The sequence below is a fragment of the Camellia sinensis genome, chromosome 9 (genome assembly GCF_055761805.1).
Source record: "Camellia sinensis isolate YWXY chromosome 9, ASM5576180v1, whole genome shotgun sequence".
Lineage (NCBI taxonomy): Eukaryota > Viridiplantae > Streptophyta > Magnoliopsida > Ericales > Theaceae > Camellia > Camellia sinensis.
In genome coordinates this window covers 187,535,306-187,607,394 of record NC_138969.1, presented here as the reverse complement: position 1 = coordinate 187,607,394, position 72,089 = coordinate 187,535,306, and the positions used below count along the sequence as shown (strand labels likewise).

Genomic DNA, 72,089 nt, shown 5'->3' with positions numbered 1-72,089 from the left:
AAAGCTGTTACCAAATGTGTTTTCATGTCCAAATTTCAGAATTTTTCAAAGAAACACGTTACCAAACAGTCCCTTAGATTCTCCAGTTATCTATAACATTGTGATAACATATGCCAACCATTACCTATTCTTTTTTACTACTTGCTAGTATCCAGCTGACTTTTATTTTGCAAATTTTATGTTAATAAAGAAATTAGTCTAGAATATTGTTTCCTAGTCAGATTAGGATGTGTCTACTATAAATAAGTCAAAAGACTTTAGACAAATCAGTGTGTTTCAAATTACTGATAATATCCCCTTTTCCTTTCTTCCATGATGATTCAGTGGCTGGAAGTAGATTCTTTTAATTGTTCAGCTGATTTATTCTAGAGGAAGAACTTATGCTTGAATAGTCCATGGATTTCCTTGTTTTCTAATTAGACCTCATGGATCTACTGTTTGGGACTGAAAGTCATTCTTGTCTAATGCATAATGAAGACCACAGAAGGTGCACTATTTTCTGTGCCTCCCCATTTTTTTGGGTAATCCTTGATTCTTTTTGCTAAGTTTGGTCTGTTGGAGTTGGGCATTTATTTCAATAATATCTTATATCTTCTACACAGTTGGGAATTTTATGTGGTATTATATCTTTTACTTCTTTTTCTTTTTCCTTATTGATGATAGTCTTGGATGTGCTTAATCCTATGTATAGATATTTTTATAATTTAGATTTCCGTGAGAAATAAGGATGCATGAGGAAGAGAAGTGTTTACTAGGCAATGTTTGGTTTGTCAGAAAATTATTTTCAAGCTCCTGATAATTGTTATAAGAAACTTTAGTCAAGTGAGTTAAGCATTTGTTTGGGACCTATGCTCATCTTGATTGAGAGTGTTAGAGATAATAAACATTCAACCCTATCGTTATGTGCTGGAATATCTAGTAATTTGCATTTTTTGTACTTACTTCCAATATTTATAATGAAATACTCCAGATCTAGAATTATTTAATTTTGTTGATACCTGCTGAGGGAGTTTCTCTTCTTTAAGTGTTCTATGGTATAGGTATTCTTACACTAAACAGAGACGGACTTTTTAAGTTAATCTCACTATGCATTTCTCTTTCTACACGCTTCCTTGCACCTCTCACCATCTAATAAACTCCTCTCGTGAACTATCTTGATTTTATTTTCACTTTTTTTTCTATTTTTCGAAAACTATATTCATTTATTTTTTGCAGTGAAAGCTATTGCCAAATGTGTTTATTTTCACTTTTTTTCTTTTTTTGGAAAACTATATTCATTTTTTTTTTGCAATGAAAACTGTTACCAAATCTGTTTTCATGTCCAAGTTTCAGAATTTTTAAAACAAATACGTTATCAAACAGTCCCTTAGATTCTACAGTTATCTATAACATTGTGATAACATATGCCAACCATTGCCTATTCCTTTTTGCTACTTGCTAGTATCCAATTGACTTTTATTTTACAAATTTTATGTTAATAAAGAAATTAGTCTAGAATATTGTTTCCTAGTCAGATTAGGATGTGTCTACTATAAATAAGTCGAAAGACTTGAGACAAATCAGTGTGTTTCAAATTACTGATAAATTTTCTGAGAGAGTTTCTCTTCTTCAAGTGTTCTATGGTATAGGTATTCTTACACTAAACAGAGACGGACTGCTTTAATTTAATCTCACTATGCATTTCTATTTCTACATGCTTCCTTGCACATCTCACCATCTAATAAACTCCTCTCGTGAATACGGCCCTCCAACCCTATATAATTTTTCGGTAAGCCACTTTCCACTCTCTCTACCCACATCAAAATCCTCTGTTCTGCCCCATTTCACACCCCATTACACATATGTCTTTCCTATTGTCCGGCCTGTGTTCCTTTTTCCACCACTTCTTCTATCGCTTACTAGCTGTTCCTCTTTTAAATTTGCGATGATACACTTCTTGTTCTGATCTCAATATGTCCCATCTAACTGATAGTTCCCAACACACACCAATGCTGGTCCACATTGCATTCACACACCACCTCATTCCCCACATCTAACACCTCTTTTCTTTTCATGGCAACCCTAGAATCAGTCCTAAATGACAGACAAGAACTAGACTCTGCCCAAATTTGAACTTCATACCTCAACGAACTCAAACTAATCAGCATAGAGGGTGAAAGCTTACTTCCATCACCGCACCCACCCCAAAATCCCCCACTACATTCAACACTTCAAGGTCACAAAGATACAATAGGAAATCCACTAACTAGACCCAACCCTCTTTAGGCCCAGCATTTGGCTTTTAGAAGCAACCGTCATTGGAATAGCAATCAAGCAAGACTGGTTTGTCCCCATAGAATCACTATATCTCCTATCAAGAACCATACGTGTTTCTTCCTTCGAAGGAAATAGAAAGAGAAAGAACACCCCACACACACAACTCTAACACTCTCTCACCCCTTCTTTGACTCCTCAGAAGCGATTGACCGATTCTTTAAGCTTTTCCTTACTTGTTGTCCATCATATAAGCATGCTTAATCATCCCTTCCTTTAGTTTTTGCTCATTGTGCTAAATGATTAATAAGAACATTCTCTAGAATGTCGCATGAAAACCAATGAACTCTGCCAATTGCATGGTTTTCATTTCAAGAGGGCAAATACTGGAAAATAAGTGTCACGACCCCAAACCGCCCCTAGTAGTTTGGTGCCGTGTTGGCCAGTAATCCGAGATTACCGAAGGCCAACTTTCAAAAGTTCAACACAATCAGAGTATAATAAAGGGGGCTCACAAATGCGGAAGTAATAAATCAAAATACAAGTGGTCCATAAGAGCAGTGCGTAGATCAAATGAAATGGCATATATCTTTACAACTTGAATACAACAAAGCAAAATACGTATTACATCTTGATCAAAAGGCTTCTCAAGCCGACATATACAAAATGACAGTGAATACAAGCCAAGAAGCATGATTTTCAAGATTTGCCGACATAAAAGAAATGACATCGCCGACGTGAATACAAACAAAGCCGACAAAATCATGGATCCAAAACAAGCTTTCAAAAACACAGTCTAAGCGTCGCCGACGTCCTGCTCATCACCTACATATATATAGAGAGGGTGAGCTTGGATACTCAGTGAATGGTACTAGTAATAAAGGTTTTGCATGAATATAGGCGAAGTCTTTCAAAACGAAACATGCCAAAAACCATACGAATATTAGCCGAGATCCTTTCAGAGCAAAACACATCAAACTTTATCAAAGCAAGGGATGAACCGTATTCATCTATCATGTCTTACAAGTCTCAAGGGATGTTTACTGGCATCGGCAAAACACAAATCAAGCTTTCCAAACAAACAAATCCATGCGGTAAACCGTCAGTGGCAAAGCATAGACTACACGATCCGTAATCGATTAGTCGAAGGTACTGCGAAAGTTTATAGTCCTCCAGCACAAGGGAGCTGTGTTACTTAAGCCCGTAGCTCTTTTTAACACGATGGTCTTGTGTTACTTAGGCCCATAGCCCGTTTTAACACAATAGTCTTTCCAAGAAAGGACCGTATCCTTTTATACTTAGTGTTGTGAAAGTTTAGAGTCCTTCAGCACAAGGGACTTTTTATACTTGGTACTGCGAAAGTTTAGGGTCCTCCAGTACAAGGGACTTTTCAAGAATGACATCAAAACAAAGTTTATACTTGATACATCAAAACAGAGCTATTCATTCATGCTTAACAAATACTTTCATCAAAACAAAGCAAAGCAAAGCAAGATTTATCAAAACAGTATAACATAGTTTTATTAAAAATACCACTCACATAGATCTCCTCGAGTGTAGGCTCAAAGCAAAGATCAAGGACCTACAATCACATGGCAATCACATTCTCAAAACAAGCTTTATATGCGTGCAAATGATCTCGGCATTCTCACCAAATCCAAGTCAATAACAAAGCAAAACATGTTGGGAGTTTAAACACTGCTCCCATCTCATGAAAACACACTGGGTACCAACCAGGTCTTTGCCGAGGTCCCACACCTCCTTGCCGAGGTGTGGTTCCGATGGCCTCATTCAAAAACAAAGTCGGGAAAAACCTGGGTTTCCCTTTGAAGAACATGAAGAATATGATCATGAGGAAGATGAATGCAAGATCATAACTTGTTACAAAAATCTGAGATTTCATGCCATGAGTTCAAAACATGGACCTGGGTACCCATACAAGAAGATCATGCAAGAACAAACACAAAAGCATGGTCTTTGCTCCAAACTTTCAGATCAAAACGAGACTTTCTTCAAGAACACATGAATACTATCTTTCTCTTCCGAAACCAACTTCAAATCGATGCATGACATACAAAACAGATTCGATCATGTAATGCAGCTAGATGATCGATAAAAACAACAAGAGTAGGTTAAGATTCTAACCTCAAAACTCGAACCCAACGGTTCAAACCTCGAAGATCAAGCTTGGAAGATCTATTCTCTCTCAAGAACTTCTCCTCCTTACTCTAGAGCTTCTCTCTCTAAAGGCAAAGATTTGAGACAAAATGATCTGTTTCTAGGTCTGTCAGCTGTCTTAACAATCAGCTCGGACACGTGGCGCTACCGGGTTGGTTCAACTCAAAAGGTGATTGATTGATAAGACAAGTCTATGACAAAGCGTACACAGCAAGCTAAGGCAAGACACATCGGCAAGTAATGACATCGGCTAAAGTCAAAGCTTCGGCAACAGGATAACAAGGACATCGGCTAGGGAGGACGACACTTGACTAAGCTGTGCCACACCTCGGTCTAGGCCGTACCTGCCCAAGGACAAGGATCACTAAGTGCAAAATATCTCGGCAAACCTGTCCGGGGTGAAGATGGAGGTCGACCAAGTGGTTCCAAAACAGTTCTAAGTACAAAGGTTCAGAGGTGAACTAAGCTCAAGATGACCTCGGCTACACCAAGCAAGGAACAAAATCACGCAAGAAATACTTAAACAAAACAAGGCAAGACAAAACTTGCAAAACAACATAACAAGACAAGATCATGCATGAATGTATGTAAGTATGGCAAGAGTAAGGTGAGGGTTGCTACAATAAGGGTCAATGCCATGAAAGGAACAACTTGGCAACGTCAAACTACATAGAAATTGGTCGAAAAAGAGAAGGTCTACAATATAATCAGATAAAGGAAAAACTTTTCATTGAGTTACCAAGCTAGACATGAGTAGATAATTAAACAAAGAGTTACTGAAAATGTTCAGATGAGCTACAATATCAAGTAAAGTAATTTATATATTGACAAGGAAAAGAAAAGAAAAAAACAAGCATGTGAGAAGAACATAAAATTTTACCTGGATGTATGGGTAAGTGTTGGCAGCTGCATTATCACCAATAAGCCTCGAATCACATGGAGAAGAGTTCCAAGCATTATCTGCCCTTGGCTGAACCTAAACAAGCCACCTATAACAGTTCTGTGAATTTCCAGTCGAAATTCCCTGTGCAATAATTCTACTTCGTGTATTCTTTCCCTTTTGAATCATTGTTGTCCCCGTGTCAGCCTGCTGATAGTTATTGGTCAGTGCCACAGAAAAAGAAAGTTAGAGAGAGAGCATGCAGACCTCCATTCACCTTTCTACCAATGTATATACCATATATATATGCATTCAGTTCTATAATATGATTCTTATTATTCCTTTTCACTTCAATTAAGTAAAATAGTGGTGAATCTAAATGTTTTTGTTTTGGGGGGATTAGGGTTTCTGATGGAGTCTGAATCTCTGCCATTGTTTGCTGCGACGTCGAAAAAATGTAGCTTCGTCGCCACCTCGCCTCGCCATGCTGACGGCGACGGCGGCATCAATGGAACTCCAGGGCTTACTATGGATGGCCAAACTTTTCCCATTCTCAAACACACCAAATGCACCTTTTAGATCTAAAAGTTCATATCCCAAACATCACAATACAACCAAACAGTTCTACGAATGAATCAATTGAACATATAATGGTTAAATTAACAAGAAACCATGTGTCAAAACAAGAAACAGGCAAATAAACAATATTCAGAAGGCAACAACAGTGAAACATTTCAAAATCAACACATTCAAATCTAGAAATTCCCATTCCACATATGAGGATCGTTTCGGTCTTTCGTTTGGCTGGGTTGTGCGAGTCTGGATGCTCGCCGCCGTTGACACTTCGCCGGTGTCGTCACTCTCTTCTTCATCTCTTTGTTTGATCGTTCGTAGGCGCTGCTCTGAAACGTTTGAGAGCTTAGAAAGAGAAGAAAGAAGAAAACAAAGTGAAAAAAAAAATAAAAATTTGTCCAAAACGACACCGTTTTGTCCTACCGCATGAAACACTATAGGAACAACGGTAGAGGATCCGGAAGAAAAACACCAAAAACAAACTGAAAATATCCTTTCAATTTTTACACTCTTCTCTCTCTCTCTCAGTGAATCTTCACCACCACATCCATGGCTTTTCTTCTTGCCAATGGTATTTCAAGCTTCTCTCCTCACCCCCACACCGAAACCTCCAAAATCCCAAAACTTTTTTTACCCAAAGCTCGAATTTTTGAAATCTTCAAACCCTAAAACCCCTAATTCCAAACTCTTCAAGGTTAGAGCAGATGTTGGGTACGAACCCAAAACCCTTGATTCCGAGCTTCCTCCAATCCCAGGTACACTTTGAAACGATGAAGAAGCAATTCACAAATTCCTCAAACGCGATTACAAATGGGGGTTCAATGAAGAAATCAACTCCTTCACGATTCCGAAAGGGCTTTCGGAGGAGACGATTCGATTAATTTCGTCCCGAAAGAACGAACCCGATTGGTTGCTTGAGTTTAGATGAATTCTTTTGAGAAATTTCCTAGGATGACTGAACCCAAATGGTCAGACAATCGGTACCCTCCGATTGATTTGCAGGACATGTGTTATTATTCGGAACCGAAAAAGAAACCGACTTTGAATAGCCTCGATGAGGCTAATCCTGAGCTTATTAAGGACTTTGATAAATTGGGTGTTCCTTTGAATGAACAAAATCGATTGGCTAATGTTGTTGTTGATGCTGTTCTTGATAGTGTATCGATTGCTACGACTCATAGGAAGACTTTAGAGAAGGCGGGTGTGATTTTTTGTTTGATAACCGAGGCCATTAGGGAATACCTTGATTTAGTCAGGAAGTTCTTAGGTAGGGTTGTTCCACCTGATGATAATTACTATCCAGCTTTAAATTCAGCTGTGTTTAGTGACGGGTCGTTTTGTTACATACCTAACGTTACCAAGTGCCCTATGCAAATCTCGACTTATTTTCACATAAATGCATTGGAAACCGGGCAATTTGAGAGGACGCTTATAGTGTTAATGAGGGGATTAATAGTGAAGGGATTGTTAGTGAGGAGATTCAGTAAAATTATGTTTGTTTTGATGATAATTGTTAGTGTAGGAATTGTTAAATTATTTTTATATAAAATAATAAAACAAATAAAAAAATATAAAGAAATTAAACATTAATGTTTAAAAAAAATTCTCAATATGTAAAAAATAAAAAAAAATAAAAAAATTTCTAATCCCCTTACTATTTTTCTAATACTACCTCCATCTCCACCTTTTCCATCCCAATCCCCCTTCCAACCTCCATCTAAATCCCCTCCTTCATCCTTTTTCCTTTCCCAACTCTACAAACAAACACAACACTAAATAACCCCACCTCCATCCTAATCCCCTTCCATCCATTACACCCCAAAACAAACGGGACCTAGGGTTAGCTAAACTTGCTTGGGTTGGGTTGCAGCTCTTTGGGTCAAATTATATATGGTAAAGGAGGATAAAAAAAAATCATTCACTTGTTTTAATTTTTTGAAAATTAAGTTTTTCATTTTTCATTTTTCATATATATATATATATATATATATATATATTTAGTGAATATTTTTATAATTTTAAACAAATTTTTTTTTTACTTTTTTAGATACACCTTATTTGGATGTATCTAAAAAGTAAAATATTTGTAAAAAAAATATTTTAAAAAATCAATATATACACAAGAATATGAAAAATTAGGAGTGAGCAGCGGATATACCGATTCACCAAAACCAACTGAACCGAACCGAACCGATCCGCCGCATTTTGGATGGATGCGTGATGACGAGCGGACGGTTGCAGATTAATTTTCTACAATCTGCCAATTTGGCAGACGGATGGCGGATTTGAGATTCCTTTGGCCGCAACCAAACCGTCAAACCGCGAGCACCCTTAATAATTTATAAGACTTTATGTTTTTAATTTGTTTAAATATTTTGTTTGTGTTTTCAATTGAAAAAGAGTTTAAATATTCTGTTGAAAAAAAAAAATTCAACTTGAATATATTTTTTGAATTGAAAAAATATAAGCGTATTATTTTTCTATATTTTTTAGTTCTTAAATTTAACTCTAAAAATAATAAATAGAAAACATAATATATGCTGGTTGGTTTTTGTTTTCAAAAACATATATAGATGTAACAATACAGAGACATACAATCTCTACTACTGCCCTGTTCATGGTTTTGGTGGTTTGAATTGTTACTATATTTTAAGAACCACAAATTGTTATACTTTATGTAGATGAATCATGCTACGATTGTAATATGTGGATGAGCCATGCAGTGATTGTGATATTCTAAAGTTTTAAACTTTCTTTTTTTTGGATGAGACATACAATGATTGTACTAACTTTTTAAGTCATTGAATGTAATACTTTCTTTTCTTTTTTTTTAACGAAATGCACAAGTTGAATTATGTTGAAAATTTATAAAATCCTAAACCGCCAAACCGATTCACATCCATCTGCCAAATCGCCAATCCGCTCAATCCACATCCGCCGGATTGGCAGACAAATGCGGATTGATTTTCTCCAATCCGCCAATCTGATGGACGGATGACGGATTGGAGGTTCGGTGGCCGCAACTGACTCGCGCCCACCCCTATGAAAAATGTACTGAATTTTTGTATTTTTTTTAAAAATATTTTTGGTATTTATTGATTTTTTTACAAAATTTTTTTACAAATATTATATTTTTTAAGTGTATTTATGTGAGATGTATCTAAAAATTAAAAAATTGCTTACAACATTAAAAAAATTCAGTGAAAACAAAAAAACACGGAAAACAAAAAGTTTTTAATTTTTTAAAAAGTGAATTCAGAAAACTCAAACCAAATAGATTTTATTTAAATTTTTCTATTTTTTATTTTTTACTTTTCTAATTGGCCTAGTTGAGTAAATTCTAAAAATCTAAAAGTTAAAGAAATGATTCTCTAAAGATGAAAAAAGTCAATAAGAAAATTACTAAAAAAACCAATTTCAAACATCTTGTTTAAACTTCTCATTAGTTTAGAAAGAAAACCTACGGTTTGTTCGGATAATTGGATACGTCAAATTTTCATGTGTAGATCATCAATAAAAATAACAATCACATGGGATAATCTTAATTTTAAAATTGAGAACCACTATATATTAGTTTTTTCAACTTTTTATATCACCAAATTATATGATAATTTATTATTTTACTTTCATTAATTCTTGATAATTATCTCCAAATAAAAGAACTAATCATAAATATTGATGTAAAAAGTGACATAAAATAGTTATACAAAATCAGGGATATGTTAACATTTCTCTATAAAATTCCATCACAATTCTCCTACACTGTTAAAAAATATTTTTAAATTTTTAAAAATTACATATAGTCCCTCAAAAGATAAAATTTGGAAAAATTACCCAAAAATCCCATTTGGGAAAATGTTATTCCATTTAGTTATGGAAGTTTTCTTTCAAACCAATTAGTCCTTTTATTTATGGTATATTGTGGAGTTTACTTATTTACCCTTGAGTGTGATTTTGATTGTGACTTTTTCGTGATGTTTGGGTGGGTTGGTTATGGTATGGTGTTAGTTTTTCAAATTTTTGTAGAGGATTGCGTGTAGTGATTTGTGAGGTTAGTGATGTTTAGCCATTTGATGTGGGAGGGCTGATGTGGAATCATGATGTTGTTGCCATTTCATACCACACTACATGTGGGATACTTGTGAACAATTAAAAAAAACACCAACACATTAACACTACCACCCACACATGACCGACTAAATACATGAACATACATGGTGTAAATGTTATTGCAAAACCCACTAAATACATGAACACAAATTCCATTTTGTGGTGTCATGTGTTTAGTGGGTCATGAGCGTTCCATATATGGTATGATGTTACTACCAACGTTTACTAATAGCTACATTATTCAAATGTTATTACAAAACATTTTCACAAATTAAAATTTATACGGTTGTAATCACATTACAACAATTGTACAACGCGACACCCACCAACTGTACAGCATACATACACTACTTTCAAATGTTCAACTCAATTCAACTAACTACACTAATATTCTAAAAGCCTAAGGCAAATAATTTCATCACCCATCCAATGATTGTTGCCTACATGTCACATGACCTATACGACATTGTAATTACACATACGCAATTTCGGCAACATCAAAATACACCACTATCACCCGCTCCCCATGCACCCTGCTTTCATACCACGGTCACATTCAAAACACACATACAGAATGGGAATGCAAAGCACAATATTACCAACATAATTACATCAACGGTCGTATCGTCAAAATTGGAATGTTGTGTTCTACCTATTAACGTCACACACACAAAAGAATACAAACATCACATTGAATGTGCACACTCACACACCAATCAACATACACCTAACATATCCAATTTGGCTAACTACACCTATGAACACTATCACGAAGACAAAAAAAAACTCCCATAGTCATACAAAGAATCGTCAACTCCTGTTACATTACGCGTTTCTTCGACCAGCAACACATGCTTATGTGTTGCCCATAGACGACATCACAAAATGGAATACAATGCACAACAACACAACCTTCAAACCAATGCATACATCAACCCCCCAATAAAAAAAAAAAACCAACAAATTAACACTACCACATACATTTTCACCAATCCATACCTAAAAAACCAATACATACATCAAAAAATCATATACTACACACTTATCATCATGTGTTCCTGCAACAATCTCCGGCGTCGATATTGTGTAGATGTCGTATCCACCACTAATGCATGGACGAAATGGTTATCATATCCAACGTCACGAACACCGCAAAGTATTACTATAAAGGGGGTTTTTGGAGGTACGCTAATTTTAATTTGAGGGATTAACATCAACATTACCAAACAGAACACAAATCCCAGAAATCACGTCAATGAATCGTTGCAACATCAGAATCAAATCCAAACCTTTCATCTTTACCGTCATAGTTCCGATCACGCAGGAGGGACAACAACAGAACACTACTTTTCGTTGTTGGACACTTTAGTAAATTTAACATCAACACAAACCCATATTTGCCCTCATTATTTCAAACCTGCATGCATAAATCTTGGGCTATAAAGTCTTTAACATTGAAATAGGACCTATTAGTCTTAAAAAAAAAAAAAAAAAAAAAAAACATAGGACTAAATAGTTTAACATTTCCGAATTTGGGATTGAATGGTACTTTACTCATAAAATTATGTAAAAATAATAAGTGTTTTTTATTTTTTTTATTAGTTTGACCAAATTAATTTTTAGTTTTTAAATTTTTTTTTTCTAAAACAAGTTTCTATAAACCAAACCAATCATGGCTAATGATTCATCCCTTAATTTTTCTCTCCAATTCCACTTCCAATGATTTGGGAAGTAGGTTAGAAGTTGATTTTTTGAATTCTTTTAAAAAAAATTTGTAAAAAAGTAGAGATGTGACGTGACCTTAAAAAACCAAAAAGTCAACAAAAATTGCTTTTAACCAAGTTGCCAAAACAAGCCCAAGAAAACCAAAGATGAGAGAGAGAGAGAGAGAGAGAGAGAGAGAGAGAGAGAGAGAGAGAGAGAGCAGTGTAAGACCGTTTCACATGGAGGTGGGCCATGTCATTGGAGGTGAAGTTGGAGGGTAAATTTAAGAGATACAACACCACTCTTATCTATTATTAGTTGAACACACTGCCAATATAAATTACTCAAAATGCATAATAATTACTCCAAAAATGAATCTTTTAGAACAATATTACCTACACATAATTAATTGCACAATCAAAATTTATTTAACATGTACCTTTTAAAGTTGAATTTAAATCGTACCTTATTTTTCTTAATATATTTTTATATATAGATTTTGTGCATATATCTTAGGGTTATTTACGTGAATGCTTTAAATTATTGAGTAGTATCATTTTGATTTCTAAAATTATAAAAAATGTACAAATGCATTCCCCTTTAAACTATTGATAAGTATCATTTTGACCCCAAATCCATGGTTGTGTTGAGGTAAGCGGCAAATTGGTGTCATATCTTTTGTCTCTCTCATCAACTATACAGGGATGGAGAGAGGAGGATGGAATCCAGTCCTGAGAAGAAGAAGGATGAGTAATCAAGCTGGTTGATTAAGGAAGAAGAAGTTGGTCACTCTTTTTGTGGATGACATACCAGAGTTCATGACCCCTAAAGATCTGTTTAATCTATTCAGTAAGTTTGGTGTTGTTAAGGATGTATTCATACCAATGAAAATGAGGAAAACAATGAGAACAAGGTTTGGATTTGTGAGACACAACTGCAAGGTGGCAGCAGAGGTGGCAATGCAAAAAGCTGATGGCTTATAGTGTGATAACAGGGCCTTAAAAGTTAAACTGGCGGAGTATAGTAAATCTGATCAAAGTAGGCAATTGCTAACAAATAGAAAAGTAAGAGCTATGGTGCAGAGGAAGCAGTGGGATCCCATACAACCTATGATAGGAAACAAAAGCAAATCATATGTGGAAGTAGTTCAAAATAGAGGAAAAAATAGAGGGCATTATGAAAAAGACAAAGTATCTGTAAGAGCTTTTAAGGCTAGTAATGGTTAGTTATATGATAGTTTGTTGGTGAAGCTCAAAGCATTTTTCTTTTTTCATGAATTTGGAAAAAGGATTCAAAAGAGGAATGTAAAGCATGTGGTGGTTAGGCAAAGATGAGGCAAGCTAGCAATTTTATCATTCAAATCAAACTAACAGATGAAGGAAAAAAGAGATAGAATGGAGGAATGGATTTATGAATAGAGTGATCAAGTATCTAAATGAGAAGAAACGAAATTTATAGACCAAGAGAGATGTGTCTGGCTTACCTATGTGGGTGTCCCTCTGAATCTTTGGAGTCTCAAAATGTTCAGAGATATTGGTAATGTATAGGGCAAAGTAGTCCAGTATGATGAAGATACAATTGCGTGCAACCACTTGATGTCTTGCAAAGTAAGGATTATCACAAAAATTATGGAATCTATCAATACGGTGATTAATCTAGTAGGTGATGTGAGGAATTATCAAGTGTAAGTGTATGAAGAGCCAGTAGTAAGCATCTATCAATGTAACGACGATTACAGCTGTTAGAAAAATGAAGTCATGGAATCCAATTTGCAATACGAGGTTGATCACTTGGCCAAAATTAGGAAACAAGAGGATAATGCACAGAAAGTGGTAGATGATACTGGAGATGACGGTGGGGTTGAAGCTGAAGGTGGTAAATATGCAGAAGAGGAAGAGGATGATGAAGTGGCAAAAAGGGATGACGTGTTAATTAATAGAACTCACACAGTGGGAGATATGTTAGATGATGTGGAGGAAGGCAATAATTGTATGACTACTTCAGTTGTCCAAGAACTGAGTGTGCTCTACAGAATTCAAACGGTGGGGGCTGTAATAATGCAAAAAGGGTGGTGTAGATGGGCTACTCAAGAATAGTAGAGAATGGGGAAGTTCAAGGAGTAGATGGTCATGTTTGCACATCTGGATTTATGAATAGTCTAAATGGGTCGGAGTGCGATAGGCCAAATATTAATTTAGAAGTTGTGTTAAATGGAGCCCAAATTGAGGCTATGAATAATGGGCCAAGATGGGTGCTTAATTCAAATTTGAGTGGTTGTAGAGCCTAGTCCCAGGTATTGTCTATAGTGGGGAACTTAGCCCAAAAGAATCAACACCAGAGGACTAGCCTATCGTAGAGGGTTACTTCTAAAACAAAAAGAAATGATGATTTAAAGATGAAAAAATTTGAACAGAGGCAAGGAAGAAGAAGAAATGGTGCACGATCAAACCAGAAGAGGTTGTCATTCAATAATTATTTAAAAAATGGGGCGATTCTTAGAGCGGCAGCAACAACCATATCCTTATCAGGGTCTCAAAGTACCAATTCAAATAGAAGAAGAAAGCTGCTGAAGGAAGTTCGAGCTACAGTTGAGGTGGGGAAAGTATTAGGGATAAACTGTGAAGGGAAGAAAGATGAAGTGGTGAAAAGAATAGTTGAGTTGGAGGAGAAAGATTTGGATAAAGTTGAAGGGAGGGGTGTGCTGGCTTAAACTGTTGGCAACAAAGAGGAGGTTAGGAGCTATGCTATTAGTTTTTGATGAAGATCATGTCATGGAATGTTAAGGGTCTTAGAAGACCTGAAAAAATGAGTAAAATTAAGGCGTTGATAAGGGAAAGAAAAATAGATGTGTTGTTGCTTTAAGAGATGAAGAGAGACAGTGTTGATGTAAAGTTCATGAAATCGTTATGGCCATTAGAGGAAATGGGTTGCGTGGAGGTTAATGCAGGGGGAAGTGCTGGTGGCCTTCTGTGCATTTGGCATACACAAATTTTTGAGTTGATTGATTGTTGCAGTGCAAGGAATTTTATACTGCTTTCAGGTATCTCTTCTAAAGCTTTTAACTGTGTTATTTGCAATATATATGCTTCGAATGATGTATTGAAGAGGAGCCAATTATGGGGGAGTCTTATAAATATTAAATTGTCATATCCTAATCCTTGGTGTCTGGGAGGTGATTTTAATGAGATTAGATTTATGAGTGAAACGAGGGGTTGTTCAAGGAGGGAGAGGGGGATAAGAGATTTTAATAATTTTATTGATATTTTGGAGTTAACTGATTTACCTATGCATGGAAGATTATTCACATGGTGTAATGCAATGGATGGGGAGAGGTGGAGTAGAATTGACAGGTTTTTACTGGACCCTGCTTGGCTAGAGAGGTATAAGCTTAAATAGTGGGGATTATCCAGAGGTCTTTCTGATCATTGCTTAGTTCTGTTGATGGAGGATGTGTGGGATTGGGGACCAAACCTTTTAGGTTTACTAATGCATGGACATTTCACCCCCAATTTGAGAATGAAGTGAAAAAGGTTTAGAAGGAGACCCAGATTTTGGGATGGGCTAGTTACAGAATCATGCATAAATTGAGAAGCTTGAGGGCACATCTGCGAAGGTGGAACCTGAAGGTATTCAGTAATATTGATGATCAACTTAACAAAGCTGAAGATGAGTTACATGAGTGGGACTTAAAAGTTGAATCTAGATCCTTGGTGGAATCAGAAGTGCAATGACGAAGAGAGGTTAGAAGTCAAGTTGGGAATCTCAGTGGAAGCAAGGAGAGGATGTGGCTGCAGAAGTCTAGAATGTCTTAGGCACAAAATCGTGATAAGAATACTAGACTGTTTCATTTGATGGCAAGTAACAGGCAAAGGAAGAATTTATTGGACTCTATGAAGACAAATGGCGCTATGGTTGAAGAACCTAGTATGGTCAGACAAGTAGTGGAGAATCACTTTACAAGTTTGTTTGCTGAAAGAGTAGGCCTAAATTGTTAGGTCCTTTTTCATATATCAGCCTTGCGGATTCCAAAGATGTGTTAGATTCAAACTTTAGTAAAGTTGAAATTTGGGCAGCCATTAAAGATTGTGATGGAAACAAGGCCCCTGGGCCAAATAGTTTCAATCTGTCTTGCATACAAAAGTGCTAGCCTACAATGAAAGGTGAGTTCATCAAGTTGTTCGAAGAGTTTCACATAAATGGGAAGTTGGCTAAAGGGGTAAATAGCTTTTTCATCACTTTGATTCCGAAAAAGGAGTACCCCACAGACTTGCATGAGTTCAAACCTATTAGCTTGGTTACCTCAATTTACAAAGTGTTGGCTAAAGTGCTATCTAGAAGGCTAAGACAAGTGCTACCTAAACTCATAAGAGAAGTACAAACTGCTTTCCTTGGTGGTTGATGTATTCTAGATGGGGTTTTAATTGAAAATGAGGTGGTGGATTGATGGAAGAAGGTAAAGAGAAAAGGAATCATCCTTAAAATGGATTTTGAGAAGGCATATGACTCTATTAATTAGGAGTTTTTAATGTCAATGACAGAAAACTTTGGGTTTGGTGCAAAATGGGTGGGGTGGATTAAGTTGTGCATTTCTATATCAAGGATATTAGTACTTGTAAATGGATCACCTACAATAGAATTTTCTCCTCAAAAGAGGCCCAGGAAAGGTGCTCCACTCTCTCCTTTGTGGTTTAATATAGTGGCTGAAGGTGTTTGTGGAATTGGTGTGAAAGAGGGGTTAGTCAAGGAGTTTGCTAAAAAACTCAATTGCCTCAGTAAAAAATTACCTCTTACATATCTTGGCTTACCTTTAGGGGCAAACCCAGGGAGAAGAAGTAAATGGCAACTAGTGGTGGAGAAGGTTAAGAAGAAATTAACATCTTGGAAGATGAGGTTCTTGTCCTTTGCAGGTAGATTGATCCTAATTTAATCTGTCTTGTCAAGTCTACTAGTGTATTTTCTACCCATCCTAAAAATGCCTGCCGGTGTTACTAGAGTAATTGATAGGATTCAATCTATCTTCTTGTGGGGAGGGTTTGAAATTAGAAGAAAAATTCATCTAGTTAAGTGGAAGGAGGTATGTAAAAGTAAAGATTAATGGGGGGTTGGGAGTGAGAAGTCTTAATGCTGTTAATGTTTGTCTGATGTTAAAATGGTGGTGGAGATATGACAGAGAGCATAAGTCATTATGGAAACAAGTGATTTGTAGTAAATATAGTGGTTCTAGAGGAAGGTGGATCCCAACACCAGTGGAAGATGACAGGGTATCTAAGGTGTGGAAGGATATTGTATCATTAGCCTCATCAAATATTGGTATGGCTGAGTTCTTCTTTCAAAATTTCAAGATTATCATGGGGAAAAGGGAGAGGATTCAATTTTGGACGGATAGGTGGTTCAATAATATCAGTCTTAGAAATGAATTCCCTAAATTGTTCAGTTTGTCAACTGAGAAGGAAGGCTAGATGAAGCCCTTATCTAGCAACTCCTTACTCAGTGCATGATATTGTGGCAAACTTGAAGCAAGTGAGAGGTTGTTTAGCATAAGAGGTTTGTTGGAGTATGAATATGATATGAGGATGCAAATCTGTATGCTGCTCTGGTGCTATCAAATTGTTTTTGCTGTTATTGGAAACTAACTGGTTTGGTGCTGGTGTAGAGGTGTATTAGGTGGTTGTTGTATTTGCTGTGTTGTTCTGTTTTCTTCTTTGCTGCTACTATGGATTGCTGTTGATCTGTATGGACAGTGATCATTTTGAGTTTTGGTTGCTGGTGCTGATATTCTTTATTGTTGGCCTGATTTTGCTGATATGGCTTGGTAATGGTTTGTGTGGACAGTGATCTTTTGGAGTTGGCTGCTGGAGTTGGTGTCCTTTGTTGTTGTCATGTTTTCTTGATGGTTGATAGTTTGGGTTGCACTTTTGTAGTAGTTTTTGTTAGTTTTTACTAGGGTGAGGTTGGTTTTGGTATTTCAGGTTGTTTCCACACCAACTCTTGATGGTGTGCTAGCATATGATTGGGTGGTCTTGTTAGTGCCAACCTAGTTGGAATTGGTTTGGTTCGTTATGATGCCTTTTGCACTCATCTTCCTTTTTTCTTTTATTGATGTAATAGTCTTCTGTTTCATCAATAAAGTTCTTTTTCTTTTGCTGATAAAAAAAAAAGGAGTATCATTTTGATCCCCCTAAATTACAAAAACGTACAAATAGACTCTTTTAAAACTATTGATAAGTATCACTTTGATCTTTTAAATTATAAAAAGCGTACAAATGGACCCCTAAATTATAAAAGCGTACAAATGGACCCTTTTTAAACCATTGATAAGTATCACTTTGACCTCCTAAATTATAAAAACGTAGAAATGAATCCCTTTTAAACTATTGATAAGTATCATTTTAACCCCCTAAATTATAAAACTGTACAAATGGACCTCTTAAACTATTAAACGTACTAATTAGACCTCCTAATAAAGGGGTAAAAGTGAAACACATCAATAGTTTAGGGGTTCATGCTTTTATAATTTAGGGAGCAAAGCGACACTTTTCAATAGTTTAAGCGATCTATTTGTATGTTTGTATAGTTCAGAGGATAAAAATGATACTTTATGCCTTATATATCACGGAAATTCTATTTCCACACACCTAATTAATTAAAGGCAAATCTTTTCTCAATGTACACACCTACACACCTATTAATTTGATTATTAACTAAAATTCTCAATCTAAACCCTTAAAATTACAATTACATCATTTACATGGTATACACACTTTACTCACAAATCCACACACTTTTATTGACCCTAGTTCACATTTGTAGTTCCATTCACAAAAGTGAAGACCAAACTGACTTTCGTTCTAATTCAAAAAAAATAAAATAAAAATTGAATTTCGTTCAAACAGGGCAAAAAAAAAATTGGTCTTTGAACTTTCCACACCTCAATTGAAGACTTTGAATACCTCCATTGAACTTTCACTAAAAGCCATTGAAAACCCTTGTTTAAGGTAAGAAATCTTTCCATTTTATCATTTTGTTATTACATTGTTGGCCAACAATTATAATTGGACATATCAAAAAGGGTCTCTATGGCTTGACGCCACATTGCCATAGTAACATCGTAGAAAAAATCTTCAAAGAGTCTGTAACTTCTTCTTTCAAGTTTGATTCTTTCCATAATATCTTCAATCCCATCGAAGTTCTTGGCTAGAGCGAGGTTGTTGACGATCATAGTGTAGAGAGTTTCATTTGGTCGATAGTCTTTGCAATTTGAGAGTTGGGTTAAGAGAGAGAGTGTTGAATTGGGGTTTTTGAGAGTTTGGAAAAGCTTGAGAATCTCATTGGGGCTTAACCAGTCTTTGTGGTTGAGAATTGTGGGATTATTCACTTTGCTTATTTTTGGTTTTCCAAAAATACTTTTCAAAAAATTTTACTTTTTTGTTTTCCATATTTTTTTGTTTTTACTGATTTTTTAATATTTTAAGAAATTTTTTTATTTTTATTTTTAGACACACCTAACATAAATACACATAAAAGTATAATTTTTGTGAAAAAATCTTTTAAAAATTCACTAAATACCAAAAATAAAAAATAAAAAAAAACGAGAATTCAGTATATTTTTCGTGTTTTTATATATTTATTATTTTTAAAAATATTTTTTCACAATTTTTTTACTTTTTATACACATCTTGAATAATTTATACACATAAATATTTTTTACCTAACATAAATACACATAAATATTTTTTCACAATTTTTTTACTTTTTATATATATTGACATTTTGAATAATTTATTTCTGACATCATCCTAAACTGTTAAGTCAACCAATGCTAGTGTCTAGACTAATGAAGGGGGCAACATGTAATGCGACAATTAACCCCAAGGAGGGGAATGTAATTTCCAGAAGGTTAGGGGTACTAATGTAATGGGAAAAAACCTTAGGGGGTGTTAATGTAATTTTCCCTTCTTTTAAATGCATATTCATGTTCTATCACTTTTTGCTTAGAAACATGTCTTTTCCTGATGGCTTGCTCCTTATGTGGTGAGTCTAGAAAATGCCGCAAAAATTATTCAGTCTCGCTTTAGACAATCACTGGCACGCAACAACTATTTGCGCATTAAGAATGCGGTTACTTTCTTGCAAATTGTGATTCGGGCTTGGCTGGCTGTCAAGAAGAAATCAGCAATCAATAAATTATGTACCATCAGAGTTCAGGAGTTGTCATTTGGTATTGACTATTCTTCAGAAATTTATTCACACGCCTTTTGGCATATTCTGTCTTGTCTGATCTTTTTGGTTAATCACACAGAAAAGCAGAAGCAATCAGGCATTTTGGGCAGATATATCACCTACTATTGCGGATCGGGGGCACACCAGGGAACTCAAACAAGCAATAACACACAAGATTTAACGTGGTTCGGCAAGTCGCCTACGTCCACGGGCAGCGGATTCACTATATTGAACAAAATGGTAAGAATTACAACACTCTCTGTAATTCTCTCTCTCTCTTTGCTCTCTAAGCTCACACCTCTCTGTTATCTCAGCTGTACATCTCAACTCTCCTTAGCTTCTCTATATATAGAGATTACAAATCCAAGAGAGAGTCTTTGAAATGAGCTGGCTGCCAGCCCATTGTTGTGCTTTCGGTGGTTTTCCAGATTGATACTTCTCATGGCTTCTCATGGCCTCATGGCCAACTCACATGGCCTCATGGCTTCCCCACCATGTAGCTGGCTGCCACTTTCCATCACATGGCCAGAATCTGTAGCCAATATTCAACAATCTCCACCTTGGCGAGGATTCTCTTATCCAACATAGTGATCGATCAACACTGCCATGCACCCGAAGGTGCTCAGTTCCGAGAGATGTTGACCAAGTCCAAACAATGTTGGAACTTGATCCCAGAAACTACTTTTGTGAGCATATCGGCCGGATTATCTGCAGTACCAATCTTTTGAAGCAGAATATCCCCTTCATTCACAATTTCTCGGATGAAATGGAAACGGACATCAATGTGCTTGGTGCGGGCATGATGAACCTGGTTCTTTGCCAAACAAATGGCACTCTGACTGTCACAAAACACCTCAACGTGCTTCTGAACAATTCCCAAGTCTTCAATCAACCCATGTAGCCAAATAGCTTCCTTAAAGGCTTCCGTCACTGCCATGTACTCTGCCTCTGTAGTAGACAAAGCCAACGTTGAGTGAAGCGTTGACCTCCAACTTACCGGCCCTTTAGCAAGCGTAAATAAATACCCTGTTGTTGACCGGCGTTTGTCTAAGTCACCAGCATAATCTGAGTCCACATATCCTTCCAAATTCTGCCCGAGTCGGTTATCTCTCTCGAACTTCAATCTCAGATTGACCGTGCCATGTATGTACCTTAGGATCCATTTCACTACCTGCCAGTGATCTTTTCCTGGATCATGCATATACCTGCTTACCATACTCACAGCATGCGAGATGTCAGGCCGTGTACAAACCATAGCATACATTAATGCACCAACTGCATTTGCATATGGAACCTGTGCCATATGCTTCCGTTCTTCTTCTGTGCGTGGAGACAACGAAGCACTAAGCTTGAAATGAGGGGCCAATGGTGTACTTACAGCTTTGGTTTTCCCATTGATGCCAAATCTGTCTAACACCTTTTTTAGATACTGGGTTTGTGTCAGACAAACCGTGCCCTTCTTCCTGTCTCTCTTGATCTCCATGCCAAGAACTTTATTTGCTTCTCCCAAATCCTTCATTTCAAACTCCCTTGCTAACTGTGCCTTGAGTTTGTCAATCTCCACCTTGCTCGTAGATGCAATCAGCATATCATCTACATATAAGAGCAAATAGATGAAGGAACCGTCGGGAAACTTACGGAAATATACCCAATGATCAAATTGACTTCTTGTGTATTCTGTCTCCGTCATGAACCGATCAAATCTCTTGTACCACTGTCTCAGGGATTGCTTCAATCCGTACAACGATTTGTTCAGCTTACAGGCCCAATTCTCTTTTCCAGCAATTTTGAAACCATCTGGCTGGGACATGTATATCTCCTCTTCAAGATCTCTATGTAAGAAGGCAGTTTTGACGTCGAGTTGGGTGAGCTCGAGATCAAACTGTGCAACCAAAGCTAACAAGATGCGAATAGACGTGTGCTTCACAACAGGTGAGAATACCTCATTGTAGTCTATTCCTTCCTTCTGAGCATAGCCTTTAGCTACCAATCTAGCTTTGAATCTGATGTTGTCTCTGCCTGGAATGCCTTCCTTCTTGGTGTAAACCCACTTACACCCAATTGCTTTCTTGCCTTTTGGAAGTTGCACCAACTCCCAAGTCTGGTTCTTGTGAAGTGACCCGATCTCTTCATCCATAGCCTCCTTCCATTTGACACTTTCTGCATTATGCACAGCTTCTTTGAAAGTGCAAGGAACATTGTCTTCAATGATTGGAAGTGCATAGGCTACCTTATCGGTCATCCAACTGGGTTGCTTTGTAACCCTTTTTCCTTTCCTGATTGCAATGGGTTCTGATTGTTGCGGAGCCTCTGGATCTTCATTTTCATCTGAACTCTCGTCAGAGCTATCCTCTGAGACTTCTTCAGGATGGTTGATTGGCTGACTAGTCTTTGCTGGAGTCTCAAACTCCACCTGCACTGACTTCTTCAATGCTTCCTCATTCTGTTGAGGATCTGGTTGCTTCAGCATTGCAGACTCATCAAAGGTAACGTCTCTTCTGATGAGAACTTTCTTTGATTCAGGGCACCACAGTCTGTATCGCTTGACACCGTCACCGAAGCCCAAGAAGATGGCTTTCTTGGCTCTTGGATCCAACTTAGATTCTGTAACATGAAAATATGCTGGACATCCAAAGATACGTAACTGATCATAATCAGTAATTGGGACTCCTGACCATACCTCCATGGGAGTCTTCCCATCTAATGCTGCAGTAGGTAGTCTGTTGACAAGATGACGAGCATAGTTCAATGCCTCGCCCCAAAATGCCTTGCTCAATCCAGACAGTGACAGCATACACCGGACTTTCTCCACCAAAGTGCGGTTCATGCGTTCTGCAACTCCATTCTGCTGCGGTGTTCCAGGAACTGTGAAATGTCTCACTATCCCTACATTCTGGCAAACCTCAAAGAAGGGATCTGATGTATATTCTCCACCATTGTCAGATCTGAGCTTCTTGATCCGTCTGCCTGTCTGGGTCTCAATCATCTTCTTCCACGTAAGAAAGATGTCTAAGACTTCATCTTTGTGTTTCATTGTATAAATCCAAACTCTTCTAGAGAAATCATCAATGAACGACACAAAATAGTGTTTACCTCCCAACGAAGCATTCTTGGAAGGACCCCATACGTCGGTGTGGACGTAGGCTAGAATCCCTTTGGTACGGTGAATTGCAGTACCAAACTTGATTCTTGTTTTCTTGCCCAATACACAATGCTCGCAGAACTCAAGCTTCCCGTCTTGGCGCCTTTCAACAGGCCTTGCTTTACCAACCCTTGTAAAGCCTTTTCACCGACATACCCTAGGCGCATGTGCCAAAGTTTGGAAGTGTCTGATGCATCATCTTCTGAGCTGGAACTGGTGGAGACAGCCACTCTCCCTGTGATTGTAGAGCCATCTAGGAAATATAAATTTCCCTGTCGAGTACCCTTCATTGCAACCAATGCTCCTCGAACAACTTTAAGGACTCCACCTTCCATGGTTACTCTGTAACCTTTGGAGTCTCAAACTCCCACTGAGATGAGATTCTTGGTTAGATCTGGTACATACCATACATCTTCAAGAATTCTGATTGTTCCATTATGGATCTTTAGTTTAATTGTTCCAATCCCCTTTGTCTGGCAAGCTTGGTCGTTGCCCATCAGCACAACTCCTCCATCGAACTCTCGTCAGCTCGAGAACCACTGCTTGTTAGGACACATATGGAATGAACATCCGGAATCTATTATCCATTCATCAGACTGGCCATATGATGAAACTGTGAAGGCTCCTCCTTCATCATTATCTTCATCTCGTGCAATATTCACCTTCTCTTCTGTCTTGTCTTTATTTGGACAATCTTTTTCCCAATGCCCCTTCTGGCGACAAGCTGCACACTCGTCTTTTGCAAGACGTCTTTTGTCTGAAGGTTTCCCCCTGGATTTTGAGCGAGACTTTCCTCACCCTGTATTTCTTCTGTTATTTGTTCTGCCTCTGACTGTTAATGCCTCGGATGTTGAGTCCCTGTTTGCAGACTTATCTTTCCTTCTGAACTCATTGTTCACCAAGGCGTTTGCAACATCAATATACTTGATCTTCTCTTTACCGTACAGTAAAGTAGTAGTGAGATGATCATACGAGTCAGGCAAGGAATTTAACAATAACAGTGCTTTGTCTTCATCACCAACTTGATCATCCAAATTCTTCAAATCCGTAATAATTTTGTTGAAGTTATTTAGGTGTTCGTTCATCGAAATACCTTTAATGTAGTCGAAACGAAACAACCTCTTCCTCAAGTAGAGCCGGTTCTCAATGCTCTTTGTCATGAACTTATCTTCCAGCGCCTTCCAAAGCTTCTTCGCAATATCATATTCTGTAAAGGCATACTTCTCCTCTTTTGCAAGGCAAAGTCGGATGGAACTGCAGGCCAGGAGATTCACCCTCTCCCATTCTATCTCGTCCAGGTCATCTGGTTTGTCTCCCAGAGTGAAGTGCAGGTTCATTTGGACAAGCATATCCTTAACTTCGCATCTCCACATGCCGAAGTTGCTGCTTCCATCGAACTTCTCTACCTCGAACTTGGCATGGGACACCGGGGTCCAATGCCTAGAAGTGCTTGCACTGGCTGAATTACTTACGGACTCGGTTGATCTAGATTCTGCCATTTTTTAGAAACTTCAATTCAAAAAATTGACCGTACAGATGTGTCCAGAATACTCCAAATAGTTGGGAAGCACTATTGGATCGTCAAAAACGGACTCCAAATGGCTCCGATCTGGCAAAAACACTTTGGATGGGTCAGATCTGCAGAATCTGGTGCGCTGAGATGCACCGGATTTTTCTCCGGTTCGGCTGGCGTCTGGCTGACGTCAGCGGCTCAGGCTTGGTCAACGCAGCTCCGACTCAACGGCTCGGCTTCGATCGGCTGATGACGTCGGCTGGCGTGGGCGCGTACGGCGCGTGTCTGCGCGTGACCGCACGCGTCGTCTACCTCTGAAAGCGCGTACGGTGCGTGCGTGAGACTGGGCCGACGTGCCAACTCTCTTCACGGCGCGTGGGGGCGCGTGCAGCGACTGGGCCTCACGCGCAAACTTCCAGAGGCGCGTGAGAGCGCGTCCAGCCTCCGTTGGGTGTCTGCTTTATAGTTCTGGACTCCTCTCGGGGAGTTCTTCCTCCTGGTATGGTCAAAAGTGGATTTTAAGCACTTCGAAATCTGGGCACTTTCGGGAAAAAATCGATTTTTCGCAACCCGAGCTCTGATACCAATTGTTGCGGATCGGGGGCACACCAGGGAACTCAAACAAGCAATAACACACAAGATTTAACGTGGTTCGGCAAGTCGCCTACGTCCACGGGCAGCGGATTCACTATATTGAACAAAATGGTAAGAATTACAACACTCTCTGTAATTCTCTCTCTCTCTTTGCTCTCTAAGCTCACACCTCTCTGTTATCTCAGCTGTACATCTCAACTCTCCTTAGCTTCTCTATATATAGAGATTACAAATCCAAGAGAGAGTCTTTGAAATGAGCTGGCTGCCAGCCCATTGTTGTGCTTTCGGTGGTATTCCAGATTGATACTTCTCATGGCTTCTCATGGCCTCATGGCCAACTCACATGGCCTCATGGCTTCCCCACCATGTAGCTGGCTGCCACTTTCCATCACATGGCCAGAATCTGTAGCCAATATTCAACAATCTCCACCTTGGCGAGGATTCTCTTATCCAACATAGTGATCGATCAACACTGCCATGCACCCGAAGGTGCTCAGTTCCGAGAGATGTTGACCAAGTCCAAACAATGTTGGAACTTGATCCCAGAAACTACCTTTGTGAGCATATCGGCCGGATTATCTGCAGTACCAATCTTTTGAAGCAGAATATCCCCTTCATTCACAATTTCTCGGATGAAATGGAAACGGACATCAATGTGCTTGGTGCGGGCATGATGAACCTGGTTCTTTGCCAAACAAATGGCACTCTGACTGTCACAAAACACCTCAACGTGCTTCTGAACAATTCCCAAGTCTTCAATCAACCCATGTAGCCAAATAGCTTCCTTAAAGGCTTCCGTCACTGCCATGTACTCTGCCTCTGTAGTAGACAAAGCCAACGTTGAGTGAAGCATTGACCTCCAACTTACCGGCCCTTTAGCAAGCGTAAATAAATACCCTGTTGTTGACCGGCGTTTGTCTAAGTCACCAGCATAATCTAAGTCCACATATCCTTCCAAATTCTGCCCGAGTCGGTTATCTCTCTTGAACTTCAATCCCAGATTGACCGTGCCATGTATGTACCTTAGGATCCATTTCACTGCCTGCCAGTGATCTTTTCCTGGATCATGCATATACCTGCTTACCATACTCACAGCATGCGAGATGTCAGGCCGTGTACAAACCATAGCATACATTAATGCACCAACTGCATTTGCATATGGAACCTGTGCCATATGCTTCCGTTCTTCTTCTGTGCGTGGAGACAACGAAGCACTAAGCTTGAAATGAGGGGCCAATGGTGTACTTACAGCTTTGGTTTTCCCATTGATGCCAAATCTGTCTAACACCTTTTTCAGATACTGGGTTTGTGTCAGACAAACCGTGCCCTTCTTCCTGTCTCTCTTGATCTCCATGCCAAGAACTTTCTTTGCTTCTCCCAAATCCTTCATTTCAAACTCCCTTGCTAACTGTGCCTTGAGTTTGTCAATCTCCACCTTGCTCGTAGATGCAATCAGCATATCATCTACATATAAGAGCAAATAGATGAAGGAACCGTCGGGAAGCTTACGGAAATATACACAATGATCAAATTGACTTCTTGTGTATTCTGTCTCCGTCATGAACCGATCAAATCGCTTGTACCACTGTCTCGGGGATTGCTTCAATCCGTACAACGATTTGTTCAGCTTACAGGCCCAATTCTCTTTTCCAGCAATTTTGAAACCATCTGGCTGGGACATGTATATCTCCTCTTCAAGATCTCCATGTAAGAAGGCAGTTTTGACGTCGAGTTGGGTGAGCTCGATATCAAACTGTGCAACCAAAGCTAACAAGATGCGAATAGACGTGTGCTTCACAACAGGTGAGAATACCTCATTGTAGTCTATTCCTTCCTTCTGAGCATAGCCTTTAGCTACCAATCTAGCTTTGAATCTGATGTTGTCTCTGCCTGGAATGCCTTCCTTCTTGGTGTAAACCCACTTACACCCAATTGCTTTCTTGCCTTTTGGAAGTTGCACCAACTCCCAAGTCTGGTTCTTGTGAAGTGACCCGATCTCTTCATCCATAGCCTCCTTCCATTTGACACTTTCTGCATGATGCACAGCTTCTTTGAAAGTGCAAGGAACATTGTCTTCAATGATTGGAAGTGCATAGGCTACCATTTCGGTCATCCAACTGGGTTTCGTAGTAACCCTTTTTCCTTTCCTGATTGCAATGGGTTCTGATTGTTGCGGAGCCTCTGGATCTTCATTTTCATCTGAACTCTCGTTAGAGCTATCCTCTGAGACTTCTTCAGGATGGTTGATTGGCTGACTAGTCTTTGCTGGAGTCTCAAACTCCACCTGCACTGACTTCTTCAATGCTTCCTCATTCTGTTGAGGATCTGGTTGCTTCAGCATTGCAGACTCATCAAAGGTAACGTCTCTTCTGATGAGAACTTTCTTTGATTCAGGGCACCACAGTCTGTATCCCTTGACACCGTCACCGAAGCCCAAGAAGATGGCTTTCTTGGCTCTTGGATCCCACTTAGATTCTGTAACATGAAAATATGCTGGACATCCAAAGATACGTAACTGATCATAATCAGTAACTGGGACTCCTGACCATACCTCCATGGGAGTCTTCCCATCTAATGCTGCAGTAGGTAGTCTGTTGACAAGATGACGAGCATAGTTCAATGCCTCGCCTCAAAATGCCTTGCTCAATCCAGACTGTGACAGCATACACCGGACTTTCTCCACCAAAGTGCGGTTCATGCGTTCTGCAACTCCATTCTGCTGCGGTGTTCCAGGAACTGTGAAATGTCTCACTATCCCTACATTCTGGCAAACCTCAAAGAAGGGATCTGATGTATATTCTCCACCATTGTCAGATCTGAGCTTCTTGATCCGTCTGCCTGTCTGGGTCTCAATCATCTTCTTCCACGTAAAAAAGATGTCTAAGACTTCATCTTTGTGTTTCATTGTATAAATCCAAACTCTTCTAGAGAAATCATCAATGAACGACACAAAGTAGTGTTTACCTCCCAAGGAAGCATTCTTGGAAGGACCCCATACGTCGGTGTGGACGTAGGCTAGAATCCCTTTGGTACGGTGAATTGCAGTACCAAACTTGATTCTTGTTTGCTTGCCCAATACACAATGCTCGCAGAACTCAAGCTTCCCGTCTTGGCGCCTTTCAACAAGCCTTGCTTTACCAACCCTTGTAAAGCCTTTTCACCGACATACCCTAGGCGCATGTGCCAAAGTTTGGAAGTGTCTGATGCATCATCTTCTGAGCTGGAACTGGTGGAGACAGCCACTCTCCCTGTGATTGTAGAGCCATCTAGGAAATATAAATTTCCCTGTCGAGTACCCTTCATTGCAACCAATGCTCCTCGAACAACTTTAAGGACTCCACCTTCCATGGTTACTCTGTAACCTTTGGAGTCTAAAACTCCCACTGAGATGAGATTCTTGGTTAGATCTGGTACATACCATACATCTTCAAGAATTCTGATTGTTCCATTATGGATCTTCAGTTTAATTGTTCCAATCCCCTTTGTCTGGCAAGCTTGGTCGTTGCCCATCAGCACAACTCCTCCATCGAACTCTCGTGTTCTCGAGAACCACTGCTTGTTATGACACATATGGAATGAACATCCGGAATCTATTATCCATTCATCAGACTGGCCATATGATGAAACTGTGAAGGCTCCTCCTTCATCATTATCTTCATCTCGTGCAATATTCACCTTCTCTTCTGTCTTGTCTTTATTTGGACAATCTTTTTCCCAATGCCCCTTCTGGCGACAAGCTGCACACTCGTCTTTTGCAAGACGTCTTTTCTCTGAAGGTTTCCCCCTGGATTTTGAGCGAGACTTTCCTCGCCCTGTATTTCTTCTGTTATTTGTTCTGCCTCTGACTGTTAATGCCTCGGATGTTGAGTCCCTGTTTGCAGACTTATCTTTCCTTCTGAACTCATTGTTCACCAAGGCGTTTGCAACATCAATATACTTGATCTTCTCTTTACCGTACAGTAAAGTAGTAGTGAGATGATCATACGAGTCAGGCAAGGAATTTAACAATAACAGTGCTTTGTCTTCATCACCAACTTGATCATCCAAATTCTTCAAATCCGTAATAATTTTGTTGAAGTTATTTAGGTGTTCGTTCATCGAAATACCTTTAATGTAGTCGAAACGAAACAACCTCTTCCTCAAGTAGAGCCGGTTCTCAATGCTCTTTGTCATGAACTTATCTTCCAGCGCCTTCCAAAGCTTCTTCGCAATATCATATTCTGTAAAGGCATACTTCTCCTCTTTTGCAAGGCAAAGTCGGATGGAACTGCAGGCCAGGAGATTCACCCTCTCCCATTCTATCTCGTCCAGGTCATCTGGTTTGTCTCCCAGAGTGAAGTGCAGGTTCATTTGGACAAGCATATCCTTAACTTCGCATCTCCACATGCCGAAGTTGCTGCTTCCATCAAACTTCTCTACCTCGAACTTGGCATGGGACACCGGGGTCCAATGCCTAGAAGTGCTTGCACTGGCTAAATTACTTACGGACTCGGTTGATCTAGATTCTGCCATTTTTTAGAAACTTCAATTCAAAAAATTGACCGTACAGATGTGTCCGGAATACTCCAAATAGTTGGGAAGCACTATTGGATCGTCAAAAACGGACTCCGAATGGCTCCGATCTAGCAAAAACACTTTGGACGGGTCAGATTTGCAGAATCTGGTGCGCTGAGATGCACCGGATTTTTCTCCGGTTCGGCTGGCGTCTGGCTGACGTCAGCGGCTCGGTCAGCGGCTCAGGCTTGGTCAACGCGGCTCCGGCTCAACTGCTCGGCTTCGATCGGCTGATGACGTCGGCTGGCGTGGGCGCGTACGGCGCGTGTCTGCGTGTGAACGCACGCGTCGTCTACCTCTGAAAGCGTGTACGGTGCGTGCGTGAGACTGGGCCGACGTGCCGACTCTCTTCACGGCGCGTGGGGGCGTGTGCAGCGACTGGGCCTCACGCGCAAACTTCCAGAGGCGCGTGAGAGTGCGTCTGGCCTCCGTTGGGTGTCTGCTTTATAGTTCTGGACTCCTCTCGGGGAGTTCTTCCTCCTGGTATGGTCAAAAGTGGATTTTGAGCACTTCGAAATCTGGGCACTTTCGGGAAAAATTCGATTTTTCGCAACCCGAGCTCTGATACCAATTGTTGCGGATCGGGGGCACACCAGGGAACTCAAACAAGCAATAACACACAAGATTTAACGTGGTTCGGCAAGTCGCCTACGTCCACGGGCAGCGGATTCACTATATTGAACAAAATGGTAAGAATTACAACACTCTCTGTAATTCTCTCTCTCTCTTTGCTCTCTAAGCTCACACCTCTCTGTTATCTCAGCTGTACATCTCAACTCTCCTTAGCTTCTCTATATATAGAGATTACAAATCCAAGAGAGAGTCTTTGAAATGAGCTGGCTGCCAGCCCATTGTTGTGCTTTCGGTGGTTTTCCAGATTGATACTTCTCATGGCTTCTCATGGCCTCATGGCCAACTCACATGGCCTCATGGCTTCCCCACCATGTAGCTGGCTGCCACTTTCCATCACATGGCCAGAATCTGTAGCCAATATTCAACACCTACATGGTTGACAGGCATAATTTTGTTAAGTTGAAAATGTCTGCAACATTCATTGAGCATGCCACAAGGGCTTGGATTTCTCGAAGACATCATGGTGGTAGCATATTAACTCAAGATATGTCTACTCATGATGTTGTTAATGCTTCCATTGCTGTTCAGAAGTGCATTCTTGGATCGATAGTAAGGTTAATATACTTTCAGAGAGTTTCTCAGCTAGAGAAAGTTTCTCTTGCATGTGAAGAAACTGAAGTTAATGATTGTCAAATAAAGGCAGCATCTACTATTCAGCTTGCTTGGAAAAAGTTTCTTGTGCACAAGTCTCTCTGCCGTCAGAACTTATCTGCAACTAAAATTTAGAGTTGTTATCGTGGTTGGTTGATGAGAAAGAGTTTTGTGATTCAAAGTTTACCTGTAACTAAAATTCAGAGTTGTTATCGTGGTTGGTTGATGAGAAAGAGTTTTGTGACTTAGAGTTTATTTGCAACTAAAATTCAGAGTTGCTATCGTGGTTGGTTGATGAGAAAGAGGTTTATTATGATTCAGAAGCATATCAAGGCAGCATTTAATATTCAGCTTGCTTGGAAAAAGTTTCTTATGAACAAGGCTTTCTGCCTTCAGAACTTATCTACAACTAAAATTCAGAGTTGGTATCGTGGTTGGTTCAGGAGAAAGAGTTTTGTGCTTCAGAAGCAAGCAGCATTAAAAATTCAAAGTATTTTTCAATGTTTGAGATGCTTGAGGGATTTTCAACAATACAAAATTGCAACTAGGTCAGCAATTATTATTCAATCTCACACACATGGATGGATTGCTCGAAGAGTTGCTTATCGACTAAAATGTCTCATCGTTGTAATTCAAGTAAGTCTAGTTGTTCTGTAGATAACTTGGACATGTTACTGAAAATTGTTATTGATTAGAGGAAAGTTCCAGCTATTTGAAAATTGCGTGTGTGCGTGTGTGTCTCTCTCTCCCTCCCTCTCTCCTGTGTGTTCTATTATATTTTATATCTTTATATTATGAACATATATGGAATATTTGATGTGTAATTTCTAATCTTGATTCTTTTTGGATGGTAGAAGTTCATTCTATTCCTGAATTTTTGGTTTGTCTTTACCTTTTTTTGGTTAGTCATCTATATGAATGTAATTTTCCTAACTGAACATGACTTAAAATTAATAATGTGATTGTTTGGTTTAATCAATCTAGAGTCATTGCCGTGGTTGGTTAATAAGAAGGGAGATTGTGGTCCAAAAAGAGGCTGTGATAAAGATTCAAAGTGCTTTTCGATGCATTCAGTGCCAGAAGTTGTTTGATTGTTATAGGCATGCTGCAACAGAAATCCAACAATTTGTCAGGGGTCAGATAGCTCGAATGAGGCTTTTTGGTATCTTTCATGTGCTGCCTATTTGTTTTAGTAACACTCTTTTATTTATGTTTTAGTCTTTGTAAGTGTACTCATGTATGAGATCACGTTAATGCAGGGGCTTCTTTCCTCCCAAAATCAGATCCAACAGGTTGCATTGTGACTTTAACAGATTGATTCCAGAATCTTGAATTGGGTATGTTTTTATGCTCCGTTTTGAAGTTGCAAAGATGGTGGAGGGTTGTTTTGATGCATAAATCAAGATCAAAGTCAGCAATCATTATCCAATCTCATATTCGAGGGTGGATTGCCAGGCAAGAAGCTACTAGAGTAAGGTATTGTATTATTGTAATCCAAGTAAGACACATCTCTCTTTTGTTATCCTATTCTTTCCTAAATGCTTCTGCAATGGTATTGATAAAGTGGAGCCATCAATGCATGTGCTAATTTTTTATTATATCTTTCTAATTTATTTATTTTTGGTTTGGACTTTCTGATGTGGTAGTCATACTGGAAAGGTTACCTTGCACAGAAAGCTTCAAGAGGGCAGCTACTTGATTTATGCTTGAGATTGCATAAGTCTGCTGCAAATGTGGATGATAGCATGCGTATTATAAACAGACTCTTGGTGGCACTTTCTGATCTATTGAGTATAAAAAGTGTCAGTGGCATTCTTCATACCTGTGCAACTTTAGGTGAGCATTTTATGTCATTATTATAGAAGTCATTGGACACTCATAGAATCGTGTCAAATACTTTTCGTACTCAATAGATCAGAAAGTGCCACCAGGAAAAGATTACTGGAATTTTTTTTTGTTCTAACCGTTTTCCTTGTGTGTTGTTTTTCATTGGATGTACAAACTAGAAAATTTGATGTTAGCTGGAGGAGATTTTGAGTAGTTACGATATTTTTAATAATGAGCTGATATTGCATTTTCTTAGATAATAGGACTTACAATTTAATTCCCTCATGATTTATCCTCAAAATTTCATTTTGTCCATCTTTATATTCTTGAGATATGCTAAGTTACACTTCCTCTCTCTACTAGAACCATTCATTATTTCCTTTTGAGTTCTTGGTAAAATGTTATGTCGTTTTAATTATCGCACGTTGAAGTCCTCTAGCACTTGGATGCTATTGTTTTTCTTAAAGCTGGGTATCAGGGTAATGGGGGTAGGGGCTATTTTTACATTTTTACCCAAGTCTACAAAACTCTGAAAATTCTGAATTTTTTAATGCATTTATTCTTGTTCATTATTAGTTTTATTAATTTGTGAGTAAGCTCTTTCCGCTTGTCATGTTTAAATTTTTAATTTTTTTTCTTTCTTACATGGTGATGGTGCCTTGTTGGTCAACGCTTAAGTATCACAAACACTTCTAAGGAGGAGTCATGTTTGTATTAGACACTTACTGGACACTCATAGAATCGTGCCAAATACTTCTTTAATGTGTTCTACTTTAAAAAAAAAATGATATTTCATGATTTTGTTATTCTAATGATACTTCATTAACACTTCTCGGATTCCCTAAAAAGCTCATATTATGGATCTCTTAACAATTACAATGTCTACCATTATTGGGATTGTAACTTAACGAAACAATTCTGAAGATGTATGATAATCATGTTCATGATGACTTCTAAAACAAAATTCACTGTGATTAGAACAATTACAGGAAGGTCATTTGTCATGTATTTAAAAACATTTTAATTTGCGAAATGTTGAAGCAATGATGTTGAACTTGTTCTACAGATATGGCCACAAAACATTCAAAAAAATGTTGTGAAAAACTTGTGGAAGCCGAGGCAATTGACATGTTACTGAAGCTAATTCGCTCAGTCAATCGAAGTATACCCGATCAAGAGGTTCTAAAACATGCACTGTCTACTCTAAGAAACCTTGCTCGATATTCACATTTGATTGAAGTGCTGATTCGTAGTCGTGGATCTGTAGAAACGATTCTTTGGAAGGTGCTAAGGTTTGTCAGAGAAGTAACTGAGAGTGTATAAGTTTTTTTGTGTTTTTGATTTTCATTTGTTGTGTTTTGTACTTTTTTTTCAGAAACAAAGAGGAGGGTTATTTCATTGCTTCTGAGCTTTTGAGGAAGATATGTTTGAATACGAAAGGTGTTGAAGCTGCCCGCAACTCGCCAGCTCTCTTGAAGAGGTTACACAATCTTCTTGAGGATCTCACAAGGGAGATAGGCAATGAAAAGAGGTAAGATGTTGGCAACAGAAATTCTGAATATTGTTCTTGTTTGTTTTAGTAAAAAATATTGTCTTTTGTACAATGAAAAATGACAGTAAGTGGAAAACATTTTTCATGGTTAGTGGAAAATAAACTTATTTGGTTGGAAAATGTTTTTCACTTTTGAAACATAAAAACCGTTTTTCAGATTGAAGTGTTACTCATGCCACCACACACAACCCCCTACACCATTGCCCCACCACTAGCATATTAGTTTCAAAGTTGCAACTAAACATAAAAAAAAAAATGGTTTTAGGTTATGTAAAAAAGTATTTTTTGCTAACACAAATAGAGCGTTACCTTGATAAATTATATGCATGTCTATCTTTGTTTCCTTATAATTGTGTAATTAAACTTATTTATGAATATTTCTCTATTTGTTTCGGGAAAAAATCTCTTGAATCTAAAGGATGTCGGATAAGCAGAACTAAGACAGAGTATATGGAGTATAAATTTAGTAACAGTAACAATGAAAGCATAGGAGAAGTGAAGATTGAGAACCAAGAATTGCCTAAGAGTGAATATTTTCGTAATTTAGGGTCGATTATCACAATAGCGAGGGAGGTTGATGCAGATGTGACCCATAGGATTAAGGTGGGATGGTGTAAGTGGAGAAGTGTGTTTGGGGTACTGTGCGATAAACGAATACCCACTAAACTAAAAGGTAAGTTCTATAGAACAGTTATTAGATCAACGATGTTGTATGAGATGGAGTGTTGGGCAACCAAAAAACATGTAGATAAGATGAGTGTTGTTGAAATGAGGATGCTAAGGTGGATGTGTGGCAAGACTAGACAAGACAGAATTATGAATGAGTGTATTCGGGAGTGGGTGGGAGTAGCACCGATAAAAGATAAGTTGAGAGAAAATCGATTGAGATGATTTGGTCATATTTAATGGAAACTAACAGAGACAGTAGTGAAGAGATGTGATGCTGTAACGGTAGATTGAATTGTTAGGGGACAGGATAGTCCTAGATTAAGATTGGCTAGCATTGTAAATAAAGATATAGATCTACTTAATTTGACTAATGAAATGGCCTTTGATAGGGTTGCTTGGAGAAGAAGGATTCATGTAGCCGATTCCATTTGATGGGACTTGAGACTTGGTTTGGTTTGGTTTGTTTTGGCAAAACATAAGAGTCAATGAAAAATAAATGCTTTTCACTTCTAAAAACATTTTTGGACGAATGTCTTACCAACCGCTACCACTTAAACCACCACTACACCACTACTACCACCATGGACTAGCACAGTAGTGTAAGTTTCAAAAAATATTTTGTATAGAAAAATGTTTTCCGTTGAAACAAATTGAAAGATACTTTTGATCAAACTTCTAATGCATCTCTAACTTTGTTTGCTTATAATTGTGTAATTTAACTTATTTTTGCCACTTACATCCAGGAATGCTAGGGGTTAGCTTGCAAGAGAGCAGTTGGAGAAAAGATTAAGGCCCCGTTTGTTTTGGGTTATAAGGAGGGGATTAGGATTCATGGTGAGGTAGAACTCACTAATATCATGTTTGTTTCGAGAGATTGAGAGGGGATTCGTAATCCCCTCTGAACTACGAATCCCCTTGGGGAGGGGATTAGGATAGGCCTGTAGGACTTGGTATTAGAAAAATAGTCCGGCGGACTAGAAATTTTTTATTTTTATTTATTTTTTATTTTATTTTTTACATGTCGGGCATTTTTTTTGGAACATTAATGTTTAATTTTTTTGTATTTTTTGTTAAGTAAAAATCATTATTTTATTTATTTTATTTTTTTTTGATTTTTTTTTTATTTTTATTTTTTAAAATTTTTTTACATGTTAGGCATTTTTTTTAAAACATTAATATTTAATGTTTTTGTTTTTTTTTATTTGTTTTATTATTTTATATAAAAATAATTTAACCATTTCCACACTAACAACTATCATCAAAATAAACACAATTTTACTTAATCCATTCATTATCAATCTTCTCCATTCTATTTCTGAAAACAAACGGTATCAATCTTCTCCATTCTATTTCTGAAAACAAACGGGACCAAAGAGAAGTTGTTGAGCTCCCAAATTTACTTACAAATGGATAAAGCAAAGTCCCAACCCTTATTTGGTACAATGTATATTTTTATAGTGAAGAAATTTAAGTTCTCTTTGAATTGAATTTTTTGGGGGGATCCCAATGTATGTTTGTTTCTGTGGGAATTTGTGATTTCATGATCCTTGTAACCATATTTGTTTCTAGCTAATAGTAATGAAGTTTAAGCTGTCTTTTGTGATTGTACTTTTTGCTCTCAACTGATTTGTTTAATTATTCATTAGCTTTTGCTCAAATTATTTCTCTTACTCTGATTTCATTTCAAGGGTCACTATATTTCGAGGGTTATTTAGTATGATAAAAAATAAAAGACAATAGAATATCTATATATTTGGGTAAATTACACTTATTATTCTAGTCGGTCTTATACTTTTGATATAATTCTATTAATATTTTTTTAATAAGATTAAATTGATTGAAATTAATATAGATGGCGAGTAGATATTATGTAAATTAAAACTTAGAAAAAAGTATATTCATATTAAAAATATAAGACCAATTATATTATTTTTTCAAACTTTTAGAAATATGAATACAATTCCTTACATATTTTTATGATCAATGAAAAATGACTTTAATTGGATAAAACAAACCTTTTATAATTTTAAAAGTGAAATAATTTTCAAACCAAGGTAGCAACGAAACACTACCCTCACCAATACTATCACAATTATTGGCACATTATTTTGAAGGTAACAACCAAATATATAAAAAAAAAAAATTGTAGAAAATATATATATATATTTTTGCAGAACCTTCGATCATGCAATTTTATGACCCCTCCAAAAAAAAAAAAAAATTACAAACACCCATCTTAAAATTTGCTTCAAATACAAATTGCTCTAATAATTTTAAAAATTATATCCAACCTTTTAAAATTTTAAATTTCATGACAAATAGCTCTTTTTATTAATAAATTATTAAGTCAATTAATAGTTTTTAATGATGTTAAAAATTTATTTCAATTAATAATTCAGATAATTTCATAATTGTATAAGAGAACAGTTATAAGTTTCATCTTTTCAATGTAATCTGTTAAATAAAAGATTCTGCCAATAGGGTATTCATAATTTTCCAAACCACAAGAGGCTTTCTATATTTTAAGCAATTCTCATGGGGTGTATTTATAATTTACGTAAAAAAGAAAATAGAACACAATTCAATACAAAGAATAGAATGGACAATGAGCACAAAGAATTTTAATACCAAAAAAAATATAGAACTCAATACAAGTCCAAAAGGGAAAAAACCACATGAGGTGAGCAACTTCTAACTATTAGAGGCAAACAAAGAACGAGCAACTAGAAATAGACCTCAACTTATAGAATAAGATTGGGGAGCTTCTATTTACACACACTAAACCCCCTTTATACACACACTTAATGAAGGGAGTGTGTAAAAAGTGTAGTGAGGGGGATGTGTAGAAAGTGTATATTATGTGTGTAAATAGAAACTCCCAATAAGATTGACAACACAAAACTAGGACACAAATCAACAAAAGATCCTCACAATCCGAGGGCAAGATTCAGGATCCCCTCGTAACCATGGCTAAGTCCAAAAGTAAAAAAACCACATGAGGTGAGCTGTAGGCTTGACTCCTTCAACTTGGTCACCAAAAAATCTTCCAAAAGGCTTCGAACAAGGGCAAAACATCGCGACAGGAAAGAATGAAGTACAATCCTAAGAGGCTGCAAACAATAAATATACAATTGAGGTGAGAAGAATATAATGGAATTTGAGCAGACGAGATCACGAGGGAGTAAGGGGAGCACTAGCGTGAATTTCAAAAAATCCAGACTTGAATCCATTGATTTATCTAGTAACTATTTGTAGACTCGACTTTCTTCGCGCCCCTCTTTTCGGAGTGGCTCGAATAGATCCTACAGTTCGGACTCCTGTCACGGTTTTGAATCTAATCTCACAAAGTGCAATGCGAGACTGATAAACACCAAAGAGTCCAATCCGTAAAATCCTTTTGGAAAATCGATTTTGAATCAAATAATGCCAAAACTGGACTACTTTGGCAAATTATAGAGTCGCCACCTAAATATTTTATTTTTGAAAAAATTTAGGAAACCTTGACTCATGCCAAAGGCCATGTGTCCGTCATCACCAAAGTTGCCTTAGCTCGGGAACTTAGATACGAGAGGAGAAGGTCCTGAAATGAGCATCCCCGTTCGCCCGATCAAAGATCGGCCTCTACTATCATGATATGTTGTTTCATAAACCTCATGTGTTCTTATTTCGGTTATTAGCTAACTTTACTATGTGATGCACACAAAGCAAGTATAGACTAAGTCGCAAGACTTGGAACAAATTCGACTCGTGTTTGTTTTCGAAAATAGTTTGAAAATGCCACTCGCAAGTGGGTTAAAGCGTGGATTTGCGACCCTTAAGTGGGCTTAAAACATGATTTGCCACTTCGCAAAGTGGGCTTAAAACATACATTCATTGAATTGTTCCAATTCAAGCAACAAGCCTTCATCCATAGGCATTCGTGCAGTTAATCATTTAAGCAAATATCCTCATGGAAAGCATGCTAATCATGGCAACACTCACACTCATGCAAGTATGCTAAAGCGTAAAACTTACAGTGTATTCCAAGCCAAAACAAATGCTAGTTAGAAATCATGCATGATCTCAACTATACAAAATGCCTAATGCGACACTTGCAATAATGCAATTAAGTAGGCTCAACTATCTAAGATGGCACATGAATGAGACAATTTGATAACTTGCTTTGAAACACGTATTCAAATAAGTATTGAATTGACAATGCAGTTTGAATGATGCGCCGAACCCGGTGCATGCAAGACAAATGAATGATGCAAACATGCAAGCATAAGGTATGCTAATCAAAACGTGCCCTAATCTAACCATCGAAAGCGGTTAAATAAAAGGGAAAAAGACGTGGGGTTGGAAGACATGCACACACACGCACACTTATTACAACATTACGCCCTCTCGAAGGAGGGTTTGAATGAATGAGCTAAGGTACACTAAGTTAAGCTAATTAAACTAAACAACTAATTAACTAATTAGACTAATTATTACACAACAAAATAAAGAAATAGCTAAGCTAAGCTACTTAATTATTACAATACTTAACTAATTAGGAAACTAATTAATTAAATTAAAAATTCATACTAACTAACAAGTAAAGCATCAAACTACACTGTCTCAGCTTTGCTTTGGAAGTTGAACATGCATGCATTCGGTTTTCGCCTTGTAAAGTCCACAAGTTTGCTCTTGAGAGGTTCTGTTTGCAGGGTTACTCCAAGAACTTTCTGCTCCACCTTACCAAACCAATGCTGAAGAATGCACCAGTGACTTGCTGGCCATGAGAGCTTGCTGCCGGCCAAAGACAGGCACTGCCGACCAAAAATGTAGCACTGCCGGCCATCAGTGAGCCACTGCCGGCCACTGGTGTGCTGAATTGTCATACTGTAACAGAGCACAAACAGAGGAAAATGAAGGGGTTTCCAAGGATATGTTTGTACTGTGTCCCTCCTTATCATCTCAAAACATTAAAGGAGTGGCACTCTTTGATCCAAAACCACCAATCAAGCATTTTCAATGCATAATGGCCAAAGATCTAAGTTGTACACTTTCAATAAATGCACAAAACAAGACTCTAGACCACCACCCTATCATGCATGATCAAGGGTCATGGAGACAAAGGAGATTGGCTCATTTCATCACTTCAAGTATGAAATGGACGAATCTACCTTGTGTTCAATATAACGTCCGATTGAACACAATGCAATGCAAACACAACACGCTTATCTTAGTTATGTTTTACTTGTCCAATTCTTGTTTTCACATTTTCACATTACCAAGCCATTCTTTATTCAATTTGTCCAAGGTGATTGTCCTCTAATAAGAGAGGGGCCAACCAAAGTATGGTTTAAGACATAAGAGAGACCATGCCTTTGGCTAGTAGAAACCGTCAAAAGAAGGTTAAAACCATTGAGCACAAACTCTATCTCAAGCTTAAACACAATCATAGGGTTAACCAACCCTCAAAGCAAATGAAAAAATGAAGAAATGAGGGAAGTTGTAGAATTTTTAGTGCTGAAATGCAATGCAAAAGACACTAAATCATGCAAGCAACACATGCAAGACATGCTTAATGGTCAAAAGCAATAAACTAGTGAAGATCACTATACTAGTGGCATGCAATATCAAGCTCAAATGACCAAACTAGCTCTGGACAAAGCTTTAATATGCCAAAACAGTGGCTAAAACATGATGAGATGGAAGCATGAAAAGCAAGAAAATCATGCTCATGTGTTGGTTTACAAACAAGACACAAAGCACAACTCTCAAAAGCAATGAAAGAGTGGAATATGTGAGAGTGTGACAGAGATAAACGTACTAAAATTACATGTTAAATGATGCTATGGCATGCAATCAACTCAAGCAAAGCATGTTAGAGGCCTTAAAACAATGAGCTAGTAAAGGCTTTTTCACTACAACCATGCAAGATGAAGCTCATATGACCAAAGCAACCCAAAACAGAACTAAAACATGCTAAATCAGTTGCAAAAACCTGTTGAGATCAAGTCTCAAAAAGATAGAAAAACATGCTCACATGTTAAGCCATCTATACATGCAAACAAGAGACAAGGAGGGGAGGCCACCCCCTCATATTTTGGACCTCAAACCCAAGTTTTTACCACTGAAAAACTTCTGAGTTTTAGTAGTTAAAAGGCCAAAACAATGTTGTTTTAAAAGCTTGAAAAGCGGCACAAGAGGCTTCATAAGCCAAAGAGCAAAAAAAGGAAACCACCCCCTAACTCAACAAGACTCAAACCACCATTTTAAAACCTTAAAAACCAAGTTTTTTTATGGTTGAAAAACCAGGTCAAAGTGGTGTAAAAAGATGGCCAAGTAATTAATTAAAACAAAGCTTAAAAAAGGTAAGCTTATACCTTTGAAGCATAGCAACAAAACAGCTACAACTCTGAGCTAAAACCAACCTCAAGAGCTCAAACAAGGCCTCCAAGAACCTCAGTTCCAAGGTGAAGGTGTTTGGCTAAGGGTGTCTTTGCAAATGTATAGAGAATTCCTACTTTCAAGCACAAAATATATATATATATATATATATATATAGAGAGAGAGAGAGAGAGAGAGAATTCTAGAGAGAGTGAGAAAGAGAAATTTTGCTCACAAAATTTTTGTAACCCTTTGCATGCAAGAGGAAGACCCCTATATATAGAAGACACAAAATCCTCTTGAAAAGATCCAACCATCCACGTGTAAGCAGATGCTCCAATCTGTGCAAATAGCTGTCAAAAAAATATCTAAAAATATCTACTGATGCACTGGTGGCCGGCCGGCCATCAGTGATGGCCGGCAGGGCACATCAATGGCTAGCAGGCCAAAGTCCATGGCCGACAGTGCCCAAAAGTGGCCGGCAGTGCTCCAAAAGCAACATTCTAAAAGGACCAAAACATGGTCCAAAAATGAGATTGAACTGATGCAGGGTTTAGAAAGATCAAATCTGGGGCGCTCCGCCACGAAGTTCGAGCGCTCGACGAGCAATCAGACTCGTCATTGAATGTACCTACGAAAACATCCAAGTCTTGAGGACGGTCAAAAATGGGTTGTCTACAGTTGCCCCTCTTTGACAGAACTCGAAAGTCATGAAATGACGGGAGTAAATGTCAAAACCCGGAGACTACCCATTTTTGACAAGGCCGCAAGACTTAGACAGACATTCAAGATAATAATATAAATGCGCCCGCAGGTTAGGGCAAAATGCAAATGATATGCACGATGCCGAACATAACTTATGATCATGCAACGAGGGCTATAATGAAACATCTGGATGCAAATGTTATGCAAAGAAATGCTACAGCAAACTCGTACATAAGCAAGTTAACACAAACCAAACTACATTTCATGCAGAAAGGATGTAAGAAAACTACGCAATCTTAACTGCGCCTCACGCAGAAAAGGTAAAGAATAACAATCATCGGGCGCACCCGAGGCAGCAAACAAGATCCCAACACGTGGCACACGCGAGGAAAGAAGTAGTGATAACAAGTGAAACACATCCAACCATTATGCAACCGAAACAAAGAGCAGTATAGGCATCGAAATCCGTCCAGATGCATTTAACCAAAGCGTCCTAGCGCACCACACGTGAGAGGAAAAAGAGAACGGTGTAAACACCGAAGAGTGGTATAAACATTGGGGCACGTCCCAATGTTTCTAACCAAAACAAGGTGGTATAAGCGTCAGACACACATCCCAAACGCTTCTAACCGGGGGAGCGATATAAACATCGGGCACTCATCCCAAGTGTTTCTAACCAATGGGGTGGTATAAGCGTCGGACACACATCCCAAACGCTTCTAACCGGGGGGAGGTTATAAGCATCAGGCACACAACCCAATACTTCTAACCAAAGCAAGGTATAAGCGTCGGGCACACGTCCCAAACGCTTCTAACCAAAGGGGTGATATAAACATCGGGCACACAACCCAATGCTTCTAACCAACGGGGTGGTATAAGCATCGGGCACACAGTCCAAACGTTTCTAACCAAATGGGTGGTATAAGCGTCGGGCACACGGTCCAAACACTTCTAACCAACAAGAGAGGTATAAACACCGGGCGTACCCGAATGTTTCTAACCAAAGCAAGGAAGTATAAACACCGGGTGTATCGGAATGTTTCTAACCGATGAGTTATAAACATCGGGCGTACCCGAATGTTTTTAACCAACGAGGAGGTATAAACACCAGGTGTATCCGAATGTTTCTAATTGAAGCAAGGATGGTCAAAGGACAGGAATGATCTTACCTGGGTTCTTCTAGATGGACCGCACATACAATATTATCCGGTTGCACCAGATTTGAATGAACCGTAGATACAATATCGTGCCTGCACAAGGAAGAAACTTAACAGGTACAATGCAATACAAATGCATATTCCATGCAAGATGAATAACCGTAATCCAAATGTTAGAGGCATGCTTCTGTGCACAACATGCGAGAAACAAAACAGAGGCATATTCTATGCACAATAATCAATGATACATATTCAATGCAACATGCATACTCTGTGCAAACATGATAATGCATGTTCTATGCAACGATAAAAGCAATGCACATTTTATGCAATGACAAAAGCATGTTTGCTAAAGACGACTCAAAGGCAACCTCCGATGTACTTCTCAGAAGAGTTCCAACATGTTAAAAAGGATACACCTTGTTCGTGTTGATGAGCGATGACCATCGTGCATTGGAAATACGATTCTGAGCTTCCGTGAAGACATTCTGAGTCAAACACTGAGCATACCTTGTACTTATCAAAATCCAAGGACACCAATCAAATAAATAGAGTCATAGGAAGCTTGTGGAAGCCGGCCGGCCATCAGGGGAGGCCGCCGGCCCCCTGCCGGCCATTGGTAAGCGCTGCCGGCCACCAATATACAAGTGCCGACCATCGATGGCAAATTGGGGCAAATTTGTCCTTTCACCCTTGGGTCTTTAAAAACAAGTGAGGGCACTTCATTTCCTCACAAACCCTTGCACAAAAGTCTTCTCCTTTACTCTCTAGGTACTCCTTCTCTCTAGATCCACAGGTTCCACGCATTTTCCAACACCCTAAAAACATTTTCTTCACTAAAAGCCTCTAGTTCTCTTCACTTTGAACCAATCAGAATTTGATTTTGACGCTTCTTTCGTCATTTCCACCGTTCTAGGCTCATTCCCCTCGAGTTTCTTCCAAGGTTAGTACACTTTTTCGGGTTTTGACTTTCTTTAACTTTTTTCTCTTTGAGGGTTGACTTTTTCAAAGTTTCACTATTTTTTTTTCATTTTTTCCTCATTTTTGCTTCTCTTGCATATATTTCAGATGGTAGATGATATCCCACATGACAAGGCTATCCCCGCGCTTCCTCCGGTAGAGTTTGAGGCAGACTTTGAGGCCGAGCTGGAGCCATTACCGCCGAGCATACGCCCTTTTGATCCAGCGAGGTACCATCCCGAGACTCATATAGTGCCCACTGCAAGAGGCATCAAGGCCTTCACTGACTTCGCTGATGATGCGCCAGATGACCTTTTACTGAGGGAGCCAACATCTCATTTGTCAGCTATCGTCATAGAGGTACAAACACTGTTTTTTGCAATATTACCCTTAGCTATTTGCATTTCTTGCACTGTTTTGATCTGATTGCATAGACTGCATTGATCTGACTGCACTATCATCACTGCTTTGTATTCAACTGTACTTTCATTGCTCGATCTGATTATATCTCATGCATTACCACAGGACGGGTCTCGCTTTTTCAGAGGCTACGGTACGACGACCGCTCGAGACTAGTACAGCGAGCTCCCGGTTAGAGTCCGCGACATTATTGACGAGACAGGCTTCGGTCTCTTCTGCTCTAGCCTGATGCAGGTTGTAGCGAGCCGCCCTCTCTTAGGGGCTTTAGTGGAGAGGTGGAGAGACACCACCAACTCCTTTAATTTCTCCACCACGGGGGAGATGACAATGACTCCTTACAACTTCGCCATGATCACTGGCTTAGGCGTAAGGGGTGATCCGATCCCTCTCGAGCCTGATATGGAAGAGTAGGAGGCAGTATGGGTTGCACTGCTTGGGGCACACCCATCGACATTTCGAGCGGGCATGGTCTAGTATAGTTGGTTCGAGAAGCAGTATAGGGGGTCTGAGCCCGAGACATTCGAGGAGGCAGAGCAGTACGCGAGGGGCTTTCTCATGTTCCTTTTCGGTACCACCTCGTTTTCGAACATGTGGAATACCGTGGGCCTATACTTGCTGAGCGCATTGGTAGTACTCCATCGAGTTCAGTTCTACGACTGGGGCAGAGCCGGCCTCACCACCTTGTACGAATAAATGAGCTCAACTTCTCGCATGAGTGGGAGCTTAATCGGCGGCTACTGGTGGGCTTGGGAGGTACACGACTTAGTTCCCCATTTTCACTTTACATTCTCTGCTCAGCATTCCTTACTTTACATTGGTTCAACACATGTACTTTCTGCTTTGCATTTTCTGTATCTGCCCATACACTGTATTGATCACATTTTCCTTGCAGCTGTGGATGTACGCATACTTCCTGGCTCTTGCTCCAGAGCCTATAGAGGAGACTTCGGCGGCAGTCTCATTTTCTCAAGTATACCACGGCCAGCTCTGCCGTAAGACCCGGGAGAACTTCATGTTTTTCCACGAGTACTTTGACGTGGTTATGGCACACGAGGTAACTCAAAACAAAGCTGTTCTGCTTTTCAATCAACTTGATACACCCATTAATCTATTGACAATGACTAATCATCTGTTCATTTTCTTATTCTCAGATCACATGGCAGCCGTGGGACGCGATACCATTGGGGCTTCGAGCCCAGTATGACACAGCTATGGTCATCACTCGCCACCATGTCCTTCTCGAGGGCCCGATCTACCGCGCTTAGTTCTTGGGCGAGTGTTTCACACATCAGACTTTAGGACTGCCTGCCCCATTCATACCGATGGCGCCTCCAGTATCCATGAGAGAGACACATAGACTTTCTGTTGAGGAGGTGATCCAGTTTATGGTAGGGCTGGAGGCGAATTACTTCTGTGTAGAGGGCTACTATGCGACTTTCATCCAAACATATCTGATGCCGCCACTGACCGGCGTTCGCGGTGGTGAGGGAGTGAGAGCTCCAGCTGCGAGAGAGAGAGGCAGAGGGGCCAGAGCCACCAGGTCCCGTGGCAGAAGAGATTCCGGGGAGAGACAGAGAGTGAGATGGCCAGAGCTGCCTACTACATTGACTTGCTGGGGACGTTCTGGAGAGACCTATCAGATTCCCATTGAGCCCGCACTAACCGGTCACGAGCTTGTCGGAGTTCGAGGCCTGACCCCGGTATGTTCCATACTTTACATTTTGCACATTCAATTCATTTCACTTATGCTTTATAGACCATTGATCATCTCAACACATTTATAGGCATCCATAGTGTACGCCGGGTAGGCTCTCGAGCTAGCAGCTTCTTTGATGGGGATGGTTCAGACATTCAGCCTCTACAAGATTCCGGTAATTTCCTTCAGTTTGCACTTCATGCCATGAAATTCTCTACTAATGCATTAGCATTTTAACTATTCCACAATACACTGATCTGATTCATTGCATGAAAACACTGCATAGATACACTACTCCCATACACTGCATATATACACTGCATCCGATATACTACACTTGATATACACCACAACTAATGTATTCTGACAAATTACCTTTTTCAGATCCCTTTTCAGACCCCAGCTTTGCCAGATGCCCCAACAGGAGCCGCAGCAGGACCTTCAGTGCCTCCTCCAGCAGTAGAGAGGAGAGGCAGATAGGCTCTAACACGCAGCCGAGGTAGAGCTAGGGGCACCCACAGTGAGAGTGGCCCTTCAGAGCCCATTCTGGGCGATGATGATGATAAGACGAGCAAGGGTGAGGAGGCTGCGAGCCCACAGTTAGAGTCATCTGAGGATGTGGATGGCGACGCCAGCTTAGATTCTGCCAGTAGTGCGGCTAGAGAGGCTGAGGAGGACTTCGGTTCAGACTCTGATCCAAATTCAGATAGCGGTGCCGATGGTGATAGTGCTCCAGAGTTTGCTCCGCCGAGGAAGAGGATGATGAGGGCCTCTCGAGCTTGAGATAGTTGGCACTGATTTAGATACTTTTTGCTTTGTTTTTTTTTTTTTGCTATTAGTGTTAGCACATTGCATAGCCTTAGGCAGTTTTATTTTCTTAAAACTTGTACTCTTGTGCAAAAAGTGACCATGATTGGAATGAAAACTCAGCTTTTGATTAAAAAGGTGTTGCATTTTGTATTTTGAGCATCGCATAACATCGCACAGCATGAAAATGAGATTTATTTTTTTTGAAAACTGCACATTCAAATTGCATTGCCTTAGTCAGGTAGTGAACCAACTAACAATTGAAAGAACAAAACAATTCGATAAAAGGCTTTGACAGGGTAATCAAATGTAAATACAACTCGATAAGCAAGCAACAACTCAATAAACAACATAAATACAACTCAATAAACAAAACCAAGCGATTACAACTTAAATAAACATGCTCAAGCCCAAAAGGACCAAAACAAGACCTCAACAGGTACACATAACGGAATTCCACTGTAGGAAACAACTGAATCTTCACAAAGGAGGTCATTAAGCCTGAAAGGAGGCTGCCGATCATGAAGGATGGCCTGCTGGCCATCATTTCTCTCTGCTGGGCATCAATGTGCCCCTGCCGACCATCAATGAGCCCATGCCGGCCATCAATGAGCCACTGCCGGCCATCGATGAGCCGTACCTCCGAAACGTTGACACCTGGCCTTCACTCACTGCCTTATCTTCTACAAAAGCTCCAGCTTCATGGTTTCTTCATTTCAGCTCTATTTTTGCCCCAAATGAAACCATTATTTGCCGAAAAACTCTCCGATTGGATTATAACTTTAGATGGCTCGGAAAAGCTGAATTTCTAGGGTTTTGGGATAAACGCACTATTCCTGCTCAGTCGTACTCCACTGTGTTTTTCGTTCCTCCATGCCGCAGCCAGATGTTGGAATCCAGTTACACATGTTTTTAGCTTCGGGGGACAAGAGATATGCCCCACAATCGAAGGATTCCAAGCTTTGATGGAATCTCGTCGTGATGAGGAGATCTTGCCCAATCTCGTTTTGGCCACATTCAAGCCTTAGGAAGGATGTGTGGGCTCACTTTGCATGATGTCCGATCTTTTCACAAAGGGGAGTTGGACATCCCAAGCTTGATTCATCGGTTTTCTGACGCCGGCGACTGCGGTGACCGTCTTTGGCAAGGTTTTCGGCAGCATGCCCTCTGCTTGTGTATGTTGGCCCATTTTCTGCTTGCCCCTGGTTTTGGAGGGTCCAGCATTCGCTTGATCGAAGTTGCCCAAGGCTTGAAAGAGGGCAAGAGCTGTATTGGCTTAACACTAGCCAAGACTTTGATGGGTTTGGATGCTTTCCATTGCCGAGAAACAGCCAAGTTTGCAGGGAGTCCACTACTCTTGCAGGTAATGTTTCCCACCCTTCTCACATGTGTTTCTCACATCACTCGGCCCTTAGGCTCTGTTTTTCTCTAAAAACCCTTTCTCACTTTTCTCTCTACGTACACCTCTCTATTCTTTTAATCTCTCTTATTTTTCATCCCTCCCCAGGTATGGTTGATGGAGAAGTTGAAAGCAGTGGACGCTTGCCCTGCGTATTTAGCGCGCGGCTATTTCTTTCACCCACGGCTATTTGATTTCCCGAACGAGAGATGGTGGTGCCATTGGATGTGCAACAAATCTGCTATTGACATTGCTTGGCGTTGCCCCTGGTTTGACTTGCCTGAGATGAGTTACAGCATGTCCCGACAGCCTGGCATTCAGTTGGTTGGTTTGACACACTGTGTCTTCTACTTTCCATTCTGATTCAGGCGTCAGTTCGGCCACGACCAGACTTGCCCGGAAGAGGAGATAGAGTACCCAGCTTCATTTTTTATCCGAGGCTCACAGCTAGCTCAGAATTCCACTACATGGAGGACAAGAGAACTTCTGACCCCCGCTCCCAATTTCAGTTATGCCCTTTCTGGCGAATGCATAGCTTGGCTTGAAGATGAGGCACAAACTGGGCCTACTTTGGCATCCGAAGCTTCCACAAGCTCTGGGAGGGGACCCAGGAATACCTGACTCAACTATGCCCCAAGTTTATTGCTTTAATCTGTACTTTCAAGTTTTGTTTTGAATGTAATAAAAAGCAACTTCAATTTGTATCAAGAGTCGGAAAACTCTATAATGAAATTAATGAAATTGAAGGTTGTGGGTACTGAAAATTTTCCTTTTGGTCCAAAAATGGTCTAAGTTGTAAAAGGGTTAATTTGAACAAAATCAACTTTTATGAAAACGTTTCAAAACCATTTTCGATAAGGATCACAACTGGACACACCAGGAATCTATCCTTGAGATGTATAACCCCAAATCCAATAACTGGAAAGTTGCCTCTTGTCTGAATAGCACTGTACTGCATTGTAACCAGCTCAGATAACAAAGACCACAACCGAACTCTTGGATGCAAAAAAGACAAAGATGACCAGAACAATCACATGGACACGGTTGATTTGGAGGTGTTTATGGCTGGACTTCAGAATGAAGTTGCCTACGTATCCCGAAGATGGGAATCAAGCCTTTACTAGTTCGGTTCGAGTTCACTCAAGTATTAACACTCTCATTTTGCGCTCTAACTTTTGCTAAGGCCACCCTTTTTGGGTTTTCAACCTTGCGAGCTCAGTTTTTCTTATTTCTAATTTTTGTGCTCTAACTTTTGCCTAGGTCGCTCTTTCAGGTTTTCGGCCTAGCGAGCCACTCAGGGATAGTATTTCTTCAACTTGTCCATGTTCACTGGTTGGGAGAATTCGAGGCCATCCAGGTCCATAAGAATGACAGCTCTACCCGACCAAATAGATTTGATGATGTAAGGACCAGTCCAATTAGGTCTGAACTTGCCCCTAGGGTTGTGGATAGGAGCTTGGTTGTCTTTGAGCACCAAATCCCCTTCTTTCAAATTCCTAGACTTAATCTTCTTGTTGAAAGCCCTAGCAATTCTTCGTTGATAACCTTGGATGTGATATAGTGCTTTCAGCCTCCTCTCGTCGAACAGCATAAGTTCTTCGAACCTGCCTTGCTGCCAATCTAGTTCTGCTATCTGGCACTCAGCCATTACTCGCAGCGACGGGACCTCAACTTCGATCGGCAGAACAGCCTCCATCTTGTAAACTAGAGAATACGGAGTTGCCCCAATAGAAGTCTGAATTGATGTTCTATAGCCCCAAAGAGCAAATGGCAGCTTATCTAGCCAGTCCGTGTAGGTTTCCACCATCTTCTGTAGAATGTGCTTGACGTTCTTGTTGGCGGACTCAACAGCTCCGTTGGTTTGCAGTCGATATGGGGATGACTTATGAAAAGCCACGTTGTATTTCTCCAACAAGTCGATCACTTCTTTCTTGAAGTGGGAACAATTGTCTGAGATGATCTCATTCGGGACCTCTTAGCGACAGATAATGTTATTCCTGATGAACTTAGCTACGTGTGACGCTTTCAGCACTGCATAGAATTGGGCCTTGACCCACTTTATAAAGTAGTCTATCACCACCAGGATGTACTCATGCCCATTTGACCCCTTTGGAGTAACTGCCCCAACAACATAAATTCCCAAGACTGAAAATAGCCACGGCGAAGTCATGTTATACAGCTTCAACGGCGGGATGTTCATGCGATTTGCGTGGATCTGACACTTGTGGCATCGCCGAACAAAACCGACGCAATCCTCATCCATGGTCGACCAGTAGTAACCCTGTCTGAGAATCTTCCGAGCTAGCATTACTCTACTCATGTGCTATCCGCACTCTCCTCCATGGATGGCCTCCATTAGGCGCTTTGACTCTTCAGCATCAACACACAGTTTATGCATTCCCAAATGGCCCCGTTTGTATAATTTACCCCCACAGATGATAAACTGAGCAGCCATTCGTCGTATTGCCCTTTTATCTTTGGCATTTGCCCCTAGTGGATAAGCTTCCTTTTCCAAGAAGTTCCAGATGTCATGATACCATGGGTTCTGATCTTGTACTTCATCTATTGCGGTAATCAGCTCGTAGGTCGGCACATACCTCTGTTCAATGATGATTGGACACATCCAAACTCCCAAAGGGATGTCTATCATGGAAGATAGAGTTGATAAAGCGTCAGCAAACCTGTTGCTCTCTCTTAACAAATGCCTGATGGTTAGCTTCTCAAACCTAGAAATCAAAACATCTAGAGTTCGCTGATAGATTTTCATCCTTTCTTCCTTAACCTTCCAATCTCCTTTCGCTTGAGACACAACTAGGTTCAAGTCCCCAATGACGTCCAACCGTTTTGCCCCTAGTTCTAGGGCGGCTTCCAAGCCAGCGATACATGGCACGTATTCTACTACATTGTTCGATACCTTGAACTGAAGTTTGAAAGCTAAAGGTATGTGGGAATTGTCGAGTGCTATCAACAACACCCCTATCACATACCCGTACTGATTAGACGCTCCGTCAAAGTACATAGTCCAAATCTCTTCTTCGACTTGCAGAATGGCCTCATCTGGGAATAGATACTCTGCTGCTTCGTCTCCATCCACTGGGCGATCGACTAGGAACTCTGGTACCGCTCTCTCCTTCATAAACTTGCAAGCCATGTACTTCAAATCAAATTCAAAAAAAAGAAGCAACCAACGGGCTAGCCTACCTGTAAGCGCTGATTTCTCGTACAGATATTTCATGGGATCCAATCTCGAAACCAGTAGCACGGAGTGAGCTAACAAGTAGTGCCTCAACTTCCTGGTAGGTGTAGACTCAACTTTCTTCGCGCGCCCCCCTTTCAGAGAGGCGCGAATTGGTCTAACTGCAGTTTGGACTCCTGTCACGATTCTGAATCTAATCTCACAAAGTGCAATGTGAGACTGATAAACACCAAAGAGTTCAATCCGACAAATCATTTTGGAAAATTAGATTTTGAATCGAATAATACTAAAACTGGACTACTTTGCCAGATTACAAAGTCGCCACCTAAATATTTTGTTTTGGGAAATTTAGGAAGCCCTGACTCGTGTCAAAGGCCACGTGTCCATCATCACTAAAGTTGCCTCAGCTCAAAAACTTGGGTACGAGAGGGGAAGGTCCTGAAATGAGCACCCCCGCTCACTTGATCAAAGGATCGGCCTCTACTAAGCATGATATGTCGTTTTAAAAATGCATGTGTTCTTATTCTGATTATTATCTATCTTTACTATGTGACAAGCACAACATACAAGTATAGACTCAATCACGAGAATTGGAACAAAACAATTCATGCTTATTTTTGAAAATGGTTTGAAAGTGCTACTCGCAAGTAAGCTAAAACGCAGATTTGCCACCCTCAGGTGGGCTTTAAAACATGATTTTGCCACTTCGCAAAGTGGGCTTAAAACTCACAATCATCGAGTTGTTTCAATTCAGGCGATCAAACCTTCACCCACAGGCATTCATGCAGTTAATCACTTAAGAAAATAGCCTCATGGCAAGCATGTTATCATGTCAACACTCACACTCATGCAACTATGCTAAAGCGTAAACACTTACAGTGTACTCCAAGTCAAAACAGAAAACTTGTTAGAAACAATGCATGATCCTAACTATACAAGATTGTAGACCGCCCGAACTCGCTCCGCGCGCCCCCCTTTCGGAGAGGACGCGAATTAGGTTCTAGTTACTACAGTTCGGACTTCTGTCATGGTTCTGAATCTAATCTCACAAAGTGCAATGTGAGACTAATAAACACCAAAGAGTCCAATCCGGCAAATCATTTTGGAAAATCAGCTTTTGAATCAAAAATTGCCAAAACTGGACTGCTTTGCCAGATTACAGAGTCGCCACCTAAATATTTTATTTTTGAAAAAATTAGGAAACCCTGACTCGTGCCAAAGGCCACGTGTCTGTCATCACCAAAGTTGTCTCAGCTTGGGAACTTAGGTACGAGAGGAGAAGATCATGAAATGAATACCCCTGCTCGCCCGATCAAAGATCGGCATCTACTAAACATGATATGTTATTTTAAAAACACATGTGCTCTTATTCCGGTTATTAATCTAACTTACTATGTGATGCGCACATCATACAAGTATAGACTCAATCACGAGAATTGGAACAAAACAACTCATGTTTGTTTTTTAAAATGGTTTGAAAGTGTTACTCGTAAGTAGGCTAAAGCGCGGATTTGCCACCCTCAAGTGGGCTCAAAACATGATTTGCCACTTCGCAAAGTGGACTTAAAACTCACAATCATCGAATTGTTCCAATTCAGGCAATCAAGCCTCCACCCACAAGCATTCATACAGTTAATCACTTAAGCAAATAGCCTCATGGCAAGCATGCTATCATGGCAACACTCACACTTATGCAAGGATGCTAAAGCGTAAACACTTACAGTGTACTCCAAGTCAAAATAGAAAACTAGTTAGAAATCATGCATGATCCTAGCTATACAAGATGCCTAATGTAACACATGCAATAATGAAACTAAATAGGCTCGACTATCTAAGATGGCATATGAATGCAACACTTGATAACATGCTTTGAAACACGTATTCAAGTAAGTATTGAAATACAATGCAGTTTGAATGATGCGCCGAGCCCGGTGCATGCAAGACAAATGAATGATGCACGCATGCAAAGCATAAGGTATGCTAATTGAAATATGCCCTAATCTAACCACCGAAAGCGGGTAAATAAAAGGGAGAAAGAAGTGGGGTTGGAAGACATGCACACATACACGCACCCTTATTACAACATTATGCCCTCGCGACGGAGGGTCCAAATATAAGCTAAGCTAAGCTACTAATCTAATTAAGCTAATTAGACTATTACAAACCAAAAGGAATAACTAGTAAACTACTTACTAATTATTACAACAATTAACTAATTAACAAATTAATTAATTTACAAATTCAAGCTAACTAACAAGTAAAGCTTTAAATCTATGCTGCCTCGGCTTTGTTCGAAGAAGTAGAAGATGCATGGTCAGTTTTCGCTCGAAAAGCTCTCCGAATTGCTCTTTAGAGGCTCTGTTTACAAGGTGTCTTCAAGAACTCTCTGCTAAAACTTACCAAATCCATGCTGAGGAGTACACCAATGGCCTGCCGACCATGGGGAGCTGCTGCCGGCCACCTGCCTGCCAAAGATGGGCCTCTGCCGGCCAACAATGCAAGGGTGCCGGCCATCAATGTGGCACTGCCGCCCACTGGTGTGTTGTGACACCAAGCTACAACAGAACACAAAATAGAGGAAAATGGAGGGTCTCCCAAGAACATGTCTGTGTTGTGCCACTCCTTATCATCTCAAAACATCAAGGGAGAGGCACCATTGGATCTAAAACCATCAATCAAGCATTTGGAATGCATGATGGCCAAAAATCCAATCTTGTACACATTCAATAAATGCAATGCAAACAAGACACTAAGACCACAGCCTTATCATGAGTGATCAAAGGCAATGGAGACAAAGAGAATTGGCTTATTTTCATCACTTCAAGTATGAAATGAACCAATTCATCTTCCGATTGAAGACTATGCAATGCAAATAACATGTTTATCTTGGCATGTTTTACTTAGTTGATTTTGTTTACACATTTAGATTACCAATCAATTTCTTAACCGGTTAAGTTCAATTGTGAAAGTCCTCTAATAGGAAAGATGGTAGATATTTCAATGTTAAAGTGGCATGCACAAGACTCTATCGTGTAAGCAATGCATGCAAGACATGTTAAGGGCCCAAAACACTAAGGCTAGTGAAGAGCATCATACAAGAGGCATGCAATATATAGCCTAAACAACCACACCAGCTCTGGACAGAGCTCAATCACGCCAAATTAGAGGCTAAGACATGCTAAAATTGAAGCTCAAAGGACTAGACAAACATGCATACATATTAGGCCACAAACAAGGCACAATACACAACCCTCAAAAGCAATGAAGGAGTGAAGTGTGTAAGAGTAAGACTACACTATATACACTGAAATCATGTGAGAAATGAGGCTAAGACATGCAAACAACTCAAGCAAAGCATGTCAAGGGCCTTAAAACTCAAAGCTAGTGAGCAAGATTACACTAGGGCTATACAAAGCAAGTCTCATATGATCAAGACCACCCAAAACAGAGTTCAAGCATACCAAAACATGGGCAAAAACATGCTGGAGTGTAGCCAAAATAAGCTAGAATGATGGGCTAAAGCATCAAGCATACAAGGCTAATTAGCAAGATTACACTACAAGTATAAGAAGCATGAAAGAAGTGGCCAAGCCAACTAAAACCAGAGCTCAAGCATGCTGAAATAAAGCCAAAAATATGCTGAGATCAAGTCAAGAGATGGTAGAAACACATGCTCAACTACTAAGCCATTAACACAAGCAAACAAAACACAAGAAGAGGGGATGACCCCCTCCTATTTTAAGCCTCAAAACCAACTTTCTACCACTAAAATTCCTCTGAGTTTCAGTGGTAGAAAGGCCAAGCAAAGATCAATACAAAAACTTAGAAATGTGGCTCAAGAGGCTTGATCACCCCCTAACTACACAAGACTCAAACCAACATTTTAAAGCCTTGAAAACAAAACTTTTTTTAGACAAAAACCCGCTTCAAAGTTGTATACAAAGATGGCAAAGCTATGAACTAGAACAAAGCTTAGAAAGAGGTAGGTTCTTACTCTTGTAGCACCGCAACAAAACAGCAGGCTTCTGAGCCAAAACCGAGCCAAAACCACTCCAAGAAGCTCAAACAAGGCCTCCAAGAACCTCTAGTCTAAGGCTAAGGTGTTTAACTAGGTGTTCTAGTGCAAATATGTGAAGAAAACACACTTCTAAGCACTATAGAGCACAATATATATATAAAGAGAGAGAGAGAGAGAGAGAGAGAGAGAGAGAGAGAGAGATTTTGTTTCTAAAATTTTTGAACCCCCAAATAGGAGGAAAGGCCTCCCCTTATATAGGCAATGCAAGCAAAAGCTTGCTTCCATCCCTCCATATGGAGGATGGCTCAGTAAGCCACAGTTGGCTCAAAAGATCTGAGAAAATATCTACTGAAAATTTGGTGGCCGGTAGTGCCTCATTGATGGCCGGCAGGGCAAAGCCCATGGCTGGCAGCCCTCTCTGATAGCCAGCAGGCCATCAAGGACACCACAAAGAAAAGACCAACACATGGTCCAAAAATGAGACTGAATAGAAATAGGGTTTGGAAGGATCAAACCTGGAGCATTCCGTCGCGAAAGTTAGACACTCGACGAGCAATCAAACTTGTTGCTGGATGAACCTACAGGAACATCCAAGTCTTGAGGACGGTCAAAAATGGGGTGTCTACAAAGATGCCTAATGCAACACATGCAATATGCAACTAAATAGGCTCGGCTATCTAAGATGGCATATGAATGCAACAATTTGATACACGTATTCAAGTAGGTGTATTGAAATACAATGCAGTTTGAATGATGCGCCGAGCCCGATGTATGTAAGACAAATGAATGATGCAAGCATGCAAGCATAAGGTATGCTAATCAAAACTAACCATCGAAAGCGGTTAAGTAAAAAGAAGAAATAAGTGGGGTTGGAAGACATGCACACACACACGCATGCTTATTATAACATTGCGCCCTTGCGAAGAAGGGTCCGAATAAATAAGCTAACTAGCTATACTAAGCTAAGCTATTTATTACAAACCAACTAATTTAACTATGCTAATCTAATTAGTTATTACAAACCGAATTGAATACTAGCTAACCTAAGCTATTTAGAATATTAAAAAATAAATTGGATGATTAATTACACAAACTAATCAAAGCAATTAAATGGCCTCGCGGGCGAGGGAAACATGCATGCATCGATTGGCGTCTGCTCGAAAATCCATTGATTTGCCGTCAATTGCCTCTGTTTGCACGTGCCTTGGTTTCTGAACATTGAACCAAACTCCATACTGCTTCTGCTCCAAAAACAGGATCATTTCTGCACAAAATTGGACTGGTGGCCGGTCGGCCATAAAAAGTGGCTGCCGGCCACCTCAACTGGCTGATCGACTAGAAAAGTGGCCGGTCAGCTACCTCAAGTGGCCGGTCGGCCACCTGCTTTTCCAGGCTTATGGTTTTGCTACAACAGAGAACAACAGAAGCACAACAATGTATCTGCAAGGAAATGTGGGTACTGCCACACTCCTCATCATTCCTCAAGCTCAAAGGAGTGTGGCGCCCGACTTTCAAGCCACCAACCAAGCATCTCAATGCATGATTGCCTAAGAACCAAGCTTGTACAAGCTTAGTGAATGCACATAAGACTCAAAGGGTCACCACCCTATCATGCATGATCAAGGGTGACAACGACCGTGAAACGCGACACGTTTCATCACTTTGAGTATGAAACGTGTCACATTTCTTGTGTTTGGATTAATGTCCAATCCAAACACATGCAATGCAACACATATATGTTATCTTGGCATGTTTTACTTTGCTCAATTCTTGTTTACACATTTTAAGTTACCAATCCATTCCTTAATTGGTTAAGTCCAATGTGCAAGTCCTCTAAGGAGAGGAGGTCAACCAAAAAAATGGTTTAAGGCATAGGAGAGACCATGCCTTTGACTATGAGAAACCCTCAAAAGAGGGTTAAAGCCATTTAAGCACAAGGCTCAATCCCAAGCATTAAACACAACCTCAAGACTAATCAATCCTCAAAACAAATCAAAAGTGAAGAAATGATGGGGGATGGCAGATATTTCAGTGCTGATATGGCATGAAAAACAAGACTCTAACATGCAAACAACTCATGTACAACTTGTTAGGGACCAAAGCATGAAAGCTAGTGAAGATCTTTACACAAGAACCATGCAATACAATGCTCAAATGACCAAACCAACTATGGACAGACCTAAAGCAAACCCAAACAGCGGCCAAAATGTGCTGAGATGGTTGCATGCAAAGCAAGAGAAACATGCTCCATGTATTGACTTTCAAACAAGGCATAAGGCGCAACTCTCAAACACAATGAAAGAGTGAAATATGTGAGAGTATGACATGACTACATGCATTGAAATCACATGCTAAATGATGCTATATCATGTAAACATCACAAGCAAAGCATGGTAGAGACCTCAAAACTCAAAGCTAGTAAAGGTCAACTACACTATGGCTATACAAAACAAAACATATGTGACCAAGACCACTTGAAACAGAGTTTAAGCATGTCAAAACAAGGCCACAAACCTGCTGGACTGGAGCCAACACATGCTAGAATAGTAAGCTAACTCATCAAGTATACAAGGCTAGTGAGCAAGATTACACTACAAGTGTAAGAGGCAAGCAAGAGGTGATCCAACTAGCCCAAAACAGAGTTATAACATGTTAAAATAAGACCAAAAACATGCTGAGAACAAGCCAAGAGATGGTAGAAAAACATGCTCAACTATTAAGCCATTTATGCATGCAAACAAGATACAAGGAGAGGGGACCACCCCCTCCTATTTTGAGCCTCAAAACCAACTTTCTACCACTGAAATTCCTCTGAATTTCAATGGCAGAAAGGCCAAACGAAGGGTGTTCCAAAAGCTAAGAAAGGTGGCTCAAAAGGCTTTACAAGCCAAAGAGCCAAGGGAGGGAACCACCCCCTAGCCAAACAAGACTAATACCAACATTTTAAAGCCTTAAAATCAAAATTTTTAAGAGATTAAAACCAGCCTTAAAATAGCATGCAAAGGTGGTCAAGCACTTAATCAAAACAAAGCTTAAAAGGGACAAGTTAGGATGTGTCTATTATAAATAAGTTGAAAGACTTGAGACAAATTAGTGTGTTTCAAATTACTGATAAATTTTCTGAGAGAGTTTCTCTTCTTCATGTGTTCTATGGTATAGGTATTCTTACACTAAACATAGACGGACTGTTTTAAGTTAATCTCACTATGCAGTTCTATTTCTACACGCTTCCTTGCACCTCTCACCATCTACTAAACTCCTCTCGTGAATACGGCCCTCCAACCCTATATAATTTTCCAGTAAGCCACTTACCACTCTCTCTACCCACATCAAAATCCTCTGTTCTGCCCCATTTCACACCCATTAGACATATGTCTTACCTATTGTCCGCCATGTGTTCCTTTCTCAACCACTTCTTCTACCCCTTACTAGCTGTCCATCTTTTAAATTTGAAACGATACACTGCTTGTTTTGATCTCAATATGTCCCATCTCACTGATCCTTCCCAACACACATCAATGCTGGTCCACATTGCATTCACACACCACCTCATTCCCCACATCTAACACCTCTTTTCATTTCATGGAAACCCTAGAATCAGTCCTAAATCACAGACAAGAACTAGATTTAACCAAAATTTGAACTTCATACCTCAACAAACTCATACTAATCGGCATAGAGGGTGAAAGCTTACTTTCATCACCCCACCCACCCCAAAAGTCCCCCACTACATTCAGCACTTCAAGGTCACAAAGATACAATAGGAAATCCACTAACTAGACCCAACCCTCTTTAGGCTCAGCATTTGGCTTTTAGAAGCAAATGTCATTGGAATAGCAATCAAGCAAGACTGGTTAGTCTCCATAGAACCACTATATCTCTTATCAAGAACCATACATGTTTCTTCCTTCGAAGGAAACAGGAAGAGAAAGAACACCCCACACACACAACTCTAACACTCTCTCACCCCTTTTTTGACTCCTCAAAAGCGATTGACCGATTCTTTAAGCTTTTCCTTACCTGATATCGGCAAACCCCAAGGTTCAAAAGAACCCACCAGAAATGGCTGGAGAAACTCAAATGTCTCATGACAAGATGGAAGGAACTGCTTAGTCACTTTCCATACCTCTGCTCCTTTCTGTCAAAGTGAACCACATCTCACTTTCAATCTCATCCTTGTTCAAATAGAAAGATTTCTAACCTATCTGCAGTGATCAATAAAGAACACCACCACGATCTCCCCTTCTGTTACAGTCACATCTTTCACTCTTATTTCTTGTGTAAAGCCCCTAATCTTGTAACTGAACTACATACAAAAAATTCACAAATTCAAACTCCTAAAGATTTTCTAGAACCCTTAAACCACAAATTTTGTGACATCTGGTTCCAAATAGAAGCAGTGCAATGTCAATGCCGTAAAGGAGCTTAATTCTTGAATCTTCCAATTTAAAGGTGAACATACACTTCATACTATGTTTGCCATCCTTATCCCCTGCCTAAAATGGACAATGGAGAATATTGATAAACCTACAAACATCAATTAGTGGAGAATATTGAGAATATCCCCTGCCTAAATATTTATCTAAATAAACAGTGTGCGGCAAAAAATTATGAAACTTCCAACATGAATTAGTGGGAAAATAAAAATAAAAAACATAAATGTCTAAGGGTGTGTTTAAATCCCACAACTATGTTTCGTAATCAGAATATTATTTTCTTTCTTGATTTTCCTTGAATCTAGGTATGATTTCCCTTTAACTCCAAAAGGAAAAAAAAATAAGGGTAGAAGATATAAATATGAACCTATGATATGCCATCAAGTTACAGTAGATTCTCTCGTGATTTCCTTTTTTTCCTTTGATCGGTTCTTATATAGTCACCAGAATTTAGAAATTGCACATGTTTAAGGAGCAGAAACTCATGAAGAAAGTTTTCACTCAACCAGCTGCTATACAATCACGAGGGATATCTGAAACAGCATTTAACAATTGGAGTCCTGATGGAGTTATGGAAAGAGTTTGGTGAAAGGACAAATCTAAAATTCTAAGGCCATGTTTGGTATTGTTCTCAAAATTTCCATTTTTATTTATATAGAAACACCCATCATTTGTATCATTTTCATTTTTGTGAAAAAATAGTTTTCAAAAAAATCAAGAAGTTGAAAGTATTTCCCTTAGTTGCACGACGCGTAAGCGGGAGAAGGGAATCGTAGTCATTCCAAGAATCGTTGATAGGTAGCGTTTGTATATATATTAAATAATATAACATATATAAATATATTGTAAGATTATATATATTTTTTTCTCTAATAATAATGAAAATATATGTTATAAATTTTAAAATATATATATATATGAAATATCATATGTGAAAATATTATAATTATATCCTTTTATTAGATTTTTTTCATTTAATATAAAATATTTATTCTAAAATATTTATATTATTTTTTTATTTTATATAATATCGAATTAATTAAACAGAACATAAAAATTTAAAAATAAATAACAAATAAACATTATTTTAAACATAAATAAATATTCCTTTTAAACATTCATTTTTTGAGCTGGCCAACACGAGATAATAAATTAGTTAGGTGGAATTCAATCACAACCAGCAAGGCAGATTTCATTAATTGTAAAAAAGAAGGGCCAAATCAAAAGCCAACTAGTATAAATATGGCATTAAGACACAACTAGAATTAAATGAAAAGATGTTAATTTATAATATAAAATCTATATTTATATGAATGAAAAATAAGTAATTTAAGTATTAAAAGACTTTTCAGTCTCAAACGGAGAGGGAAGGGGAGAGAGAGAGAGACAAAGAAGAAGAAGAAGAAGACGACGCCAAATGAAAAGAAGAAGAAGACGCCTGCAAAGCACAAAGCTTGAGAGATGAAGAATAAGAAGATGAAGATCAAAGCTTGAGAAGCAAATACATGGAAGAAGACAACGCGATCTCCACTTTCGCAGCCCTAATCGCAAGTCCATATCACATTTTTCTTTTCCTTGCGATTCTATCAAGTATCACACATTGCATTTTCTACGTCCCCATTCTGGGTCAGACGCCAATTTGGGTGTGATTGTCCGGATGAAGGAATTGAACATCCGGCTCCAATTCGTGCTTCGCACTTAGCTTGGTATCTCGCTGTTTGGAGGATATGAGAGCTTTCAGCCCCTCTGCTGCTAGCTTCAGTTGTGCCCTTTCTGGCAAACAAGGTGCCCTTTTTGGCAAGTATGGTGCCTTTTCTGGCAAGTATGTTGATAACGGGGAAAAGACAGAGAACCAGACCCAACTGTGCCCCTAGTTCATCATTTTGACCATTTTTTGTTTTTGGCATCTGCTAAAACAATTTTGACCAATATAAGAGTTAGATTAACATACTTGTTCGATTTTCTGATTTGAAATCATGCAAGTCAAGTTGTGAACACAGAAAAATTTCCTTTTTTGAGTCCAAGACATGGTCTACTTTTGGAGAAATGGAATAATTTTTGAGAGAATTAGTCAACCTCATTAAAAATCCTCAAAACTATGTTTGCAAATGGCCATTGCTCAACCAACATAGAATTTACTCTTGAGATGCACAACCTCGGATCTGAACTTGAATTGTCTTGCAGCTAAATCTTGTAACAGAATAGGACACCGAAATTTAATCGAAGACAAGACAATTTGCACATGGATAAGATAGCCGAGTTTGAACAAGGATAAACCAATCAACATGGATGAGCCAAGCAAGCTGAAAAATGATTAGGGCCGAACTTCAGGATGAAGTTGCCTACGTATCCCAAAGATGGGAATCAGGTCGTACGCAGTTCCGGGTTGAGGTTCACTCGAGTGTTAACACTCTCCTTTTACGCTCTAACTTTTGCCAAGGTCGCCCTTTCGGGTTTTCAACCTTGCGAGCTCTGTTTTTCTTTTCTTTTCATTTCTTTTCTTTTTCTTTTCTTCTTTTCTTTTTCTTTTCATTTTTTCATTTTCTTCATTTTCTCTGCTCTAACTTTTGCCTGAGTCGCCCTTCCGAGTTTTCGGCCCAACGAGCCCCTCAAAGATAAAAAAAGGTTTAACTTGTCCATGTTGATCGATTTTAAGATCTTGAAGCTATCTGAATCTAGGAGAATGGCTGTTGTTTCTGACTAAATAGTCTTGATGATGTGAGAGCCAATCCAATTGGGGTCTGAATTTGCCCCTAGTGTTGCGGATAGGAACTCGATTGTCCTTCAACAAAAACTTTCTTCTTCCAGCTTCTAAAATTTGGCTTTCTTGCCGATCCCCATTGGTCTGAGGAGTGACCCATTTTTGACTCTTCGAGCACATCTGACAGTTTTGCCCCTAATTCAAGGGCTACTTCTGATCTAGCTTTGCAAGCTTCCTTTGAAGACATCTGACCTTCTTGATCTGACTTTCTTGCCCCTAGTTCAAGGGTTGCTTCCGATCCGGCCATACAAGCCTTATGTTTTGATTGATCTTTGAACATTCTGAATCAAGGTTCAAGGTTTGAAAGCAAAAAGGGTCGAGTCTTGAGACCAAGAGTGATCCTATGCTGCACAATCTCAAGATCAATTCCACGCATGTCTTCGCAGGACCACGCAAAACATTTTTTTGAAATCTTTTAATAAAGCAACTAGTCACTTGTGAAGACAGTGTAGAACCAATCTGGACTAAGCCAGGATCCTTTTCAGTACTCACATTAACAAACATGATCTCATTCATTAAGGGCTTAGCATACCTCTATCCCTCTCAGTCGATCAAATTTTTACAAATCTCGAGGAATTCCTCCTTCTTTGTTTTCATCACAGTGTTCGAAAAGTTTTGAAAAATTTAGGTCAATGCAATGATTTCAAGGCACAGACAAGTAAGTGAAAATCTCTGTCATTTTATTCAGAACTTCTGGCTCAATTGGCTCAATGGCAGAAACAGACTCAAAAGAAAGAGTGTAAAAGACAAACACAAAACAAGATAGTGATGTCCGAGGTAACACCCCCGAAACTGACTCAAACAACAAGACAGACTCAATACAACACAACAGAACTGACTCAATACTCAAGTCAAAAAGTACAATAAATAGCATGCGTAAATTGCTCAAAACAGTGCGTGCCATCCACCATATCTGGAGTAAAATGAGAGCCATTAGCAGGTGGTTCATCCCCTAATCACATAATCATATTATCCCCTAAGTTCATCGATCCAGTGTCGATAGACTTTGCAAGACCTGGTGCGACGATGACCTCGTTATCAATCAGATCTTGTATTTCGTGGCGAAGACGAAAACAACTATCAATGTCATGGCCGGTTTATTGATGGAAGGCACAGTACTTGGCCGGGTCATGCTTGGTTGGAAGGGGATCCGGGAGAGGTCAAGGCTCAAGGGGTTTGAGATGGCCCTTTCCTATAAGGATTTGGAGAGCTTTGGAAAAGGTCATGTAAAGCGGGGTGAAAACCCTCTGGCCTCGAGGTTGGTACTTCAAGGTTTGTGAAGTTATGATGGATGTACCGGCAAAGGGGCTGGCAGGTGCTGACTAGGTTTGTTGATCTCTTCCAAGTGTAGAATTGAAGCTAAAATGGGTGTTTTTGGTACAACATCCCTTTTCCCTGCTAGCCCCTTGGTTCAAAATGCCCTCAACTTGAGTGGCGAAAGTGCCATCCACAATCTTTGCAACAACTACGAGCACTTGCTGTTTGTTCAGTTCTTCAGCTTTCAAAGCCTCAACAGCCCACTGAAGATGTTCATAGGGACCAATGCCTGCCCCTACCTTGTTCTTGCCATGTGCCTCCACTTTGCCAAGGGATTAGGTCGCTATAGGAGTGCGAAGCCCAGTTGTTGTCGACATGTCATTGCCCAAACTTGGGATGGCTTCAGGTTGGCCATTTTCAATTGCAACTCGCCCCAAGATTGGGGAGCCTTTTGGCGTGAAATTTCTGGCATGTGATGTGGTCGATGACAGAGCCAATATCCCAAAGGCCAAATCTTCCACAGTTCTCTGAAGATCTTTAATCATTCTCACCAGCTCAGAAGTCACGGGTTCACGGGTTTGAGATGATTGGGGCTTGTAGACGCGCCCGTGGGCCTCATGCTACAGTTCGGACTCGATTTGTGTCACGGTTCTAAGTCTGAACCAAAGAGTCCAAATCCGGCAAATCGTTTTGAGAAAAACAGATTTTTTTGAAAGAAGTGCCAAACATGGACTGCTTTGCCAGATACAGAGTCGCCACCTAAATATTTTAAAATGGGGGAATTTAGGAAACCCTGACTCGGTGCCGAAGGCCACATGTCCGTCATCACCGGAGTTGTCTCGGCTCGGGAGCTTGGGTACGATCGGGGAAGGTCAGCTATGAGCACCCCCTTTCGCCCGGTCCGAAGACCGGCCTCTACTAACCGTGATATCCGTTTTTGAAAACTTTATGTATTCTTAAACCAATTGTTAGCCTAGAATTACTATGTTATGCGCGCAGCAAACAAGTATAGACCAAATCGCCCAAATTGGAACAAAACATTTCATGTTTGTTTTGAAAATGGTTTGCTACTCGCAAGTAGACTAAAATGCAGATTTTGCCACTCTCAAGTGGGCTTTTAGAAAAGATGATTTTGCCACTATCTAGTGGGCTTAAAACTCACAGTTTTAATGCATTATTCCAATTTAGGTAATTCAACCTCCATCCACAGGCATTCAAGCAGTTATATCACATAAGCAGCTAGACTCATGGTAATCATACTGTCATGGCAACACTCACACGCATGCGATATGCTAAAGCATAAAAGCTTACCTAGTACTCCGAGCCAAAACAGAAACTAGTTAGTAATCATATGCATGATCCTAGTTCATGTTAAAAATGGCTAATGCAACACATGCAAAGATGCAATCTAAACAGGCTCGGTTAGCCCTAAAATGGCATGTGAAATGCTGCAACTAACAAGTTCTCAACTTGGAATTGAAATACAAGTGCAGTTAGCATGATGTGCCGAGCCCGGTGCATGTAAGACAGATGTATGGATGCGCGCATGCTATCATACTGTTATGCTAATTTAAATATGCCCTAGTCTACCATCATAAGCGGGTAAATAAAAAGGGAGAAAGAAGTGGGGGTTGGAAGACATGCACACACGCACCCACACTTATTACAAGTTTGCCCTCGCTCAGAGGGACCAAAAGAATAATACAGTCCGAATGATAAATCGACTATCCTAGCTAATTAATTATTACAAACCCCTAATTAATTAACAAAATAAATGCAGCAAGAAGGTGGCCGCAGCCCTGCCTTGGGATGCGTGAGTGATGCATGCTTGATCCGCCTTGCCCGGAAACTCGCTGCCATAGCATTGCTGCCTCTGTTTACACTGCCTAGCTCCTCTGAAAACTGCACAAGTCTCAGGATATGTTCTTTGCACACTGTGGAACACCACCGGCTGGGAGGGATGGCCACCGGCCGTGTACAATATCCATCGGCTGGAGATAAAGTTATCGGCACTGAATAAATGGCCGGTCGGCACTGAATGTTGCCGGTCGGCAGAAACTTCCTGCAGAAGACAGTTTTGACAGCAACAAAGGACAGACAGTGTATGGCATGAAATTCCAAGCAAATGTGTGCACCAACACATCCCTTATCATGCTTTTGACTCAAAGGGGGGTGTTCCTTGATTCTCGGACCACCAATTGCGCATCTCGATGCGTGATGGTCCAAGAAACCAAGTATGCGCTTTGATTTCAAATGTCATGCAAACCAAACAAACACATAAAGCCCAACCTCTATCACATGATCAAGAGGCAAGGCATGCATGCCAATGCAATGCAACCTAGGTATGCAAACAAGAATACAAGCATGCTATGCAACTACATGGCATACACAATGCTAACAACATAACATGCGCAACGCTTTGAAACATGGCATACACAATGCAAGATGGGCTTACACCAATACAAGTGGACCTCAGCCACACTCACATAGGAGGCCAATGGATGAAAATGAAGTGCCTCGAAATGCGTGCACACGGGCACGCAAACCGAGGCAATGGCATATACAATGCAATGGCATGAAAAATGATATGCAAACATGCTAATGGGATTTCAGCACTGAAATGTGGGGGAAAACAGCCCCGAAATGAGGCGAAAACACACCCGATGCATGGAATAGTCCCGAAACATGGACTTTTGGCACCCGAAATGGCCTATAGCTATACCAAATATGCACAATATGGACATGCAATGAATAGACAGTAGCAAGGCAGTCCCAAAATCAGCATTTTTCCAGTATAAATCATGGCCAAACAACAAGCAAAGATAAGGCAACAACGGCATGCAAAAATGGCCCTAAACATGAGATTATGAAGCAACTCACAGCTGCTAACTCCAAATAGGTTAGGGCCCTTCAACAACATTGAAGAGGGGCCAAAAATAAGCATATTTACAGAACTGTAAAAACTCCAAAACAGTATACAAACATGCTAGAAATGCAATGCAAAATGAGGCTCAAAAGAGGCTACAACATGAGGTATACAAAATATTCATCAAACAGCCAAAGACCCTTGATGAAACATGTTAAGAAGGTCAAAATAAGACTATTTCTAGGCCTGTAAAAAGACCAAAAACAGAAACATGATAGGCTGCCAAAGCATGCAAAAATGGGGACCAAAGAGAGGATATAACATGAAGTGGCACATGGAGGTCCCAAACAGTAATGAGCCCTTCTTCAATGTTGAAGAGGGGCTCAAAATAAGCCTATTTACAGTTTACATCATGCTCCAAAACAGATCACACGCAAGCCAAAAATTCTATGCAAGATTATGGCATTCAAGGAGGATATTGAAGCAAGTGCAAGATGGGGGGCTCAAACAGTGTTGAGCCCTTAAGCAAAAGTGGAAAAGAGCTCAAAACAAGGCCACTCTCAGTTAGGGCTGGAGCTCAAAACAGTAAGCATGTATGGCTTACAAATGGTGCAAGAAATGAACCAAAAAGGGGGAAATGCTACTCACCCTTGAAGACCAATGCTTTTGTTGCTTCTTGGACCAACTTTGATTATTCTAAGCTGCTGGAATTCCTCCCCTTGCTGCTGGAATGGAAGTGGTGGAATGATGCTATAGGGTGTAGTGCAAATAGGCCAAGAACAAGGCCCTTTTGGACCTTCAAAACCAACACAAATGTAGAGAGAGAGGGAGATATATAGAGAGAGTGATATATATCTCTTCTATATCAGATTTTTCTAACCTCCTAAAGGGGAGGAGAGGCTCTCTTTATATAGAGAAACCAAAGGGGCAAAGCTTCTCTTAGAAGCTTTGACCAAAAAGGCCAAGCTTCTCTTAGAAGCTTGGAGCAAAAGGGCCAAGCTTCTTGGAGAAGCTAGGCAAAGGGGTCAAGAAGTTCAAGCTTCTTGGAGAAGCTAAACAAAAAGGTTCAAAAGGGTCAAGCTTCTTGGAGAAGCTTTAAAAGGGTCAAAAGGTTCAAGCTTCTTGGAGAAGCTAGAAAAGGTCAAAAGGTTCAAGCTTCTTGGAGAAGCTAAAAAAAGGTCAAGCTTCTTAGAGAAGCTAAAAGGGGTTAAGCTTCTTGGAGAAGCTAAAAAAAGGTTCAAGAGGGTCAAGCTCCCTCAAGAAAAGGTCTCGGCCAGGACAAGTGGCCGACTGATCTAAAACAGTGGCCGGCCGGCCAAACACAATGCCGACCGGCAACAAAAGGTGCCGACCGGCAGAAAAGATTGCCGATGGCAGTAAAAACCAGCTGGTGGCCTCTAGCCACTACCGGTGGTGGGTGGGGATGGTCTACAAGCCCTACCCTGCCTCTCAAAGGCAAGATGCAAGTGTTTGGTGCAAAACCAGACACTAAACGGTCGAGTTCGGAGATCCTGAGGCAAGGCGCGTAGCCGAGGCCTCCGGGAACTCCAAATGAACACAAACATGGATGATCACCGAGTGTTCAAACGGTGACGTCCAAGTCTTGAGGACGGTCAAAAATGGGGTGTCTACAGGGCTCAAGTGCATCCATCATATACAAGTCCATGCTTTTTGGGATAAACACCTTAGGCTTGGGTAGATGGGTCGAGGTGATGTATATACTGGGGTTGTAGGTGGATGGCAGTATATGGATTAGATTGAGCTATGGATGAGGTACTTCGTCCTTGGGGTTTTGAGGTGGAGCTATCGTGTGGTTTTCGATGAGATTCTAGACCTCATGACGAAGGCGGTAGCAATGATTGGTGCCATGACTGCGCTGCTGATGATACACGCAGTATTTGATGGGGTTATGTCTGACAGGGAGTGGGTCAGGCAGAGGTTAAGGATCGAGGGGTTTGAGATACCCTCTTTCTATCGAGACTTTTAGTGTGCTGGTTAGGCTCATATAAAGGGGGGTAAAAGTTTTGCCCTGAGCTCGGGTTAGCTCGGCTGTTTGTAGGCTTGGTTTGCAAAAGGGTTGGCTATGGCGACTGTATTGATTTCAGTGGGTTTGGGAATAGTGCTACCGCCAGCACGAGCACTCTCGAAAAAACCCTCCTTATTGGTTCACTTGTTCTGGGAATAATCCCTCTGTTAAATGCATCCTCGATATGAGCCCCCAATTCATGCAAACTTTTGAAAATGAATAGTGGAGCGACTATTAACTTTTGCAACATATCATGCCCAAGGTTCTGCACCACTATTCGCACTTGGTCCCTCTCAGAAGGGCGATTTGTCATCTGTGCTGCCTTTGTTTTCCACCTTGCAACAAATTCTACAAAAGACTCTGTAGGATTCGGATGGGTTGCTTCAAGGTCTTGAGTGGTTATTTCAAGTTGGGTATTGTAAGAGTACTAATTGACAAAGGCCTTAGCCAACTCTTCCCAGTTCTGCTTCACTGCATCCTCCAACTTGGTATACCAAGTGGCTATTATACCCAACAGGGTTCTTCCATACAGAGAGATTTTTGAGGCTTAGTCAGACCCATCGGTTTCAGGACATCCAAGAAAAGCCGGATATGTACCATAGGATCTCCAAACCCGTCGAAACGGTCAATGTGCGGCATTTTGAATCTGTCTAGGAGCCTTATAGCAGCCTCGGTGTACCCATCCTCAATGTCGGGAATGGAGTTAAGGCCCTATGCCTTTTTGAATTGCTTCTCACGGTTAGCAATTTTTAATGAGGTCGGGTTGAGCTCATTAATATCAAGGGAATAAAGCCTCTCATTAGGCTGCACCAGGGGTGTGAAAACTCAAGCTTGAGCCAACCCTTCTCGGGGATCCGGACCTTGTGAATCTTCAGTTGGCGAAAATGGATCAAAGTTCGGTTGCAGTCCCGAGACTGGATATGTGGTAGGTGCCCCAAATGGGAATTGCATTTCAACATTGGTCTCACCGTGTGTGGCGATTCCCTGGTTTAATGCTGCTATCATGGCCACAACTTCTTCCGGACTCTGTGCCATCACGGTTTGCTGAGTTTGAACAAAAGTGATGTGATTGGTGACTGTCGGATCATTTGAACCGGTGAGCCCTGACTAGCCTTTCTTTATCTTGCCTCTAGCGAAGGAAACACTGGCTGCCCTTGAACTAAATCTCTAACCTGACAAAGTCTATCAACACAAGTCCAATGTACCCGAGGAATATTGGAGCCTTTTGAAGCTATAGTTCCAAGACTATCTTGCAAAAAAGAAAACAGACAATATCTCAACCTGACTTCACCAGAACAGATATGAGCATAGCTGAATGACTGCGCTCTCTACTGAATTCTGCCCCAAAACAGATACCAACTTGGCAACTAAAATGCATATCCATGTACAGTTTCACTATAAAGCACATACCAGCTAAATGAGAGCCAAAACACCTCTATGAGGGGATAAGGTTACCCTATCCTAATTTCGACAGGAGCTAGGGGTTCACTATGCAAACAAGTGGTTTCAAACAATCCTGCATTCTGGTGAGCAACTTGTCCTAGTTTTGAACAGTCTCTATGGCTTCTGATATGCAACTAGGTCGATTGGTCAAAAAGGGTACCTCGGCAAGACTACCTAATATATCTCTCACACCTAACACCGAGAAGTGAAAGGAGGATCAAATGGTACAACGGTAGTCCAGATCCAAGGCTTGTGTTCCCATCGTGGTAGAGCTCGCAATCGGTCAGACTTATGGCACGCTTATCCAAGCAAGCCTCCGACAAACCATTCAGGAATAGCAGATAGCAAACACTATGACTTAGGAGCACCAATGCAAATGCAATGCAAAGAAACACATAAGTGTGAATAAAACAACATATCATGAATTCGAGTCATGTTCTCTAAATCCCCAGCAGAGTCGCCAGAAACTGTAGCTCGACTTTCTTCGCGCCCCCTTTCGGAGAGCTCGAATTGGTCCTACAGTTCGGACTCCTGTCACGGTTCTGAATCTAATCTCACAAAGTGCAATGTGAGACTCATAAACACCAAAGAGTCCAATTCGGAAAATCATTTTGGAAAATTGATTTTGAATCAAATAATACCAAAACTGGACTGCTTTGCCAGATTACAAAGTCGCCACTTAAATATTTTGTTTTTGGGAAATTTAGGAAATCTTGACTCGTGCCAAAGGCCACGTGTCCGTCATCACCAAAGTTGCCTTAGCTCGGGAACTTGGGTACGAGAGGGGAAGGTCCTGAAATCAGCACCCCGCTCGCCCGATCAAAGATCGGCCTCTACTATCATGATATGATGTTTTATAAACACATGTGTTCTTATTCCGGTTATTAGCTAACTTTACTATATAGCGTACACAAGCAAGTGTAGACTAAGTCGCAAGACTTGGAACGAATTCAACTAATGTTTGTTTGTGAAAATGATTTGAATTTGCCACCCTCAAGTGGGCTAAAACACGGATTTGCCACCAAACATGATGGGCTTAAAACATGATTTTGCCACTTCGCAAAGTGGGCTTAAAACACACACTCGTCGAATTTTCTAATTCAAGCAACAAGCATTCATGTAGTTTCTCATTTAAGCAAATAGCCCCATGGCAAGCATGCGAAAACATAGTAATATGGCAATCACACTCATGCAAGTATGCTAAAGCATAAAACTCACCAAGTACTCCAAGCCAAAACAAAAGCTAGTTAGAAATATGCATGATCCTAACTATACAAAATGCCTAATTCAACACATGGAATAATGCAATAAGATAGGCTTGGCTACCTAATCATGGCATATGATACAATTTTATAACATGCTTTCAAACACGTATCCAAATAAGTATTAATTTGACAATGTAGTTTGAATGATGCGTCGACTCTCGGTGCATGCAAGACAAATGAATGATGCAAACATGCAAGCATAAGGTATGCTAATTGAAAATGTCCCTAATCTAACCATCAAAAGCGGATAAATAAAAGGGAGAAAGACGTGGGGTTGGAAGACATGCACACATGCACGCACACTTATTACAACATTGCGCCCTG

The 72,089-nt window shown here is 39.9% G+C and overlaps 1 protein-coding gene, 3 long non-coding RNA genes and 1 pseudogene across 4 annotated transcripts in view; 4 read left to right on the top strand and 1 right to left on the bottom strand.

The window, feature by feature from the left end:
- The window catches only part of LOC145798898 (uncharacterized), a 128,340-nt gene extending 122,922 nt beyond the window's left edge, over positions 1–5,418 (bottom strand). Inside the window, exon 1 of the long non-coding RNA XR_014340743.1 lies at positions 5,312–5,418. This is a non-coding gene — a long non-coding RNA (uncharacterized LOC145798898). The remainder of the gene's footprint in view (positions 1–5,311) is intronic.
- A 1,015-nt stretch (positions 5,419–6,433) lies between these two features.
- LOC114305662 (iron-sulfur cluster assembly SufBD family protein ABCI8, chloroplastic pseudogene) lies at positions 6,434–7,665 on the top strand (annotated as a pseudogene).
- A 24,543-nt stretch (positions 7,666–32,208) lies between these two features.
- LOC114305663 (uncharacterized) lies at positions 32,209–36,101 on the top strand. The gene is made up of 5 exons (XM_082889726.1): positions 32,209–32,443; positions 32,592–32,781; positions 33,839–34,064; positions 34,148–34,303; positions 35,737–36,101. Exons 1-5 carry the CDS (start codon positions 32,285–32,287, stop codon positions 35,750–35,752), a joined length of 747 nt encoding a protein of 248 aa, XP_082745852.1. The 5' UTR covers positions 32,209–32,284; the 3' UTR covers positions 35,753–36,101.
- Positions 36,102–39,543: 3,442 nt separating this feature from the next.
- LOC145789032 (uncharacterized) lies at positions 39,544–45,342 on the top strand. Its single transcript, XR_014341391.1, has 3 exons — positions 39,544–44,158; positions 44,284–44,535; positions 44,701–45,342. It is a non-coding gene; the product is annotated as an uncharacterized LOC145789032 (long non-coding RNA).
- Positions 45,343–45,491: 149 nt separating this feature from the next.
- LOC114305648 (uncharacterized) lies at positions 45,492–47,197 on the top strand. The gene is made up of 4 exons (XR_003644435.2): positions 45,492–45,649; positions 45,747–46,295; positions 46,380–46,466; positions 46,676–47,197. It is a non-coding gene; the product is annotated as an uncharacterized LOC114305648 (long non-coding RNA).
- The last annotated feature ends 24,892 nt before the right edge of the window (positions 47,198–72,089 follow it).

Excerpts from the sequence above, each read along its gene's own strand:
- LOC114305663 (XM_082889726.1), top strand. The coding sequence starts at position 32,285 with ATGTTTTTATGCTCCGTTTTGAAGTTGCAAAGATGGTGGAGGGTTGTT. Across the intron at positions 32,444-32,591 it reads ATTGTATTATTGTAATCCAA|TCATACTGGAAAGGTTACCT; the intron begins GTAAGACACATC and ends CTGATGTGGTAG. Across the intron at positions 34,065-34,147 it reads ATTCTTTGGAAGGTGCTAAG|AAACAAAGAGGAGGGTTATT; the intron begins GTTTGTCAGAGA and ends CTTTTTTTTCAG.